A 70534-nucleotide genomic window follows, 5' to 3' on the forward strand; every position below is an offset into this window, starting at 1 on the left:
CAAATACATTAGTGAAATGGCCCTAGATGCAGTAGAGTTAATTGTGTGTGGATTGTGAATGTGTTCAATGTATGATGTTCTTGAGCAGCGTCGCAAATGACATATGTCGGTGTTCCTCCGTCATATTTGATGCATTCTCATTCATTCATAGCAGCTTCAATCAGTTTAGGGAAATGCTTTGCAGATCAAGAGTGAACAAATGACGTCCTGGTTGACACGGTGCATTAGAGTCCCCTTCAAACTGCCATCAGTAAACAGGCACCAGATGTGTGCAACAGCTGCAGCTGTTCGGTCTGCGCTGGATGGAGCTGTGGTGGATGTCGTGGTGTATGAATGCAGAGCTTTGCGGGCATTTTAAACACAGGAGGAGCACAGCCACAGAAACTTAACACTGTAGTTTATTAACACAACTTTCTCTGGGTATACGTTATGGATGAAAAAAAAAAAAAAAAAAATCCATGTTACCAGAGACAGAACTGAAGAAGTCTCTCGGTCGGCTCAGGCGAGACAGATGTCTATGTGGGTCAACAGCTCTCGGTAGCGACTGGTTGGGTACGCAACCTGGCACTTGGGACACTCCAGAAAGCTTTGGTCCAGCAGGTTCCACGGAGGAGTGGACATCTCTTGGCCTGTGTTGAACTCGGACTTTGGGTGAACCTCTTGGTGCGAGCTGTGAGCCTGCTGGCCTCTCTGATGTAAACAAAATCATCAATTGAGTTGTGGGCAATATTTCTCTGCTTCACAAACACTTTCAGATAAATCTATTACTAATCAAAACGGCTTTAATAAATGTGTTGATAGCAACCGTGCATGTTTGATGTGGAGTAACTAAGAATGACTCATGCAGTCAGTTGCTCTGATGACAAGCACCAAACAACAAACTCTAAAAAGTTTTACTTTTTAAAAAAAAAAGAAAGAAAATCCTGGCTCTAACGGTATCATAGACAATCCGGAGAGAGTTTCAGCTCTCAGACTATGACCTGGTACAAGAACAGAATAGAGGGTCGGGTCTTTTGCTCTGTTCGTGGAGACCTTTGACTACTCTGTGGAATTTTCTATTTTTTTTTTTTGCGGCATCTTCTGGACTTTGACCATTTGCCTCTTTAAATAGGAACAATTCTGCCTCTTATCTTCGAGACATTGTGAAGAAATCTTGATCTAAAATTAAAAGAAGTTGTGAGTACAGTCAGAGCTTATAGGTATGGGTTGTTTTTGTTTTTTTAATTGCAAGAATATTTCCTCCTACGAGAACGAGCTTTGATAGAAACAAAATGCAGGATCGACTCAGATAAGCTGGCTACCTGTCGCTGAAGGTCTCCAATATGCGATCTTCTCTTGTCCATATCAAGCCTGGTCTGGAGGTCTTCGGACTCATCTCTCAGCTCTGAGCCATCATCATCACCATCACCATCATCATCATCATCATCATCATCCTGCTCCCCTCTGCTCTTTCTTTCACTCTCCAGCTGCTGTCTGAGCTCTTCAACTTCACTCTCCTTTTCTTGCCACCTGCACATCAATTTGTGAGTCATGACGCTCACAGTCAGTAACCTTCGTCTTTAAAAAGAGGCCATATCAATCCATTTTTTTTCTTTCTTTCAATTCTTAACATACCAGATCTGGGTGATCAGCAGGTCCTGGTGGTTCACATCTACCTGCTCCCTCAGTACTTCCAGCTCCTCTTTGGCTTTCTGCAAGAGTCTTTCATAATAATCCTGCATATAGCTCATTCTCTCCTTCTCTGCAAGAGAAAGTAGTGCTAGATCAGATAAAGTTAAAGTTCAAAGAAGAGATAGCCATGGGAATGATGTCACACAACTAAATAAACGATCAAAGACGAGCCAAACAGCTGCGCACATGTGCAACACATAACATGACTACACATGGTGTTGAAAATGCAAAACCAGGCCGTAGTTGGCGACTGTGGGACAATCTGCAAAACCCCCCCCCCAAAAAAACCAACCTCTTGTGAGAGTCTGATGTGTGTCCGCTGCTCGCTGTCCCTCCAGTTCACCATCTGAATGTGCCTCATTGTGCTGCTGTGAATGGGCCTGATTGGCTTCGTTCAGCCGATTCTCCAGCCGTGACATTCTGTCCAGAATCGCCATCACATAGGCCTCTCTCTGCTGGTCATATTCCAGCCACTGCTGGTTCTTTTTCAGGACCTCGGGGAGGGGAATTCAGTATAAGAATAAGAGGCACACAGCAGAGAGGGGACAGACGGACAGTCATGCCAGTGGTATGGCTCCAAAGCACAAGCGGCAAGATGTGTTTACGACACTCAGCATATTTCTTCATATTGAAATATGGATAATGGTGTTAGATAACAGTCAACAAATGTAGCAGATTTCATTACACAACACAATACAATGCCAATGAGCAGAAAAGAAACCTGGATTGAGAGTATTAAGTGTGAACTACCCTCCACTGTCGGAACTTACATCATCCAGTTGACTTCGGAGCTCTGTCACATCTTCATCAGTGGTGGAAGACTGCTCACACGAAGAGAAGTCCTAACCATGAACAGAATCTCATCAAAAGCTTCATAACTATCATTAACATGTGTTTAAAGTTGGCCCTTTGCGAGGAAGTGCTTTAAAGTACAATATTTGTTTTCCATCAGTGCAGAAGAAAGACATACTATTAACAGGCAACTGCTGCCATCTCATGGCCTAAAAGGATATTGCAACCATAGAAATGTGTGGATTTTGTGCTTCAATGTCTGTCACTACTGTTATTTTGAAAATCAACCCACATCTGTCACATTTCTGAATAGTTCAACTGCAACATTCTTATTGGTACAGTTTTATAGGAATATTGACTGTAAGGGACAACTTTATATTGAAAGAGAATATTTGTTGAGAGTGTTCTTAAATGTCAATCATTTTTCTTTACAATCAGCACTTTCATCTCAAATAAATGTTATCCCTGTTAGGACTCTTTCCTTGCAAACTTGAAAAGATCCTGACACGCCTAGTTAAGATGCTTTTGTGTCCCTCAATCTTGCTGAACCTTTCGGGTGTGTGCTTGATTCTTTCTACTCACGTCGTCTACTGAACTTGCTTTGTTTTGATGCAGTGGCTCATCTCCAGCCTGCTGAGAACTCTTCATCCACAGCATTACAAAGGAAAGGAAACCCTGCAAAGAGACAGAGAAACACCTTTTCAGACTATCTCCAAAAAATACTACTGCTTACATAATTTTGTTTTTCTTTCCGCACAATCTCAAAAACTATGTTCACAAAGTGACTGCGTTTACCTTGACGAGCTCGCACTGCTGTGAATATTGACTATAAAACTCCCCGAGGGTCTTCTTCAAATATGTGTTCTCCTTCCTCAGGCTGCTCAGAGCCACATCGCGCGCAGAGTTAAGCTTCTTCTTGAGGGAACGTTTGTATTTCGAGGCTGCCATCTTTGTCGCCTGCTGATAGATATTCCATAAGATTATCAAGTAAACAAAACACCACCATATACAATGTCAAGCACCAGCACTCGGAATGTTTTTATCTCCATGAAGATACACAGTGACATGAGATATTGGCCTCATTTTACTGTCTGTTTTTACTGGAAAGCCCTTTGGTTACCTTGAGTGTTGTAAAGGCTTTTCGAAATAAATATTGATTGACCACATTTTGTTTTTAAAGGGATAAAAAGAGTTGATAATAATGTAATGAAGTTTAAAAATGTGATCATTTTAGTGTCTGTGAGATATGTCAAGATATGAGTGGGTTTGGTGACTTTGCACTGACAATTGGTGTCAAAACTAATTTTTCCAAGTTGTACGAGATGTAACTTTCAACTCTAAATGTCAACATGAACCTGGAAACTTCTGAATTATAAAGTTAACTTCTCACTGGATGAAACAACCTCATCTTCTGATACATTGACTGAGCAATCAAATAATATTAACTAATATTAACTACAATGTTGTTGTTTTTTAAACAAACCCAACAAAGGGTACAGTGCAATTTTAAACCTATTGTTATTATAATGCATTTATTGTGTTCTATACAAAAGGAACGTTTGGGGAAACAGGTAAATATCTCATATGCAACTCTGAACTCTACTGAACTTCTAATCTAACCCAAACACATTTTGTTCAATTCGTCAAATGTTTGTACATGAATCTTTTAAAACCTCCAGTCGCTGAGCCAACTTTAAAACAATTTCCAACTGCTGGGGGCATTGCTATGAAATATTCTTACTCTGCATTTCTAACATATAGACATTTACATTTTTTTTTTTTTTTAACAGCTAAAAAAGCTCCAGACATGACCATAAATAGGTTTTAGCAGTGTACCATCCTCAACATTCATCTCAGCTATAGGTTTAATGATTATGGTGCATTTACACAGCTGTAGCTTATATTACAATAACACGAAATAGACACTGTATATTGGTGGATACCTGCTTAAATATATTTCTTGAGAGAAAAAAATAGGTTCAACTAAGATTACTGTAGTGTATAGTTTAACTACCAATCACCTAAAGATAATAAAGCCTGAAAGAACACAAAGAATAGAATCAATGTTCATATTTTCTATCCATGGACATGTCACAACCTCCTAATTTTAAATTTGTCATATGAAGAGTTCCTTCTAAGGGAAACAAAAGCATTAACACAGTTGAAAGTATGAAATAAAGACAATTTAAGGGACAAGAACAAACAATTGATCAGTTATAACATTACTTTTAGTTTAACTGATGGCCAGCATCTTTACAGGCCATTGTTTAACTGCTTTGCAAAAACGGAGTTATTTCTGTCCGAAATTACAAAGAAGGGACAAATTAAATACCAGCTTCACCCATTTGCTGATTAAAAAAAGCCAGTTTTAGATCACTTTTTCAAAGTTAGCATTGTTAGAGACGCTAATTGTAGCATCGTTGCTAGCGAGCACAACAATCCCATTACGACTGTCAATTCACGTCCTCTTAACTTACTGCTTCACAAAACGTATCCAAAAAGTATTTACATTTTTCGAAGCGAATAACTTCGCCAAAAAAAAAACAATATTTTTTTTAATCATTGGCTTATTAAAATAGGTGGTCTTACCAGACTGAACACGGATACAGGTGAGTCAAAACGTTAATCTGTTAGAGCCTCTAGGGGGCGACAAAGATTAGTTACATTATTCTCCTCTTAGTCAACACGTTAACCCCCCTACCAAAATTTAATTTAATTTAATTTAATTTAATTTAATTTAATTTAATTTAATTTAATTTAATTTAATTTAATTTAATTTAATTTAATTTAATTTAATTTAATTTAATTTAATTTAATTTAATTTAATTTAATTTATACAACAGCTATTCTTATTCTTATTCTTATTCTTATTCTTATTCTTATTCTTATTCTTATTCTTATTCTTATTCTTATTCTTATTCTTATTCTTGTTCTTATTCTTATTCTTATTCTTATTCTTGTTGTTGTTGTTGGGACATAAGCCCTTTTTATTCTGATGTCACACAATCATTAACTTCAAACCCGGAACAAAGGGTCTAATCTATAAATGTCATAATATAAGGAGATTATGTATCCATACGTTCATAAACACACATTACAGTGCATTTGTACAGGTCACTCTATGAAGTGAAGGTGGAGATTATTCTTTTTATTACCACTTTGTCTTTCCATCACATTTTGTGGAAAATCTACCTGCAATCACTGAATCACTAAATACACTTATTCTGATTTGATATATTGAGTGGTTTACTGTTTTATTAACTCCTTTGTTAATTGTATCTGCTTATTGCTGCTTTTAAAAAATGGGAATTATTTTAATGATGAGGAGGACACAGATAAACGGGTTGGTTCGGAAAAAAAGGCAACATGTACTCTCAAGGATAACCTTAATACAAAAACTGCAGTTGCACAATTTCCACCACAGTGCGGCGCCGTAGCACAGCACAAGAACGTTTATTAAATTTATCGACAAAGCAAATGAATCAACTCCTGTGATTTAGAATAAATGTGTATGTAGAACTTGCAGTATTTAGTAAAAGGTTTTGCAGATCAGCCTCTTTTCCTGTGTGTTGATGTTGTCCTCGTTCTCGGCGGCTGCTGTGACTCATAAATGAAACAAGCAGTCAGGGGCGCGCGCTCCCTCCTCTCAACTGCACCACAGCCGCGTTTCTCACTTCACTCTGTGAGGACACAACCTGTCGCCAGACCATGAGATACTTCTGAATACATTGGGATTGTTATTTTTCTTTGTTTCATTTTTTTCCCCTCCCCCCATTATGCTGCGGGTCATAGTTGAATCCGCATTTGGGATACCAAAAAAGAAACTTGGAAACCCAGACCCTATAGCAGCGGTGGTCTTTAAAGGTGAGGCATTTCTTCAGGGGAAAAAAAAAATCTCACTCTGTTATGTCATTTGAAGTCAGATCAACTATGCGGATGTTTTAATTTCTATACTCTGATTTTCTTTGTTATTATTGCTTTTGGTCGTGGTCAATCTCTTTCTCACTGCGTAAACGAATATTTTGGAAGTCATTCAAAGTACACAAAGGGGGGGATGCCTTATAAGATGACAATTGGCTTCTGTTCTCAGAGGGAAAAACTTATGAGCAGTTTTTTTTCATTTTGTTATTTTAATTTAGTGTTAATTATTGAAGGTTTTCGGATGGATGATTGGTTCCATTGCAGAAAACTGAAAAACTTTGATTTTATGTGTCAAGATGCACCCAATAGATTTATTTGACTCTATGAGCTAAAAATTTAATTTATTGTGCTTTCAGGTGAAAAAAAGAAGACCAAAGCAATTGACAATGACCTGAATCCAGTCTGGAACGAAGTAAGTGGGATTAATGCTAAAAGTCATGAGTATGAGCCATTGTTTGTTATTTATTTGGGGTGCAAAGGTTCCTTTTGGCTTTAAAAGTGACTGATTACAATGTCTGCTTTCTTGTCGTGACAGGTTCTCGAATTTGATCTGAAAGGTTTTCCTTTGGATGCATCTTCGTTCATCAATGTCGTTGTCAAAGACTATGAGACAATCGGGAAAGACAAGTAGGTGCACGGATACATTTTCACTGGTTGTGACTTATGTTGTTCGAAATCAGACGGGTGATGTGCCTGATGTGCCAACTGACCTTATAAACTTGTTCCCTGCCTTTGTGGAAGAGGTCCTCTGAGTCAACACCTTCCCTGTGAATGTGGGTTGGTATTACTGGAATCCCCCCCTGCATAACCCCCCCCCCCCCCCCCCCCCCCCCCATGCCAGGTCATGCTGGTACTCACTGAAAGGAAAAGCTCCTTCTCACTTTAAATTTTACTTCCAGTGATAATAGATGTGCCATTATAACTGGCAAAAGAGTTTCTGCAGCTGTTCTTTGAGGACTGGTTAAAAACAGAGATTATGATGCAGGACTCACATCACCCTTGTTTAGACTTGCTGTGTAAGTAAAGAAGGAGCTCTGCCTCCTTCACAATGACAACTCCTACCAAGAATGTTGCCTTAAAAGGAAAAACAAGATCCCTTCATAGCCGCTTTACTTACCACACACTGTGTGATTTATTACTTAATTTTTCTGTGTTTCATCTCTGGGTATATACATGCACATACCTGCGGCAATGAGATTCTTATTTTTGTCTGAAGTGCAGGGAAGAGGGCAGGCCAAGTAATAACCTCTCCAGTGAGTCACTCCATTGCACGGATTGTGTACAGTTTAAATTGTTCTGAAGCAGGAAAGAGGGGTGGGAGTGAGGGTAGTGGCCTCAGCCACGCAGGCACTCCAATGTTTTTCCATGACCATTGCCCACAACACACAAGAGGGCTGACTAAGAGCTTGTGCTGACTTGTCATTGGTGCATCTCCAATGATTTGTAGCAGCTCAACAAACAGACTGAACATCGAGCTCAGTCTCGAAATTCGTTTGGAAATAAAGGACAGTCTGCTGCCAAATCCCATGTATGCCCTCAAGAAAAATTAAGAAAAGCTGTGGCGGCTGAAAGCAGGTATCTAATCTGGAGTGCAATCAAATTAGGATCATACTCATCTGGTGGACTGTATAGTTCATTTGGCAAAGTTCATGGTTAACAGCTAAAGATTAATTAGAGTAAATGTATTTGTATGCAATAATAAAGCTTAAATTCGACATTGGCCCATGACTACAAATACTTGAGGGTTGAAAATACTTTGCCTTCCATTTATTCTTGTTTATGACCTCTGCAGTGACAGGAACTGTAAATTATACCAAACTTCCTCCACAGGAAGTTTACAAGCCACATGTCACCAAATATAATCCCTCATCAGTTGACAGTAAGTGAAAGGAAAAAAATAAAGAGCGTGTGTTGTTAATGGGTTAGTAGTAATGTTGCCTGAGCAACTGGAACTCTTTGTCGAGACCCAAAGTAGACATTGTCTTTTGGGAAATTCAGCAGTTTGTTTTTGTTTTTGTTTTTTTGACAAAGGTTGTGGAAAAAAATGGAATGTTATTATTAGGGTCAAGTAAGTATTTGTCCTCAGAGCCTCACTTTGTATCAAAAACAATGACGGTCTGTGAAGGAAGGCGTTTCCACTTGGCGTGATTTTAGAAAATGCCCAATGTGTTGCAATCCCTTGTGGCTATTAATCATTGGTACATGACCGCTGTTTGTTTGATTGAAGCAACAATGTTCCCGTTGCTTGGGTTTGTCACAATATGTGAAGAAGTGAAATTGGGAAGTTTAAACTGGCGTGACCATCCAGCCAAGCGCTCATAGCGATTCATAGCTTTTTGAGCCTTCGATGTCGGTTCTCCCTATATTGTAAAGCAGAAGTCACCAATCACTGGGTTGTTCACCCACTAATAGTGAACGTGAGCTGGCATTAATCCGCTTGTGAGACAGGTTAGAACTTAGGAGTTACATTCACAACATTGCTTGCGATTCCCATTCTCTGGTATTTGCTTTGACCAAATGGGATGATATGTGGTTTCCTTTTTAGGTTGATTGGCTCTGCAAAGGTCTCCCTGAAAGACCTGGCCAGCGGGCATGTGAGCTCCTTCCCGTCCAAGAATGTACCACTCATCAATGAGAAACAACAACCGACTGGGGTGAATACGTTCAGTGGCTCTTACATTCAGCTTTCACATTATACTTTTCAATTGCTGTTTATGCAATCGAGTATAACACATAACACTGATTCGACCCAGTGACACTGTCAGTAAGCAACGTCTTGAATATCTGTGATGTGTGGGACCAAGTCGGCTTGTTGTAATGAAGATTTTATTATTGTTTCTAAAGGCAACCATTAATTTGCTTATTGGATATGAGCCACCTGCCAACACAACTCCAAATCTCAATGACCAGACAGATGGAGACACGTCTCATGCGGATGGTGGTAAGAAGACTCAATTTGAGAAATGATTTTATTATTAAATGCACTTCCCTCGAGAATTCAAAGGATGCCCACATTAAAATATTGCGGAGGGATGGACCCCATCACAACTGACATTTCAGCGATACGCATCATACATCCTGAACATCTATCAAAGTGTTAGCACGTGGGCTACCACTGCAAAGGTCGAAGGTTTAATGCCCCATCTTGGAACTGTCCATGTGTTAAAGGCAAGACACTTAACCTCGTACGTCCTGGAGTACAACGCACCAATGGTGTTGCATGTACATGTGAATGTGTACCCCGACTACTAACCCGATTTAGATACTTCATCTACATGCAACTCTAAACTGTAAACATTTCACTGAGTTTTCGAAATGTAACATAGTGCACTTTAATACTGGAAGGAGATTTCTGTAGATAGATAGATAGATAGATAGATAGATAGATAGATAGATAGATAGATAGATAGATAGATAGATAGATAGATAGATAAATACTTTAATGATCTCCAAGAGAAATTCACAACATTAACATTAACTTCCTTGTTACTGGTTTTGCTTCTCAAAAAAAACTTTTATCAGTACAATTGAAAGTACGTCACAATCACCAAACGGATTCAAAAACCAAAAGAATTAATTTTCTTTGCTTATTCCGACTTCGACTTGTTCTTCTTAAAAGAAATGGTGATATCATTCGGAGAGTGACAGCCATGTCATTATCATACGCAATGAAGATAAGTTACCCTACAAAATACTGATGAGTTGCAATATTTTATGGACTACAGGAGACAGTGGTGATGGTGATGAAGGAGATGCTGAAATGGACGGAACGGGTGAAGGTCTTCAAGACGGAGCTCCGTCTTCATCAAGCAAACCCAGGAAGTCCAGCCACAAACCTCTCCGTCTCAACCGTAAGAGGCACAGGGCCCTGGCAAATAAGCCACAGGACTTCCAGGTATTGTCTGCGTATACTCTTACACAGTTCCTGGATATAATTTTGGAAGGAATTCTTGTTATCACATGTTCGTCAGTGTGAACACTCAATCAAGGCAGTTTTAGAGATTTGCAGGTGGATCAAAACACTTTTTCTACTATTGTTAAACAACTGCAAACGTGGGACCATCGCTTTGCCCTTGCATGAAAGAAAACAATTTCACACATATGATTTTCTTTAGGAGTGTGTTTTGGTTTTCGCAGTCCATGGCTGAATATAATAGGCTTGTGTTCTCATTGTTTGTTAACCCAAAATGAATTAATGGCACTTTATCAAGCAAAAGATCAGGGTTTGTTAAGCTGCTTTGTTTGCGCTTTGTGATGGTCAGATTCGTGTTCGAGTTATCGAAGGCCGACAGCTGCCTGGCAACAACATCAAGCCAGTGGTGAAAGTGAATGTGTGTGAACAGACCCACAGGACCAGAATTAGAAGAGGAAACAACCCATATTTTGACGAGGTACTGAGACAACCACCATTAAAAACAATACTACTCTTAAAAGGACCTTTTGTTCCAGTAATCACAGGACTTTTACCTTTCACTCTGCTTGTCTTTTTTAAACATCTTCTAGTCTTCTGTCTTTCGCAAATAATCTCCAGGTGCTTCAGGAACAACCTGAGTTGTTTCTCCCTGTCATTAGCTTTAAAGGTACAGTATGTAGCGTTAATAATATGAAAAGAACAACCTAAAACATAGTCATCAAACTATAGCAGAGAAATCTATAGAAGTTAACATCACAAGATGGTGTTGTGAGTAGATGATAGTGACAGTGCTTACATTTTACATAATGTACCATTAAAGACTGGACTTTTGGCTTCCTCTGTGCCTAATTCCTTTCCTATACCTTATTCCCTCATGTCTGTCCGCAACAGTAAGAGTCGCATCTTAAAAAAACTGTAAGTTCTGTTGTTTCCCACAAAAACTGATATCAAAGTGTGCCTGGCAACAAAATGTATTGTGCATATGGCATGAACATGACTGAAAGAGTTTTCTTCTCTGTCCCTCAGATGTTTTACTACAACGTCAACATGCTGCCCTCAGAACTGTTTGATGAGAACATTAGCCTCAGGGTGGGTTTTTAATCATTCTTATAAGATAGATCATTTAAAAAAAAATTTTATTTTAGCTTCTTTCTCAGAATAAAATCAATTCTGACTTTTTTCTTTCTTTCTTTCTTTCTTTCTTTCTTTCTTTCTCTATTTCACAGGTTTATGACTCCTTTTCTCTCAGAGCTGACAGTCTAATTGGAGAGTTCAAGGTGTGCCATTCATGCATTATTTGTACTGCTCTGTTTATTTCACAATTCAACTAATGGAAATGTGGGTTTATTTGTCCTTTTTTGTAACTTATTTAGATTTTTTCCCCTCACATATATAGCTGGATGTTGGCTACATATATGAAGAAGCTGGTCAGTGTTTCACTCCAAAATAAAAAATTTTAAGAAATGCAAGTACTTTTAATCTAATTGCAGTATGTGTGAAATATTAAAACATGTTCAGGTCACGCCATAATGAGGAAATGGCTCCTTCTGGGTAATACCGATGACTCCAACTCGGGGGCCAGAGGTTACTTGAAAGTCAGCATAATTGTTGTGGGAACTGGAGACGAGCCACTGGTATGAGCAACATATACCTAAAAATCAAACCTGTCTGTCTTAGAGCTGCGTTAAAACAAGCCCCTTCGCTCCTCCACTTGTTGCAGACTGAACAGAGAGAGACGATTGAGGAGCTGGACGACATAGAGAGCAATCTTTTAATGCCAGCTGGTGTCACAATGCGATCAGCCATCATAAACCTCAAAGTCTACCGTGCCGAGGATATGCCACAGAGTAAGTGTCGTAAACGTTTATGCACTCCTGCCAACCCTGGAGTCTAATCCATTCAGATTAATCTCAAAGGTTTGTCTGACTAGATGGTGTTTTGTGTTGCAGTGGACGATGCCTTTATTCAAGCTGTGAAACAAGTATTTGGTGGAGAAGGAGATAGAAAGAACTTGGTGGACCCATATTTGGAAGTCAGTTTTGCTGGGAAGAAGGTATTTCATGATCGATTATAAGAAAAACATGTTTGTTTAAGGTTCTTACCTTTGAATTGAGTTACTTTATTGTGACGCTTACGTTATGCACACATGGGTGTTTTTAGCTGTGCACCACAGTCATAGAGAAAAACGCTAATCCAGAGTGGAACCAGGTCCTTCATCTCCAAGTTAAAGTAAGAAAATCACATTTTCAGCACTATCTTATGAGCTTCATATGAATTTTAAACTTCTTTTAACTTCAACCACGTTGTTTCTTCAGTTCCCATCCATGTGTGAACGCATCAAGTTGACTCTGTATGACTGGTAGGAAACGTTTGAACTGTTAATTCATTTAGAGATGACCAGGGGGGGACAATAAAAGCAACAATTAACGTGACAGTTTCCTCTTGGTAGGGATCGGCTAACCAAGGATGATGCCATTGGAACAACATTTTTGAATCTGAGCCACATGTCTTCTTCTGGTGGGGAGATTGAAGGTATTTAAATGGTTTATATTTTATTCACTCTAAATATCATTCATTTGAATCATTTATCAAAAATCAGTCATTTAAGAATCAAACAAATAAAGTATGTTTTTTTTTTCTCATTTAAAACAGATGAGCGGGCTGAAAGCAGCAATGTGGTCTCTGAAAGTATGTACAAAATAGTCATCCACATTTTAACATTCAGTCTCTTCGTGTACTAGAACATAAAGTGTCTTTAATGTGTTTGCACGTTACAGTGAGTGCTGCTGCATCTGAAGTCGGTTTTTTACCAGCGTTTGGGCCCTGCTATGTTAATCTGTATGGAAGCCCAAGAGAATATACCGGCTTGCCTGACCCATACGAGGACCTGAACTTTGGAAAAGTAGGACTCCGTATTCTGTGATCTAGTTTGAATACAAGATATTTCACTTCCATGTGTATATAGAATTTTTGGGGGGATTTTCATGTGTTCTAGGGGGAAGGGGTTGCATACCGGGGCAGAGTCCTTGTTGAACTGTCTACCCAGTTGGATGGAAAGGTTGAGAAGACTGTGGATGACATCTCCAACGACGACATCCTGGTGACCCAGGTACACACAGCATACTCGCTAAGAACGCCTGCAGGTTGTCATGTTTTCTGTGCAGAGTTTGTAAGATTTACATGTGGGTACATGTGGGTTTTCTGCCGGTTTGCTTCTCTTTCAGGCCAAAAACACCTATTTGAGGTTAAATGATGACTCTAAATTATGTTTCTGTGTGTCTGTCTGTGTTTTTGCCCTACAGTTATCTAGAATTTGCTCCAAAGACTAACGACCCTAACTTAAAGTAACTAAGAAATTAAGAAACCACCTTCCTACCTTAATTCTAACATTACCACATCCTGTTTAATTGGGTGCAGAAATACCAGCGGAGGAGGAAGTACTCTCTGTGCGCCGTTTTCCACAGTGCGTGCATGCTCCAGGAGCCGGGAGAGCCAATTCAGTTTGAGGTCAGCATTGGTAATTACGGCAACAAGCTGGATTCCACCTGCAAGCCTCTGTCTTCCACTACACAGTACAGCTATGCTGTGTTTGATGGTATGAAACTAACAAAGAAAATGTCTAAAATTTCTCTTTCATGCAATGTGAGAATCTATTTCTCTTTAAATTCCTGTCTCTGGAATGTTGTACAAAGTTTTGTTGATGTAGGTTTTCCCTTCTTCCTATACAGTATTTTGAATAAATATAATTGCTAATTTAAGTGGGTAAAATATAATGCACCTATTAGTATGTTTAAACACTTCATGGTTAGGCTTTTGGAGATTCACATACACACACCCATTAAAAATGATGTCATCCAAGGTGCTTGAATGCCTTTGAGACTAATTTAGGGTTTATTGTTTCGCTCAACAACACATTGATAGTTGGAAATGGGCAGCAAACTGCCTATCATGGGACTGGAATTCTCTCTGCCACCTGAGTCACAACCACCCCCAAAAATATAGATGACAAATATTATACTGAAATAAGATACGAGTCATGCACTAACAGTTCTTTGTCTGGACTGCGAACATTTGCTGTAAGCTTGTGTGATGAGTAATCAGGATAAAGTCTCACAATTTTCACAACATGTGCTTGTTGTAATTGAGGATATTTATTGTCTATCCCACAGGTAATCACTACTATTACCTACCTTGGGCTGACACTAAGCCTGTAGTGATCCTCACGTCATACTGGGAAGACATCAGTCATCGCCAAGACTCTGTCAACGTTCTCCTCTTCATTGCTGAGAGACTGGTGAGAATCAGCATTTTACAATGAGCAGCTAAATAGCGGGCATGTCTACATGAGTTGTAGTGATCATAAATAATTTAATTTTAAGCATTTTTACAATACATTTCAGGAGTCCCACCTGACTTCTTTGAAAACAGCCATTTTAGCCAAGGAGCCAGAGGCACATCTGAAAGCGATTTGGCTCAAACTCATCAACCACATGATGGAGGACCTAAACAGGTAAACCATGAACCAGCAGATTGCATACTGGACCTGTGGGTTGCATGTAATAATGGGGCCTTGTCATTATGGTGGCACATTTGCACATTTATGTTTCTGTTGCCTCACTATTTTGGCAGTTTCAAGCTTCCTAATCTGGAGAGTAAGCCGAATGTCACAGCACTGGATCTCCAAATGAAAAACCTGCGTGATGCTGCTGTGGAAAGTATCAAACAGATGGCAATTCGCATGAAAGAAGAGCCCACAGATGTAAAAGCTACTGTTGGTGATATTGAAGACTGGTTGAACAGAATCAAGCAGCTGGCAGAGGAGGTATGGAGAAAGCATTGCTGAGTTTCCATTGAAAACACCTAGAAAACATTGATATGTAAACTAAAAAGAAGCAATTGAAACTTTCTTTTGCAAGTGATATGTTTTGTGTCCTTCAGCCTCAGAATAGCATGCCCGATGTGATCATTTGGATGCTGCGAGGGGAGAAGCGTGTGGCTTATGCCCGAGTTCCAGCCAACCAGATCTTGTACTCGAACTTCAGCGAGCAAGCCTGTGGCAAACACTGTGGAAAGACTCACACTGTCCTTATGCAGGTAGATGTGCAAGGGCACCCTCACTCTAATGAAACTGACAGCACTTTAAAAACATACATCCTTCATAGCCAATTCAATATTGGATGCTTTTAAATCCTTCGTGTTTGTTTTGTTAGTACCCCATGGACAAAAATAAAGGACTGAAGATTCCCGTTCAGCTGCGAGTCAACATGTGGCTCGGTCTCTCTGTCCACGAGACGAAGTTTAACAGCTTCTCAGAGGGAAACTTCAGTGTATACGCAGAGATGGTACTGTGTCATCTTCTACACAAACAATGCATTTTCAATGCAAACCAACAAAACTAATATTCCCGGTTTACTTCATGTTTCCCTGAATCAAACGGTTGGCTGTTACTGCAGTATGAGAACCAGGCACGGGTGTTTGGGACGTGGGGAACCAAAGGACTGGTTGGTCGCCACAAGTGCTCGGATGTGACCGGAAAGGTGAAACTCAAACAAGAGCGTTTTCTTCCACCGCGCAGCTGGGAATGGGATGACGACTGGTTCATTGACCCTGAGAGATGGTAAGTTTAAGAGACTCGCCTCAACATCATGCTTTCAACATCATAATTCTTAGTAAGTGCAGATAATGTAACATAGGGCCATTTCTCACACATAAGTAGCCTCTCCCACTCCGGTCATACTCCCTTCATTTAGTTGTAACGACTCATCATCCTAATGTCTGTCAATGTTTGTGTCAATTCATCTCTACTTTGTCCAGAACTGTTCCTCATAATTAGATATATAGTTCAGCTAATGTCCTCAGTCCTCCTGAATTAGGTGTAACGTTATAAGTAAGAGACTATTTATCACCTTTTTTATACATTAATGATTATGAATGAACAAAAAAGGAAAGCCCTGCTATATTTCATGGATTGCACTTGATTAAAATAAAAGTATTTCAAAAGCAGACATTTAGTTTGCATTCTTTGAGCCTCAAAGCAGCATTTCAGATGTGGTCGTATAGATTCTGTGAGAGGAAAAACAAGTGGTTATGGCCTAAGCAGTTCCTGCATGCCATGACATATACAACATATATGTGTTTGCAAAATTATCAGTCCTATTTTAAAAAATACACAATTTCAATTGAAAACAAATGTCAATAAGAAGCAGGAACTTTCTTTGTTTTAAAATGAACTTAAGGCCACAAAAATATAAATGAAGTGGTTCGATTATAAATTCATATTGTGGTGTACTCATTCGGGATTTTGAAAGTAGAAAAGTAGATCACTTGGTGTTAATTGTGTTCAAGAACAAATAAGATAACATACTTGAAAAATATATACACACTAATAAAATTACCCAGCACCGCTTAACTACATACAGTAATCAAGGGTACTTGCAATTTGTTATTTCCAGCCCTGCTTAAAAAAAATCATCGTTACCGTAACTGATGTCTGTCAGTAGTGTCAGTCTCAGCAGGAACCATATCATGAAAACAATCAAAGGAAGCAGGAATTTCAGTCTCAGCCAGTGTTTTGATTTAAGTGTGGTCTTGCACAGACTCTGTCTGAGTCACAAAGTCTTTCTTCCATGTCTGTGCTATGTTGGTGTTTCCTGCAGCCTGTTGACAGAAGCAGATGCAGGCCACACGGAGTTCACGGACGAAGTTTTTCAGAATGAAACACGTTTTCCTGGCGGGGAGTGGAAGCCTGCTGCAGAGCCTTACACTGATGTGGTACGATAAAGTGGTCGCACACAATGATACGCCTGTATAGGCTGCTGCATTTCTCTTTGAGACACTGCTTCAAATATTTGGGTTAAGATAACATGAACTGGCCTGTTTGTTCATGATAATGTTCAATATATTGTCAAGATTTTCCAAGCAACCACATACTTCAGACAAGTGGGTTGCTTTGCAGTTACATTCTTGTCAAAGAGCATATGGCATTATAATCACGTGGCCAATGTGTGGGTTTCATTATGGCTGCTAATAATAGACTTATTAGTTCCTTAGCCTGAACATTAGCCAGAAAATGTTTAACTTGCTGTCCACATTTGTTTTAGTAAATAATAAGGGAGTGAGTGTAGTGTTCAAATTCACCCTTCCCATGATATATTTAACACAATGCTACAACATCTTGTCGTACGGAAAGATTTCATGTTCGTCCCATTTGTGCAAGGGTTTTCTGGGAACTGCAGTTTCTTCCCGCACTCCAAAACATGCAATGCAGTTAACTCTAAATTGCCTCGGTGTCTGTGGTTGTCTGTGGTTACCTGTCTCTGTGTTTGGGCTCTGATACCCTGGTGACCTGTCCAGGGTGTATGGAAAGTAAATGAAATATGCCATAAATGAAGGACAGAGTGTGTGTTGTTGCAGAATGGAGAAAAAGCTCAAAGCCCAGGGGAGTTTGAATGTCCCCCTGGATGGGCCTGGGAAGACAACTGGACCTTTGACAGCAACAGAGCTGTAGATGAGAATGGTGACGTAAACATTTCATCAATGATATTTAATCTAAACCTTCCCTTCATTGCATTTTGTGTCATAAATCCTATACATTGAATCTTACTGTTCGTCTCTGTGGGTCTTTTCACACCAGGTTGGGAATATGGAGTCACTATTCCTCCAGATGATAAACCCAAATCTTGGGTTGCAGCAGAGAAGATGTACCACGTCCACCGCAGAAAGAGACTCGTAAAACCAAGAAGGAAGATGTCAGACAAAGTGGCTGTTGCTGAGGTAAGAAAGATGCTGATTTGAGAAAAAAGTTTATTTTACTTGCGCCATGAGTAGTTTCTTAGTCTTTTCTTGTCATTTTGTCCTCCACAGAGACGAGAACCAGGAGAAGGTTGGGAATACTCTTCCCTGATTGGCTGGAAGTTCCACAGAAAGGAGCGCTCCTCTGACACCTTCCGGCGTCGTCGTTATAGGAGAAAGATGGTCCCATCAGACAGTATCGGGGCCTCTGCTATTTTCAAACTTGAAGGGGCATTAGTGAGTCTTGCTCAGTTTCTCTGAACACTATTGGCAAATATCCACTGTGAATCTCCCAAATCAAAACAGTTGTCAAAGCAACGGGCATTATAATATGGCATATGAGTCATATCCTCTCATCTCAGGAAGTTTTGTTTTAGTTCTGCATTTTCTGCCTCAGATTTTGCCCACATACTTTAGAAAGAGTACATTTAAGCACTTTGCTCTGTTTTGTTAACAGGGGGTTGATGTTGATGAGAAAGCCAGCAAAAAGGATGCAGCCAAGCTATTTGGTGCCAACACACCCACTGTTTCCTGCCATTTTTCCCGTAAGTAGCAGGGTCAGATAAAACCAATTACTGGGCACTGATGTTGATTAAAGACTTAGTTTTCCTCGTGCATAACTTCCTGACTTCCCTCTTCGCAAGATAACATTGATATAAGTCTCCAAACAGTTGAATCACATCGTCATAACGTTGTTTTGGTAATGATCCAGGGTGGTATTTTGATCAATGATTTCCCTTCAGGTTCTTACCTTTACCATCTGAGGGTGTACGTTTATCAGGCGAGAAATCTCTGTGCCATGGACAAAGACAGTTTCTCAGGTAAAAGGAAAGCAAAAGTCCTGGAGGAATATATAGTTTTAAAATGGAAATAAAACAATAATAATACTATGGCCCTCTCTAGATCCCTACGTCCATGTGTCATTTCTACACATGAGTAAGACCACAGAAGTCGTGAGGACCACACTGAACCCCACCTGGGATCAGACTCTCATCTTCGAGGACATTGAAATTTATGGAGACCCACAAACGATTGCTCACAATCCTCCAGATGTGGTGTTGGAGCTGTACGATAGTGATCAAGTGGTGAGTTTAATCTGCCGAGTCTTTCATCAATAAAGTGAAACATGCTCAGGCTTTATTGCAGATATGTTTTATTAATGTTTTGGCTATTGCTTGTATTTTATCGACTAGGGTAAAGATGAGCCCATGGGTCGCTGCACATGCCGCCCTTTGGTAAAACTCAACCCTGGTGTCGATGTTACTCCTAAGCTGCTGTGGTTTCCAGTCACCAAAAAGGGTCGTAGTGCTGGCGACGCACTGCTCGCTGCTGAGCTCCTATTGAAGGACAAGGTACAAGAACAGTCAAAGATCACAAATATAAAGCAGAAAAACTTCAGATTATCAACATCCATCGATTATCAGCAGTTGAAACCAGAAAGTCAGTACAATTGCCCAAGTATGCATATGCACCGCAGTGAACCTCTGTACTGGCCACTGGTTATGACCATTGTTGACTGTATAAAGTTGTTAATTCTTTGTTTACTCTACAGTCTAAAGATGGCGATCTGCCTCTGGTGCCACCCCGGCGTGGGGAGAAACTCTACATGGTCCCTCAGGGAATCAGGCCAGTGGTGCAGCTGACAGCGATTGAGGTATAATATACAATTTTTCTTCGCTTTGCCAGGTGCTCAAAACACTTTGGCTTGATCACATGGCACGGTCAGGCATGCCAAGCTCAGCTCAAGAGTTCAGGGCTCCTTAGTTTCTGTCAATCCCAACAACCTTTCTCTCTTTCCCTAATTCCCCATTGGTTATAATGTTTTTTTTTCCTCAAAATTAATATACATGTTTGATGATATTTGTTGTCTTAACTCAGGTCTTGACTTGGGGCTTGAGGAACATGAAGAACTACCAGCTTGCCATGGTGTCCTCACCCAGCTTGGTTGTGGAGTGTGGCGGTGAGGTTGTTCAAACTGCTGTCATCAAAAACTTCAAAAAGAACCCCAACTTCCCAGGATCCGTGCTGCTGCTCAAAGTGGTACACACCCTCAGACTTTCTGCAGATGTTCAAACAATTATAAATATCTCATATCGTCGCTTGACTTTCTCGCTTGTTGCTCATCCAGCTTCTCCCTAAAGAGGAGGTGTACACTCCGCCCATCGTGCTGAAGGTGATTGACCACAGGCCATTTGGTAGAAAACCTGTGGTGGGTCAGTGCACCATCGACTGCCTGGAGGAGTTCCGCTGTGACCCTTATCGTCTCAACAATGAAGTCTGCATGTCTGCTCGAGGTAGTCCCATGCACGTACTCTCACTCATACAGTATGTACATGCTAGTTCACTCCCAAATCTTTCTCCATTAAATTTACAGTGGCAATGATAACCGCTGCTCAAGGAGATGTTGTCATAGACATTGACGATAGACCCATCATGAAAACTGAGGTAAATAAAAATAGTGACATGATGATTCAAAAGGATTTTTTACTTGTTTGGTATTCAGGAGAATTCTTTGTTTGTTACTTTACAGCTGCTGGAAGAAGTCGTGAGATATTTCCTTTTTTAATGCACATTCTGCTGCCATATGCTACCCCATAAAAACTAGAAAAATAAGATAAATAGAAATTCATGATAATTTTTCACTGTGCAGGAAGAAGAGGCAGTAGACTGGTGGAGTAAGTTCTATGCCTCTATTGGAGATCAAGAGAAGTGTGGGCCTTACCTTAAGAAGGGATACGACACATTACAGGTGACAACATGTTTTACAAAATATGGACCGATTTAATCTGTGACTTAGTTTGTTTTGGTTTTACTGGTCACATCTAGATAACTGTAGTGCCGGGGCGTGAACTTTAGTGCTTGCAAAAGTATTGTAGTTCAGCACAATGCAGATTTTTCTATGAGTAATTAAATATCACTGAAATGAATAACTTATAAAAGTTAACAATGGAGGGAGGGGGTAAAACTTCAGTTTCACTGGTGGATTTTTTTTGTCACTGATGTTTAGGTTTACACCTCTGAACTCGAGGAGGTTCAGGAGTTTCATGGACTGACTGACTTCTGCAGCACCTTTAAGCTTCAGCGAGGAAAGACTGAAGATGATGAGGATGATCCCTCTGTGGTGGGGGAGTTCAAGGTAAAGAATTCTGGCTCTTAGTTGGACAGTACTGTTTAGTAATTACTTTAACAGTAGGCGCAATGGATGCCTTTGTGGTTGCACAGCTACTTTCTGCCCTCTGGTGGATCAGTTGAGGATTTTAAATCAGCCAGTTTGGTTATTTTAGAATGAGACAAGTCCTAATATCTCTATGCCTATATATATGGATTTTTTTTTTTTGTCCAGGCTATTTAAAAAAAAATAAGTATTGTATTTCCCTACTTGGTGTACAGGGCTCCTTCAAGATTTACCCATTGCCTGATGATCCAGGGATACCAGTTCCACCTCGCCAGTTCAGAGAGCTTCCTGAGAGTGGACCACAGGAGTGCCTGATCAGAATCTATGTGGTGCGCTGCATTGACCTGCAGCCCAAGGACACAAATGGCATGGTACGTTTCATAATCATTGTCAAGTTACCAACAATCCTGCTTTAAAAATACAAAATAAAAATCCAGTCTTTTCATGTTGGATTAATCTATTTATGAAGAACTAAATGCTGATGGTTCTGTACCTGAAATATTTTCAACAAAATTCATTATGTTGCTTTTTCAGTGTGACCCCTACATTAAGATTACACTGGGGAGGAAAACACTTGATGACAGAGACCATTACAAACCCAACACCCTAAATCCAGAGTTTGGAAGGTCAGATTAATTGTTCGTTTTATTACAACATCAAACAATCAGCTGCAGAAAATGACTGACGTCCCCTCCCATTTTATTGTTAAGGATGTTTGAAATGCCCTGCTTCCTGCCTCAAGACAAAGATCTGAAGATTTCTGTTTATGACTACGACTTGCTGAGCCGAGATGAAAAAGTGGGTGAGACAATCATTGACTTGGAGAACAGACTCCTCTCCCGGTTCAGGTCCTGCTGTGGCCTGCCACAAACATACTGTGTGTAAGTATATAGTTAACCTGGTATGTAAAGTGTGAACAGAGAAATAAATATGCAGTATAGTTAACACGTAGTAACGTTGTCTATACACTATGTTCACGTTACGATCAAAAGAAATGAAGAGACATCAGTGGTTCGATGTTCTCACAGGTCGGGGATCAACCAGTGGAGAGATCAGCTGAAGCCTTCTCAGATCCTCCAGAATATGGCCAAAGTGAGAGGCGTCCCTCCTCCACGCTTTGAGGCAGATGCCAGCTCGCTGACTTTCTCAGGGAAACAATACAACCTGCAGGATTTTGGTACAGCCGTTTTTCTCAAATGGCTCAATTTTTAAGTGTGTCTTGATTTAACGTTCACTCCGGATGTGTTTGTATTGTTCTCTGGCTTTATATGCGTCTGAAATGTTAACGTCAATCTTCTACACCTGACAGTGGGATGTGCTTTATCATTTGCAGATAAGAACACTGTGACCCACACACATCTTGGTCCAGCCAGAGAGAGACTTGCCCTGCATGTCCTCAGAGATCAGGGGTTGGTACCAGAGCATGTGGAGACGAGAACCCTGTGCAGCTCCCACCAACCAAATCTGTCCCAGGTCATACAAACAGGAGGAGCACTCATACTGTGTGAATGTAAAGTCATCAGGATTTGCAGGTTGACTGCGTATATGGTCTAAAATCTCTTTTCATAAATACAGGGACGAATTCAAATGTGGGTGGACATTTTCCCAAAGAGCCTTGGGCTGCCTGGGCCTCCATGTCACATCACGCCGCGCAAAGCCAAGAAGTAAATAACTCTTTACAAATGGACTACTTCACAACGTGATGAAATAAAGCATATTGTTTGCTTAAAATGTCAATATGTTTGGAAAAGGTACGTCTTGCGGGCTATAATTTGGAACACAACTGATGTCATTCTGGATGAAAAAAGCATCACTGGAGAAAACATGAGTGACATCTATGTTAAAGGGTGTGTTACATCATATTCGTACTCTACTGAGATCAATTGACCTTATTACGCTTGTTCATACCTCTCTGTACCTAATTTGAGTCAAACATTGTAATATTTTAAGATGGATGCCTGGAATGGAGGACAACAAGCAGAAGACTGACGTCCACTATAGATCCCTGGATGGAGATGGAAACTTCAACTGGAGGTTCATCTTTGACTTTGACTATCTGCCTGCAGAACAGCTGTGTGTCATGTCTCGGAAAGTGAGTAGGGTCATGCATTTTAATACTTAGCATTAAGTGAATGATCTGTATATACTTATCAGCTTTGCTGTGGTTATATGATGGGAGGTAATTGTCTGAATAAACTGTATTTCATACAGGAGCACTTTTGGAATCTGGACAAAACCGAGTTTAGGATCCCTCCGAAGTTGTTTATCCAAATATGGGACAATGACAAGTTCTCCCTGGATGACTATCTCGGTAACACAATATTGCTATTTTCACAAGATCAAACAAAGTAAAAGCTTTTAAAGGTCATGTGAACCAATTACAGAGAAGTATTTTCACATTTCTATTTATTACTTGAGATGTTTCAAATGATAGATTTGAGCCACAGATGCTATATGTATGTTACACACCGCTCTGAGGTCTGCTGTTAGTGCAGAATAAACACTGAATAAGAGTTTTTTTGTTAAGTTTTTCACACAGATCAAGAGCTGAACAACATACCTATAAATACAAAATATAAATCTCCACTATGTGTGCACAATTCTTATGTGTCAGAAAGAGAAACTTTAATTTTCTATCATTTTTTCCACAACAGGTTCAGTTGAGTTGGACCTTCTGAATCTCATCCCTCCTGCCAAGACCCCTGAAAAATGCAGCCTAAAGATGCTGCCTGGGATGCCTGGATACTCCTCCTCCTCCAAAAAACCACAGCCCAACTCACTTTTCTCCCAGAAGTCTGTGCAAGGCTGGTGGCCATGCACCATAGAAAAAGATGGAAAACATGTCCTCGGTGTACGTTGGCAGCACAATATGTGTTTATTTTTTTGTTTTTGTCTTTCCCGAGAAATTGCTCAAAGCTTCGTGTTATACCTTCACAGGGGAAAGTAGAGATGACACTGGAAATAGTGGAGGAGAAAGAAGTGGAGGAAAAGCCTGCTGGAAAGGGCAGGGATGAGCCCAACATGAATCCCAAACTGGACCCACCAAAGTAAAAACATAAGCAAAATAAAACTATTACTTATTTTGTATAAATTTACATAATGTAACTATTCTTGTCTTTCTGTCTTTAAAAGCCGCCCTGACACTTCATTCTTCTGGTTTACAAACCCTTGCAAGACCATGAAATTCATTGTGTGGCGCAGATTCAAGTGGATCTTCATATTTGGGATTATCTTTCTGCTGATTGCCCTCTTCCTTGGGATCCTGTTCTACTCCCTTCCAGTATGACCCTTTTATTTGGCTGATCATTTGTATTTCAGTATTGAGGAAAACAAACACACAGATGGAAATCCACCAACACATGTATTTCATGTACAATTGTTTACTTTGTTATCGATTTGTAGGTATGGGTGTGGTTTTAAACAAGTGATCTGATTTTCTCTCCACAGAACTACATCTCGATGAAGATTGTGAAGCCATTCTCTTGAGAGGCATTGTGGAGAAGCTGCCCGATTTCCTGCAGCCGAAACTGTGGCTCCGCTGTCGATCACTACCGTTCAAAACTGATTCATACTTTTCCTTACTGCTGCCAGAGCAGACTTGTACTCAGAATTTTCTTGACACAATCAAAGCTGTTTATCTTAAAATTTGCACTTTCAGTATTACTTGTATCTCTTGTATACCAAATGCAAGCAACCATTTTTATGTTCAGGTCAAATAAATAATGTGAACAATCAGATTTTAATAAACTTTGATCTATAAGCATTTTTTTTCCTGATTCATCTTATTTCCATTATATCAGTCAGCAATGCACACAATGCAGAATATACTTTTGTTGTTATTTACATGTGGATGTGGCATGCTGCAAAAACTACTCATACTGTACATACAAATACAAAAACATACTCATTCTATAGATATGCTAATTATCATTCACATCATTCACTTGATATAATTCTATGAAATAAAGACAATCATCAATCAATTATCAAATGTGCATGTTGGGTTTAGAAGGGTCACTTTGCATCTTTAACCAGGCTTTGTGAGACGTGTACGTGTGCGCGCGTGCGTGTGTGTGCGTGTATGTGCGTGGTCTGACGGGAGTCATCTCTGGTAATCAGCGCGACAGTAAACTGCTTTTTGACCCCGTTGCCAGGTTACCATCCCCACGGTCCCGCCCATTTCCGCCGGAACCAGCACGCTGATTGGCTCAGACTGTCCTGCCGTCAATGTGCAGAAGCTGTCTATCGCTGCTACGGACAAACGGAAAAGAAAATCAACAACAAGCGATCACTTCCATAGCACTGTGTTCTCTGAGGGAGGTGTTCCATGCATAAACCTGATGAGCATATTGTTGTAGGATGTGTTAAACAAAGACAGCGTACGTTAAGAGCGACATGTCGGTAAGTGTTGTATCTCTTCGCCTTCATGCAGACAGTCGCCGTTAGCTTGACGAGGTTTAGGTTTCAGTTTGCCAGCAGAAGCTAAGTTAGCCCAACATGACTTGTATTTTCCTTCTGAGAGGTTGGATCGCGTCAAGCTAGGAGGTTAAACAAAAATCCAAGCTTATTTCGGGTCGTTTTTATCCGACACTATTGGCGTTTAAAAAGACAAGATGTTGTATAAAGTAAATGGTTGGTTAAGGGTACTCAGCTAGCGTATTGTAGCTTTCTGAACACTGCCTGTAGTCGCGTTTCATAGTTTGTCACTGGAATAGAAGGAATTCTGTTGCCATATGAGATGCCCTCAGGGTTAGACATTCCCCAAGGTCTGCATTTGAAATCCGTTGAAACATGAAAAAGAGCACATTGCGCCTTCTCCAGATGACGAGCTGTCTATACACCGTTAAATTGTTGCTGCTTTACTGCAGTTCTTCATAAGTATTCTTTCCCCCCCTCTTAACAGTTTTTGATTCGTCTTGTGTGAGCTGTCAGAGATGGACGAAGTGATGGATTCCCCAAAAAGGTAAATCATGGGGAAACCCCAGAGAGAGAGAGACTGTCTCACAAGGACACATTCACTTTTGAGTCACCATGTCTCATGTGCATGTTTTTGGAGTGTGGGAATAAAGTTCATTACTCACACTCACAGAGACGATTTGCAAAGCCCATACAGGAAAGCCCCCAAGATCAACTAGGTCTCAAGTCGGGGAACTTCTTGCATTGAGGGGAGAATGCTAAACACTACTGCACTGTGTGACTTCACTTTAAATACCTTAATCACCATCTATGCATACAGGGAACGTTTTCCATGAACAAAAGATGTCTTTAATGAAATTACATTTAAGCATACTTCATTCATACATGTCAAATTGCATTTGTTCCATATTGCTATTTGATATTTTTAGACAAATATACCTTAGAAAAAGTATCAGTAAAGGTTCTCTCCATACATGTGTGGAAATATGTACATGTTTTAGAAAAAAGTTTGAAGTGATTACTGAACTTCAAGCATACCCACAAGTCTGATTCTGGAAACTAACTAAAAGGGGCAAGTAACTACTTCTGATAACTATATCTTTCAGTATTGTTACGGTACCAAGTAAACTTATAGGCTCGTTATACACTGGCGCTCAGCTTTATTCATTTAAAACATGAAGCATTCTTCAATTAATTAAAAATATAGCAGTTAATTTATGATTGGCATCAAAGTTAGAACTTAGCCTACTTAATAATGTTGATTTTATTGCTACATTTTTATGACAGTGTAGGGATGGTCAAAGCAGTAATTTGACTTGACTTAGCCAGCGAAGAGGTCCATATCTCACTTTACCTTTCTCTTTTGTGTTCTTCCACAGTGTGACTGCTGAAGTCAAGCCAGAGGAGGTGACACATGATGCTACAAAAACAGGCCAAACAGATGAAAAAGAACTATTGTTTGAATCGCAGATATCTGACACTACAAGAGACAGTGCACCGACTGAGAGCACAGTTGATGATGTCGCTTCCCAGACTTCAGTAGACTGTGGATCAGCAAGTGAATTGGATGACTCTGTCCTTGCATGCGACACGACCAAGCCAGCTCCGACACACTGTTCCAATGGGCAGAAATCTCAGAGGCCCAGCTCACCCAGCTCCCACCCTGGCAAAACCACTTCTGTTGCTTCAACGGCAAAGCTCACTTTCTCTCTTAGCCCCAAGAAGGTGGCAAACACACCCAGTGACGTGGAGATGCTGAGCCCTGACAGTCCAGTTTGTAAAAGCATGATGATCAGTAATTGTGAGGACAAGGATTGTGATGGCAGTAATCCAACAGACGACTCTGGCTTTGCCAAGGCTCAGGTAAAGGAATCCCAGCCAATGTCGAAAGATTCTGATCCTGGAAGTTTGGCTGAAGACAAAGTCCATCTGGATGCCGTCGGAAGTAAGAATGCTGAGATAGCAGAGTGCAGTGGCTCATCCAATGTGGGACAGGATTTATTGAAGAGCCAGTCACGTGCTCTTCTAGAAAGGTACCTGTGTTCACTTTCAATCCCCTTTACCACTTTATCTACTTCCTGACTCAGCGTCCCCTCAATGTCTTTGCTCTGACATGCTTTTGTTTTTGGTCTCATACAGTGTTTCCTGTGTATTGCTCAACATGGGCAAAACATGGCTGGGAACACCGGTAGAGGATCTAAACAGAGTACCAATGTGTTCGCCTCATCTGTCTCACCTTAAAGTAGCACCTAATCACACCGTCACAGTCAGGGTGAGTTAAATCCCACTTGTCAAATTGTCTGTCTTTCTATGTGGTGAAAAATACTGCAGTCAGAATGGGAATGTGCACGTACACCTAATCATTGCAACATGGAGCTCTTTTTTGATAAGCATAAATGTCAGAAAGTACAAGACAGACGGCAAAATAAAATGCTTTTTGCAAAAACGGTATAATTACTAACAGGGGATATGACAGTGCCCGGTTGAGTGAAGTCATCTTTTGTGATCCCCTTTGGGCCTCTTGTCACAAAAGGTTCTATCAGACTGTCCACTGCTCGTCCCACAGGAATGCTTTGACTGCTGCTGAATATCAATGATGGAATTTAGATTCATAATTACTGTGTGAATATAATGATATAATTTGACTATCAATGTTCAGTCAGCCAGCAAAATGCATGGCATACAGACAAGTATTAAGCATGGACCCTCTGTTGCTAAGCATTTCGCCTTGACAGTTGAAACAATAAAGTCACACAGTGTTCACATTGTAATATGTTCTAATTTGACAGTAAAGATCAAACTTGTGTGGGGAAGTTCCTGGCGACACATTTCTTTTGGAATAAAATATATATATTTTTTTGTCAAGACTGATCAACAATTGTATAGAAAGGCTTAAGGCCCAATGGATTTGATTCACTTCCTCAAGCCTTTACCTTCAAAAGTGTGAAAATATAATACCCGAAATGCTTGAGTTGAAACTGCAGTCTCCTCGGAGCATTGCTTCAAGGAGAAGGACTGTGGTCTGACAGCTCCTTAGCCCCGACTCCTGCTGGTTGGTTGCCGGATGTGAGACAGCCAGGAATAAAACACGGATTGTTATGACCGGTTAAATTTTCCTTTTTGGCATCAAACAAAAAATGGCGACACCGTGAGCTGACTGATCATGCACACCTCTTCCTTGTACTAATTTTTTAAGTTTTAAGTCTGTTGCAAGAGATATTACTTTAAAATGCACAATTATATGAAAAAAAGTTAAACAAAACAGGCACCCTTTTCAAAACACGTGTAACTTGTTTCTCCTTAACTTTGCTTCCTTGTTACAGATAGGCCACCTCAGGGAGGGAGAGCTGCCTTTCCCGTACCCCACCAAGTTCAGAGATGCCTGGGATGACGTGTCGGTGAAAATGCCCTGTTCTGAGAAGAATCTGTTTCCGATGGAGACTGAGGCATGTTATTTGTGATGCTATACCAGTATTCTCTTTTTGTTTCTTTTTTCAAACTAATGTAAGGTTGAAGTAAATAAAACAATCTCATTATGTCATGCAGGATGGAGGTGGTGTCCAGAGTCGCTGGGAGCTGATTCAAACATCCTTGCAGGGGGGTTTCAAAAGTTCCCTGGATGTGAGGGTAAGACAATTTCACGTTGTTGCTCTGAACTTTGTGTAAACAATTGAACTACCACAAAGCTTATATGGAAACCTCTTCCAGCCTTTCTGGTCCTCCTCCTTAATATCCATATATTTGCTACAACTTGTAGTTTGTAACAGTCACGATTAACACACAGTATGGAAATGATACCTGTGAAGAGAGAATTACAGATCATAATGTATACTTTTGTATTTCACTGCACTGGTGCATGTGTATGGAATCATTTGCAGAACAAAACTGTAGTTTTAGATTCACAGATGATCTTCCACAAACAACCACATGGTGGCAGAGTTTGCAACAGATACATTTTACATTGTGTGAAAATGGGACACTTGAGATTTTTTATGCTACTGATCACTGTGTTGTTTGTTAATCTTCCACTCTGCTAAACAGTTTTCAATAATTTACCAGTTTCCCAATAAATAAATAACTTCTCTATCTGCCCTTCAGGATGCTATATTGAGGTATAACACAGCCCATGCAAAGAAATGGGACTTTACTGCTCTGAATCTTCTTTGCACTGAGGTAAGTTTGTTTGTACAATTTTCAATCGGTTTTTAAATAAACTAAAGTTGATGGATGGAAAGAGCTCTTATTGTCGAGGGAATCTGTTTTTCTTTGTTTGCCCATCCATGTGAGAGCTCCCTTCTCGGTACCTGCGAGCCTCTCGGGAGCAGCGTACAGTCAGGACAGATGAGCACAGAGCATAGCAACAGCAGCTGTTGCAGGTGAACCAGGGGAATGTCCTTCTTTTTCAACACTTCTTATACTCAGGCTGTTAAGAATTACAATTATATAGCCGTTGTTAAGGAGACATTAGCCTGCGTAGATGAATGTGGTCTTCAGTGACACAACAGAGAACTTTTCAAAGCAGAGTTGTTGTTTTCTTTTAACAGGAATTCCTTCCTGCATGGTTACACATAAAGTATTAGTAGCTCTTGCTTGACAACTGCCAGTCTTCCTTTAAAAATGAGTCTGCATGTTGGCTATGACCTTCCAGACCACTCATAGTAAGAAGCAAGTCTTTTATCAGACAGCAAACCTGATATAGTGTCTAATTTGGTTTGTGGCAAATGATTGAAAAAACTCTGAATTAAAACCCATCAGATGAGGACTCTCACACTGAGGAGTTTTAGACCACCCGCTACAATCCGGTGAAACTGGCATCTGAACCCGATGTTTGTTCTTTCCTGTCACAGATTACTCAGCAAAAAATTTGAGCGCTTAAAAAATGGGCTTCCCTCCCTCCTCTCAGAAATTTCTCAGAGTAAGGCAGAGCACTTGGCAGATCAATAGCCGCCTAAGCCTTTTTATAGCCTAAACCAATTTAATTAAAAGGACCCATTAAATTTGGAAGGATGCATCGCAAGGCCAGCAAGGAAGTTGCTCTTCCAGGAACCTTTTTTACGTCAGCATTTTCTATAGTCTACTCACAACCCAGACCGTGTCACTCTTCCCCTTTTATTTATATTGCACTTCTGCTGGGGCATTCACAAAGGAGTGTGCTGCTCCCCAGAAGGTTGAGTCAAGGTTTGAATATCATGCATTGTTTTTTTGTTTTTTTTTCCAACTCAGTTTTTCATTAAGTGCAACAATTCAAACGGCAACAACTGAAATAGTTCAGCACAACTACTAGTGGTTTTCACCAAATTCAACAGTCAACAACAGGGGTGTCAAACTGATTTTTAATTAACTTCACAACCAGAGCAGCAAGGTGATTCATTGAATATTCACATTTGTCTAAAACCCTAATGTCAACAACATGAAATCTGTTTTCTACATGAAATCTCAGTCTTGTTAAGCACTTGTAACACTGTCAAATGTGTATAAATAAATAAATAGATAAATACTGTTGTTGAAATTCTGTCAATGTTTTCACTGCTGCATTAGTGCACCACCTAATGAAAACGTCTTGTTGGCAACATGTCTGACACCTCCATCAATGATGTGCAACGTTTCATCCGACGACTGTTATTTGGTGCCACTACCACGGTCTCTAAGTTACAGCATAACAGCATTTATTTTCAAACCTAGAATGGTTTCAAGCTCACTTTGCATCCTGAAACGAAGGTTTCATTAGTTGCATTGTGTTTTAAATTGAACACAAATATTCCAAAAGGTTTTTGGTAGGGGGTCACCATCTTACACGCATAAGAAACGAGAACAAATACACTTTATGTACCTGGAGATACGGGGCTGAATAATGATTATAATAATAATAATTTTGGGTGCAACTGTAAAATGTTTTGGTTTAGTGTAAACTGTAGATTTACATGTAGAATTGGTATGACGTTAAAAACGATTGAATTGAAATGACACAACATTGAAAATTACAAAAACAAACTGTAGTTAAAGGGTAGAAAATGCCTGAGAGTTTGTGATCAGTCGTTTTTTTTTTTTTTTTTTCAAGTTGTAGTTTCTCTCATCTGGCTGTTGTTGGATGAATGAGGAATAATATCATGATTACACTTGAGCAGAGATGATTAACAAGCTGTTATTCCAGAGCAGACATGTGTCATTAGGAGTGATTTATCCACCATGTACAGTCTAATGTAGCAAAGAGTCATGGCTTGTACTTTTCCCACTTTTTATATCAGTGGGTATTCAAGCTGATTAATAATGCATTGTGTACAGTACATAAGAACAGTTGCAGTCCTCGGCCGAGACCACCTCATTAAATCGAGAGCAACATTTTTATCGCAGTGGGGCAATTGTGGAGAGGTACATCCCCCCCCCTGGTCCATTGACTGACACTTCTCTCACCATGTAATAGGCATGTGGAGGGGGGGGGTTTGTCCAAATTAGGGCTTGTCTGTAAATTGTCTTAGTGTTTCCCCTCTGCCAAATGAAACTGTCACCGTGTCACTTTCTGATGAATGTCTGAAGGCTGGACTGGAAAAACCATTCAGAAACGAGTGCAGCGGATGTTTCGGTAGTACTAAGGCAGTCAGCAGCAACACAACAATGCCACGCTTTTCATTTTAAGACTTTTAAGACTGTATCGTATAAGAATTTAAGATGTATTGAAATATCAACTTTTGACACTAAACTGTTCGAGGGAAATGTTCTCAAAACACCTCCGGCTGACATTGTGAAACGAAGAGTTACGGAGGTTTCGTTGCTCAGAAATGAAAAACAACTCTTAATATGGGATGGGTGGACGATCAATATGCAGTCGGTCATCATCAGCTGGAGGAGTATTCAATCTCGCCTGTACTGATGGGCGTCTGTCATATTTAGTAAAGGTAAACCGATATATTTTGCGTGTGCAGCCTAACCTCGTGGCCAGCTGCTTCTAACTGTGGGAAGGCTTGGGGGATCGTCTTCCTGCTGCATCACCAGCTACCATCTATTAGTCCCACAGGAGCGCTTTATGATGTCTGCCAGCTCATTACTCCTGACAGCATTTAGTCAGTCCTGCTCTGCAGCCATATAAATGCCCCGGGCCAAAATCAACTGCCAAAAGGCTTCCTCTTGGAAAATCAAGCCACTTTGCCACTCTCTCCACAATTGGCCATTTGCATTTGCTCCATAAGATCCATTTAATCAGCACAAGCTCCCCTCTTGCTTACCTTGATAGTGTAAGGCAAGTGATTGATGACGGTGACATTCGAAGCCAATACGCTCGTAAATGATTGCGTTGTAAATCTGGGTGTATGATGGAATAACTGGGTGTTTATTTTAGAGGGGAATTGCAGATGGATGCTGAGGTAAGCTATGGGGCTGAAGTATGGATGCCTGGGCCACGGCGGGCTCGCTCTCAGATTGATGGCGGTTTCTTCTGAAACGGGTTTCAGTGGAAGAGAGTCGCTCTGCAACATTTTTTTATTTTTTATTTTTTCCACCAGTGAAGTGTTGGGATTATTGATATCTGAGGAGTGCGAATTCAACCAATAACAACAATAAACCTCCGTCGCTTTCCCTGAAACCTTCCCTGATATGAAAAAGTACTTGTATAGTGGGTAGTGTTTATGGTTATGATCTCAGTTTTCACTTGGTGTCTTTGTCATAAAAAACAAAAATGGAACTACTTAAATGGGAAACATAGGATTCAATTTTACATGTCAAGAATTTAACGTGGGTAATGTTTTTATGGAATTTTGACTTTCAACATGGACAAGTTCACTAGGTTTTTTTAGATAGATTACTGCATTTTAAATGTACAAAAAATGCAAAATTGCACATTTTGTGATATTTAATAGATTGTGTAACAAAACTAGGAATAAAATGTCATCCTATTCATATTAATGTTTTCGATGACGGTCCCCAAAATATTTAATTGAGCACTAGTTAACCTCTCCTCTCCTCTCCTCTCCTCTCCTCTCCTCTCCTCTCTGCAGTATCTTGAGCTTTGTGAGGCACAACACCTGTTTCAGGCCATACTGCCTGGCATGGTTGACCTGGCACTCAGCGCCCCTCGCCTCTGCACAATGGTGAGTATTTACCGTTTAGAAATTGCACAATCTTATATGCAGGGGTGCGTGCGTTTTTGTTTTGGACGGACAAAGGTAGATTTGGAGTTTACTATTGTCAAATCTGAAAGGGCCTCTTATTCATTCACATTAAATGGCGCTCATCCACGTCAGTTTTTTTCTGAATGTCATCTCCATTTGTCTTCGTTTTCATCCTCAGTCGTCAATTATTGTATTTCAAGAATCACAAGATTGATATTTTCATAATCATGTTAGCTATTTCAGTCCTCGGTTTAATTTAATAAAGTGAATTCACCTCCCACTCCGAGCAAGACAGGAAAATCCCTCTTTTTGCTACAGCAGACAAAAACTATTTGCTGAGCATCAATGATGCTGCAGTTTAAAGACGGGGAATTTCCTGTATAGATGTTACTTAAAAATAGCCTTTAGATAATGAAGCTCTGTGCCGCTCTGCGTTGTTTTGCAGTATTAAGCGTGAGGGCTTGTGTTTATGTGTATGTTATTAGAGCAGATATTGATCTGCTAACTGGGCAGCCTTAGGAGGCTCTTTAGCCCTAATCAGTGAAGATAGATGGGCCCCGCGTGTCTGACTGAGCGAACTTCGGGGAGAGCAAGAAAAACAGGACCTTAATTACTGCCACCCATTTACCTAATGGAACGCTCTGTGTCTCCTCTGCTTGCTAAACTAATTATCTACCCTCGTTAACCCCCAACGTACAGCATTACGCACACATAACGTTGTATGCCTTTTCAGTGTCATCCCGTATTTTTCTAATCTTTGAACCCACGATGTTTGTCTTTGTCGGTGTTTAGATTTTGATTAGTCAATTTTTTCCCCCCCTCCGTTTCTCTCTCCAGCCAATCCCCCTCTTGAAGTCAAGGATGAACCATTCCCTGACTCTGTCTCAGGAGCAAATTGCCTGTCTTCTGGCCAACGCCTTCTTCTGCACATTCCCCCGACGCAACTCCCGCAAGTCAGAGTATAGCAATTACCCCGAGATTAACTTCTACAGGTAAAGAGACATTTTGTCTGGTATGAATGAGGAATTAGGATTAGAATTACACGGCTAGTTCAATAGGCTGTGGTCACGAGTAAAAAAATACTAAAAACACCTGATTCTGTAAATATACTAATATTTTGGATAATATATTTTTTAGTTAGTTTTTTTTTTTTTTTTTACAACTTATGAGCTGAAATGATAAATGAAGGCCTGGATATAAAGGTTTGAAATATATTGGCTCATTTGCTAATGAATCTAAAATATGTTACAAATTTGAAAGTTTAAATTGTGGGGGGGGGGGAACTGTTGCAGTGTTTTGTAACAATAGGACTAATAATCAAGTTTATTTATTCAGCATTGATCAAACCCAGAGATACAACGTAGTGTCTGACAACATATAAAATTATAAAAAGGATTTTTTTTATTTTTTAATATGGACCATATGAATGCAACGGCTCCAATAAAGTCTCAGCCATGCCAAGTTTTAAACCCAAAAGTATAGTCTGAAAATCAATCCCTTGAACAGTTGGGGAGCCAGTGGAGGCGTTCTCTAACTGGACTAATTTGTCTCGTTTCTTTGTTATAGCTAGAAAGCTTGCTACTGTTTCCTGGAGAGCTTGCAGTCGATTTAAAGAATTGTGGTGAATACAAGTTGAAGTATTGTAACAACGATATTATACTTTAAATAAGATGAAATAATTTTGGAAATAATAGCTGGAGACTGAAGAAGACTATCAGTCAAGTCTTCTTAAATTGATTTTATAGATATTTGATACAGTGAGTGACTCTGCTCCTACAGAGTGAAGTAAACTAATTACCATCAGGGGGCACTACTGCCTTTAAAACTGAATGGATATTTTGCCAGTGTTTCTACAATTGCTCTCATATTTAAAAATGTTCGGGTTGATTTGAAGTTCAAATAATGAACTGTGGCCTGGACTAAATGGAGTCATAGCGTTCAATGTTTATCTATTTTGATCAGTCTTGTTCTTCCGTGGCGTCCGAACAGTGAACTAAGTTGTGAGTGGGACTGTGGGCTGAGATTATTTTTCCATGTTTCTGTAATGTTCCTCACGTAGGAGGGAGCTCCACAGTAGGAGTAGTTGAATTGATGTACTCTGCTTCTACCTACGCAGACCAGTGGTCTGTTGAGAAAGTTTGGAGTGGCTAATTGAAACAAATTGGCTCCGTGAAAGTGCCCGGCCCTCTCTGTCTGTCTGTCTCGTTAATCTGGAGCCGTCACTTTATTTGGAAGGAAGGAAAACTTTACCAAAACTCTGGTGGATGGTCACTTAATCTGGATAACTAAAAGTGCTGTAGCAGCTATATGTAGGGAGAGTGGTGAGAACTCTTGTTAACTCTTTATTAACAGTAAAGAGCCTACCGTTCTCTATGACGTATGCATGTTATTACTGTGTGTATTAACTTTTTCTCAAGTTTTGTTTTTTTTAATCAATTGTGTTAAAAGGGCAAATGTGACAACACATTATATCAGTGCAGTCCTTTCAAGACTGGATGTTTTTTCAGCCTAGTTTCAACAAGAGAATTCAATTCAGCAAACTAGAAAGTACCCAAAATTTTCACAATAAGGCACTAACAATCTTGTGCTCAATCACTTCCGGACAAACAAACAGTTGCTCCTTCAATCAATTTAAAGACACACATGCATCCATTATGCATGTTTTTGGATTGTGGTTGAAAACTAAAGTACCTGTAGAAAAACTCAAGGAGAGTGTGCCTACTCCTCGTATAAAGGCTCCTGAGCTAACAAAGAGATTTTCTCACTCTGAAACGAGAGTGCCATAAAATTGGCATAATCGTTCCTGTTTTCTCAAATAATTCCAGGTCTGTGTTCTGATAGCTGAGCAATATTGTTTCAAAGATGCTAAGGGCTTGTTGATTATCGGTGATTTGGTTCAGATATTTGCCCTTCAACTCTCTCCACTTTATCCAATTCCCGATCCACTTTTCAGTGTCGTCTGTGTCGTTTGTAAGAGCAGCTTAATCACATCAGCATTGATTTTGATTGAAAGTCAGCTGTTTAAAAGCCACACGGGCCTACGTTCATCATCGGCATTTCTGCCGGCAGCCAAATACAGGAAGGAGCAACAAGGGCGGGAAGTCTCAGTGTTCCTCGGGAGATGAGACGAGACAAGACAACCGCTGCAGTCTGAAATGGCCCCCGGATCGTTACCAGCCCTTCCCTTCTCTCCCTAATTGCAGGACTGTCCGTCACTTTGCTTATCGGCTACAGTAGCGCTCCATCTTGGACAAGCAGAGCAGCAAGCAATCTGCTGATTGCTGTTTTGGCAGAACTGTCAAGGTTTGTCTGCCATTAGGTAATGGATAGATTCAAGGGGCAGGACAGAAGGCAGGAGACGTGTCTCTTTAGCTTGTGTTTCCCTCTGTTTGCGTAGAAAATGACACACGAAACTCATTTTACAGTTTGGTCAACAATGAAAGCTCATTAGCGAGGAAGATACCCTCGTCTTTTTGTTTGTGAGTCTCAGTAAAATGGCCTCATTTAGGAGAAAATTGCTGAACAGGTGAAGAAGGAACTGACGGGAACACTGCCTCTCTGCTCCCTTTAAAAACGAGACAAGGTCATGGTGGATAAGAGCCAATTAATTAATGTAAATAGCTTTCAGTGGAAATCGCTAGTCATTTTTGAAAGAATATCCTGAAGATTTAGATGCTATTTTCTCATAAATTGTGAGTGCACTGAAAATGTCACCCTGAGCACCAATTGTATTTTCCTTGGGCTGTCTCACTGGCTTGATGTAATTGAGGATGCATTTTGCCAAAATGACACTGACTGAGGATGCGTGGGATGGGGTTGGCAAGTTCACTCAGTAGTAAAGAGTAAAGCACTGAATAAGGAATTTGGATAATACGAAAAAAATAGACTTGTTTTGCGAGAAATATGTCCAGTATATTAGATATTCTTCACTCGTTGAACCTTTTTCATAATTTCTTGCTCCCGTTTTAATTTTTTCACTGGTTTAGCTGAAAACAACGGGAGGGAAAGATGAATGCTGGACTGTGATTAGTCTGCGGCTTCAGGAAGCGGACGCCTGTGTGGGGTGATTTAAACTGTCCATCCAGTGTGCTCTCTCCACATCCTACCACCCTCATTTTAACACTGACTGAGGAAGTGAAACTGAGCCTCAGGCGGCACCACTGTCTGAGGGTGGATGGAGGTAGACGGGACAGACATCGTGCCACTTTGAAAGCTTGACCTCACTCGTGTGACTGTGGCACGGTTGTTCAGTGAGCTGTTGCTAAATGACTGAAGCATTAATGCCTTTCATCTGCCATCATACGTCAGAGATATATCTGTTTTTATACACTGTTTCCATCAGATTTTTAAAGATGATATATGAACTATTCACTGCACAAATTGTACTTTGTTAAAATCTCCAACTCTCATTTTCTTTCCATTCCAGGTTGTTCGAAGGTTCCTCGCTAAGAAAGATTGAAAAATTGAAAACTCTGCTGTGTTATTTCAGAAGAGTAACACAAAACCGTAAGCAATGCACATATTAACTGGCTTAGTTTGTTTTTGCTCTTGTACATGTTGTTCACTCGGTTACCTAATTCTTTTAATGTTTCTCCACTGTCTTTCCAGGACCCAAGGGTCTTGTTACATTCACCAGACAAGCGCTGAACAATCCTCCAAACTGGGAAAGGTAACGGCTACTGTGTTGCTACTAGATTTAATAATTTACTGACTCAGTTTCTTAAAAAGAGCATTTTTGTCAGAATCCAATCAGAACAATGAATTCTTACTCCCTTTTTCATCATAGTAAAATCTTAAAATGTGCTCTGTTGTGGGTTAGTACATTTATTTTTTCCACTTGCAGTCACACTTAGCCTCTGTCAAAATTGTTCTTTTTAAATGATAGGGGAAAACAAATCTGACATGTGTTGTTGTATAACTGAGAAGAGCACAGACCACACATTAGTGGCGTCAGAGCAGTAAAAGGAGTCGTCAGAGCTCATCGTCATCAAGTTGTCACGTTTCCTGCAATGAGACATAACAGAGGCACAGAATAAAGTTAGAAGGCATGTTTGTATTATATCAAGGCTCCAAGTGCACGTCAGTCTTAAAGAGTAAAATCAGTTTGTAATTATATTAAATGGCGTTACATTGACAGTTATTAAATATTACTGTGTATTTGACTGTACTGACAAGCTCACGTTACAAATCTGTCACACACGGGTAAATGTGGTTGGGCAGTCATACTGAGGAAGTCCAAGCGGTCGTTGTAAAGACTTGTATATAAAGACAAAGCTCGATTTTCTCAAAATTGTTGTGATTTACACACCGACAGACAATTGTGTAGTTTAACATTTCTAGTGTTTGGAATTCTACATAGAGTACATATTTGCCTTGATACTCTGTAAATAAAAAAATGGTTGAGATTTAACTTTATAAATGCACCTTTTTTTAAAAATTTATTTATCAAGTTCTCAGACTCTGCTGACGCGGCTACATATCACTTGTGAAGGTAGAATTGAGGACAACGGATATGGGATGTTGCAGGTGAGGTCTGTGTGTCTGTGTGTCTGTGTGTCTGTAACCAGCTCTCCCTGTCTATTGACTAACCCCCTTTGTGTTTGTGGGGTGGCTGATGCATTTTTTTTTCACCCTGGCTGACAGTTGATGTATACACATGAGTAGCTTGGAGTGGCAAGGGTGGAGGAGAGGACCCTGGGGTGGGAGGATGAGAGAGAATGAGGGACATAAAGGGAGGGGGGATGGGGGGGTGGGGGGGTGGGGGAGCCATCTCACTGGGATGACCCAGTGGGCCGGGAGTCCTGCAGGCAGATTGATACCAACCTCAGCGGGTTGGACACCGACTGCGGATTTTTTAGCAGGGCAGAGGGTGCTGTCATCCTGTCAGGAGGTGAGATTGAAGGGTTTTGGGGGGGGGAGGGGGGGGGGGGGGGGGTCAGGGCTGAGCCTGTGAAGAAGGTGAGGAGTTGAGACTGTTTTGAAAACATACACACACATGAACTTACAAACACATTCGCTGTCACACAGATTGACGTAGCCGTGGGCCACTGAGCAGAACCTTCACCCCTGACAGGCTGTTTAAATATCAACTTTGCGACTGAATGAGCTGTTCTGTTATCCAAGCCACGAAAACAAGCAGTGGGCTTACACAGCATGAAGCGCCAGTATCTCATCATAACCTCTCTCAGGAAACATGGGTCCCAGAAATAAGCACAACAATAATTCCCAACTACTTTAGATGTTTTTCCCCGATTGTTCATTTTAAGCACTGAATAAACGGTGTCTTGAGCTCTCAAGATATGAGAGCTTTGGTATGAAACGCTTTCTCACCTATAGCTCCTGCAGACGGATTTTTACAATCTTATAAGATTACTTATTGCTACTCTGAATCGCATGATTTTTATTAAACCTGGGTATAAAGTTTGAGTCCATTATGTTGCCTCCACTGACATAGTAGTGTTATAATAGCAAATAAATATAGATAAATGATGCTACACGTTCGTACAGGTTTTACATGGGTGCTCTGCTGTGCATAATAATGAACCTTTATGGTTATGTGAAGTATATGTATACATAGAGAGATTTAATGTGACTTAATTTGCTATTATTTCCTTATTTGATTATTTCCAGGCAGGAAACAGTGGATCCTCATTTATCTGAAGCACAGTGACAGAAAATGAGACACTAATTGAGTCGTTTGTTCAAGTAATGGGAGTGACATTAACAAAAACCTAGTTTTTCTTACTTTCATGGAATAGTGAAGTCAAAGGGTCATAAAGTAGCAGCAGTGACTCAGTTTGTCTATTTTGCATATATTTTTGACGATACTGTTTCGCAGGTTGATTATTCCAAATGGGAAGGCTGAACATTGAGAGAATAATTATAAGTTGAAAATAGTCAAATCAAGGATGGAGTTTCTGTGGGATTGGTCGAGTTTGATTCGCTCATTTCTCCCCCTTTATTTCCCTTCTCTATTAGGTGGACTTTGCAAACAGGATGGTTGGTGGTGGAGTCACGGGACATGGGCTGGTCCAGGAGGAAATCAGGTTCATCATCAACCCTGAGCTCATCGTCTCTCGCCTCTTCACCGAAGCTCTCGAATACAATGAATGCCTTATTATCACAGGTGATTACCTCACACACATACAGTGCATCACAGATTGTAATAGTTAGCCTTACAAGGCCTTTTGAGCACCCATACATCAGTTTGAAAAATATCTTTTGGTTGACTTGAGCTTTCTCTCCTTTCCTCCCTCTGTTGTTTATCTGTTGATCATAAAAACATATATAATTGAGACTAAAATGTCTCTGGATTCAGACTACTCATTTGCTGACCAGAAAGCCATAGATAATAGGACAGGATATTTATAAATAGCCAACGAGTTAAAACTTTCTGTGACATGTTTTGCTTATTTTCCCACAAGGTCCAGAGGAAAGTGTCATTTAATGTCGCCAGCCAGTGGCCAATTGTTGCGATAGTTTGTAATCTTTGCTGCATATATCCACCACCGAGTAGAACATTAGGCACAAGAAGATGTGGGTAAACACTCTTAATACTGTAATGTACATTTCTTCCATGTGGTGGAGCCGTATTTTGTTAGCGTCACTATTTCTGCATTGAAACCCCGAATTGTATCTGAAACACTTTTATAGTTTTATGCCTCACTGTGTCTAAACTGTTTTCTCTTCTTTATTGAGCTCATTGTGTCGATTGAAGTCTATTCATTTTTTTTTTTACCTTTGTTCTTCCTTGCAGTCCGAAGGTAAATCCATCACATTGATTCCTTCGAGACTCTTTCATTTCGGCCAAACAGAATTGCTCTATATTTCAATCTCCAGCTTAGTATTGTGGTCAGATGCTGTGCCCTCTCTTTTGCGCCCATTGTCTTCATTCAGCCATTGTTTTTTTTTGCTTTTTTTGCTCTTTTTTTTCCCTTCACTCATGCCTCAAAAAGAAACGAACAAACTCAAGAAACAACACCACTGTCACAATGTGGACTCGATGCACTGAATTCCATTTAACCAAATTCATCAGCGGTCATTTAAAGCCACCTTTTCCTTGTCTTATTTTTTTTAATTGTGAAATTATTTTCATGTTTTTCCAAGGGCTTTTCATTGATGGATAATCCAGTTGATTTATGCTGGCCTCCCGCTCCGGCACCTACTGTGCGGTGGAACAGCGGCTTTACGGATACAGAAACGTATTCTATTGTCTTCATTAGCCTTTTGATAAAATCCTCTCCGTCACATGGGGACAAGACACACAAGTGTTGAGTTAACCCACCAACAGCAGCAGTGCTGCCAACAAATACACTCTGCGTACAAATCAACTTCTGCCCGTGTGGCGCCACGGTGTCTTACTTGAATCTCCCATCTTTCTCAAGTGACCTTCAGTGGTTAGTCTCCATCCTCCTCTCTGGCTGCCATAATTCCGCCCTCCCTCTTCTGCCTCCACCTCCTTCTCCCGACCACTTAACTTTATTACATTTGGACAGAAAGGAATTTATTGCCCAACTGAGGTCATTGCTCCACTAATGGAATGGGCCAGTTACGCCATAGATTCATTAAAACCTTCAGAATATTCTTTGCACATATTCAGGACTGCCTCTTAACGTCTCGTCTTGAGTCTTTAGATCTCTCTCTCTCTCTCTCGCTCTCTCCCTCTGGTTATTCCTCTTTTTAGAGTAATCATATTTCTTCGAATTTAGAGGTGTTCCAAAAAGAATCAAGTGCATTTCTAACTCAGATGCACTTTTTGGGGGGTGGGGGGTGGGGAGGGACAAAGCCATGGGCGTTTCCATATCGGAAGGTAGAGATTCGTGATGTAATCCAGTGATGGAGGTCTGAATGACGGGATGCTGTTATGGGCGGCTGCCAGACTAAATTGGCTTAAGGTGAAGGAGGAAGAGGACGGCTCGGGTTGATGGGAGGAGTGATATAGGCGGTCTGCTCTCTGATGTTAGGTGTTGCGAGTGTTGTAGAAAGTACTTTACTCGAATGAGAATGGCACCGAATGTTCCAGCGTGACCAAACTCTACATAAAAAAAAAAAAAAAGTAGTTTATTTTTGTTTTTGTTTGTGATGTCTCTCAAAGGAGAACTGCCTTGTTTCATTACTTCTTTTGAAAAGATTCTATTAAAAGAAAAAGAAAGGATTTTACTCATAATATTCTTCAGCTGCTGGTATTTATTCAAAACGTACAGACGTCAATGTTAATAGCATGTTTAACTCCTGCTCTTTGCTGAAGTGCTACGTAACCAAGTCATTATGTATCTAATGTATAATTCAAGAAGCCTCTAATAGACATCATTTCCTGAATTGAGTGTTGCTGTATCTATAATGGCCACTAATGAAATCAAATATAATCTAAACCTGGGACCATGCTAGAGGAAGACATGAAAATAAATAAATACATTTAATGGCAACCTGAGGTTGAATGCTTTTCTGTGATTTTTTTTTTTTTTTTTTTTGCACGTGATTAAGATTTGCTGTTTCTGTTTAGTTTCCCCTGTTGTGGCTGAAAGCTTTTAATTCCAAACCCCATAGCAGATTACTTATTAAATCACAGGGCTTTATTTATGAAAATCCAATACAAGCTGACATTGTGTACGCACAGAGGGAGAAGAGAAAGCACTAAATTTGATTTGAGTAAGTAAGGTGCTGAAACAGATTTAGGCCCGCTGTGTACTTTGACTACAAGAGCACTGAATAATAATGCATTTTTCTTTGTCTTTTCTCACTCTACAGGGACTGAACAGTACAGTGACTATTCAGGCTACGCAGAGTCTTTCAAATGGAAGTCCAGCGTCAATGACGAAACACCCAGGTCTTTGTTTAGTTCTTTCACTAGTAATACATTTTTCAATTCTGCTTCGATAATGTAAAACAGGAAAATTACAATTCAGTTGGAAATAAATCCAATAAAAAAAACTTTGAAATGTAACTCCCATTTCTTTTTATGTGGTCTTGTCTCTCCTCACCAGGGATGACTGGCAGAGAAGATGTACCGAGATTGTGGCCATCGATGCCCTCAAGTACCGGCATTTTCTCGAGCAATTTCTCCCCGAGAATATGACCCGAGAACTTAACAAGGTGAGAGGAGGTGTAGTTGTCTTACTATAAGTAGACCAATTCTCCAGTCAGGTGTATTTTAGTGAAGTGAGGCAAGGAGCCTCTTCCATCTTTCGGGAGGTGTCATTGTTGTCAGTCTTACAGTTTTGGTCCAACTTGTGTGTTACAAATGACATTATTTTGCATCATTGCGCACTTCTAAAAACCTTTATGATATTTTTGTTCATTTTGTTCCCCCCTGAATGTTTCATTAATATGTCCTCTAGAAAACTAATTGCTTCCCCATCTTATTTACTATCCATTTATTCCCAGGCGTACTGCGGCTTCTATCGACACAACGCCAACCCCAAGGAGCTCTCTGCGGTAGCCACAGGCAACTGGGGCTGTGGAGCTTTTGGTGGAGACACGAGGCTCAAAGGTATCGTTGTAGTATTACATTAGAAGGACTCGCATGCATTCCTCAAAAGCATGTCTTTATCTCGAGTTTGTATAAACCCAGATTGTGATGCATGTTGCAAAAGGAATAAAAACAGAACAGCCAAGTCGACACGTAATTAGAATATAAAACAAAAGTAAATTTTCTCTGTACAACCTTCCATATATTTTAGATATATTGCACATAACACATTTCAATATCATATTTGTGATAGCTTTTGCTTATATGATACAATTTTAAAACAATGCAAAAATTATTTGAAAAGATTTAGCTTTAAAAAATTCCTTGGAAGTTTTAACTTTCATAGAAATAACAAATAATTGTCCAATAGTATTCTCTATCTTAACTGCTGGCTCCAGCCCCAGAGACGCCTACTGAAGCACAGCCCAGAGGTTATGTTGTGTGTCCACAGTGCACATCACACTCACAGAGGCGGCACCCTCAAACCCCCTCCGGTCAATTAGCGGCTCGCCCAGGGTGTCACTCTCCCGGTACCGCCCTTCCTGTATTGATCAGCTGACACACATTAATGTTTCCCATTAAAAGGCCAATTGATTACTGAAAAGAGACGCCATCAATCCGAGCCGGTGCAGGTTTCTGTGGGCTAACGCAACATCACTCGTCATAAGCAGGAGGTCTCACACCGTCTCCTTTATCGCGCCACATTGCACATTTTTACCCACGCGTTTGTGGTCGGTGTTTCACATGTAGGACATGAAACTTCGGCTAATCAAACAATGTTGCTTTATTCTAAAAACCTCGACACAGTTGTCCTCTACTTTTCATGCAAATTACTTTTCTGTGATTGGATAAACGTGGGCATGTATGTGTTAACTTTCAAGTTGAAGCTGTTAATTTCCTCTGCTGTACACTATGAATAGACTCACAGTCTCAGGGGATGATATTAGCTTTTGGGGACACCGCCTACTCACGCAGGAGTTGGAGTAGCTGGTATTTTTAGAAGGTAATAACTGTATATTATGTTAAAGAGTTGAGCTGACTTGCGCTGCAGTAAGATCATGTAGTGACATTGTTGTAAAGATCACAGGCCTTTTGAAAATGGTTTGTCTCGTGTGTTCATTAATCTGAAATCTATAACCATTCTGTTAAATATTTAAAAGTCTTAAAACCTCATTTGCAAGGGCTCAAAGATTGAGTGCTGTTAGTCAGGCTGTTCCACCAGCCGTGGATTACTTACTCTTCTGATTGAAATTGCCCCTGTCACTCATGTTCTTTTCTGCCGGAAGCCAAAACGTATTCAGCGTATTCGCCAAACCTTACTTTCTTATTCTGTTTAGTATTCAATTATGCCTTTATGATTGCTTTTTTTTTTTTTAAGCGCGTCGTAAATATGATTTTGTTGCCTGAATTTCTCTGTAATATTCTCCTTTTTCAGCGCTGATTCAGTTCATGGCGGCAGCAGAGGCCGGCAGAGACGTGGCGTACTTCACATTCGGCGATGCTCAGCTCATGAAGGACGTGAACAAAATGCACGCGTTCCTCACGGAGAAAAAAGTCAGCGTCGGTGAGACTCGCACACAGAATCGCGTGTTTGCTGCAGTCACCGTTAATACATCAACTGTCCTGTCAGTCATGTGGGTGTTACAGTAGATTACATAATAACCACAAGCAGCGATGATATTGGCCACGGTTGAGACTGCGGGGCTCTCGAGGTTCGGCGGTTGTCCTTGTTGGCGTCATTTCTGGGACGCCGTGCATAAATAACGCAACGCAGTCCATCTGTATGTTAAGTTATTCCACCTCGTGGGCCATCTCTTGCTCCTCAGCACATCCATCCAGCTCCAGCTGCAGAGTGGATTACTGCCTGAACTGACCCCAGCCTCTCCCCTCCCCCACTCTTCATTTTTTTTCTCCCCCGCTGACATTTATTGAAGCCTTTCAGAGAAATTCCCCTCCAGCCATCCATTTCCTAAAGTGGAGCTGGGGGGAGAAAAAAGAAAAAAAAGCTCACGACGTGTATGTGCGCCTGATTTATAAATGAGCCAAAACATGCTGTCGTTTGAGCTTCTTTCTATCTTGTTCCTTCACTTTTAACCCTTTGATGCTTTTGGGGTTTTTTTGTGTGGACTTCTCTGAAATCCTCCATTTTTAATCCTTTTCTTGGATTTAATCCATACAACTTCGCCTGAGTTTATCTTTATGTCTTTAAAAACATATATCCAGGTGCACTAACACACGAGTCATTTTTTATTGTCCGCTTCTGCAATATTGTAGTTTTTCCTTAAACTGTACTGTCTTGGATCTGTGAAAATAGTTCTAAACATATTTTCTTTTTCTTTTCCTGCTGCTTCCCAGGGCAAATATTCAGCCTTTTGAACCAGTACTTTGACGTGGTCTGCAAAAATTGCCGCACGACTCGACCCAACACCAATCTCTACAGATTCATCTACGAGAGAGTCCCTTCCCCTGCGACCGCTGACGCCCTGAACTCCGCCAGGGACTCCGAGGTGTCGTCCGGAAAGCCGGGCTCTCATTAACAGGGAGAAAAGTGTAATCAACCCTTCGATTCCCTGCCTTTCTCTCTCTGCCTGCTTGGGAGACTCCAGGTTCAGAAACTTCAGTGTGCGCTCAGTCTTGTGCTTACAATCACTTTCTCTCTCTCTCTCTCTCTCTCTCACACACACACACAAACACTTCCCTTTAAGTTTGTGATCCCAGCAAACAAACTACCGAAACACAGTTATGCCTTTATCGCTGGTGGTGTTATAGGAACCTCGTAGTGCGACGCCAAATGTGGTGAAACAATTCAGAGACTTATAGCAATAGTAAATCCTGGTTGCTGTTTGGCCTTTCTTTAGTCTCAATGTAACATTTTCTAACTTACTATTTACAATCATCGCCAAACACTCATTATATGCATGTAAGCCATTTTCACTATTGGTAATCCAGAAAATGATAATCCTGCCTGGATATCTTGTCTTCTGTCGTTTTTACTACATTTCGAACGAGTTGTTGGCTTTATGCGGCACTACACCCAGGCTGAGGCGAGGCCCCGACGTGCAGAGAGATGCTGAAACGCCATACTGTAGTCTATGCATGGGTAACATTTATTTATCAGACGCTCAAATATATGCTGCTCTTTTATATCTTCTACAGTGTTGGAGGCCACCATGCATATTATCACGAAGGTTTATTTTATGAGAAGGAACACGTAAAAAATTTTGAAAAACGCTAATCATCTAAGGTGAAACAGAAACGGTAAGTTTTGGTGGTCGTATGATTAACATTTTCATTTACACATAGTTTCAGTATTAAGCACAGTATTGATACTGTACTAACACGTAACGGGGAGAGGGTTAAAAAATTGCACGAAATGTATTTTTGTTAATGTTTTTAATCAACATTTATTTTTGAGAATGTGTTTATGGCCTTTAATTTACAGGGTTTTTTTTCTGATTGAGAATGTGGGCTCTATTTATTGGTTGGTTCCGAATTAGATTAACAGTTGTAAATGTATTGCATAGTACTGTACTTTAGGTTTTGAGTTGTACTATTTCTATTATAATTTCTTAATTAAAGTATATATATCCTGACGAAACTGTATTTTTCTTTGCAACACGACTGATTGACTAAACGCCAACAATCATTGGGGTACCTTTTTATGTTGTGGTCTATACTATTTTACCCTTTTTTCTGCTGGGTCCTCATTTAATTCTTCAAAGATCATTAAGAAAATGACAGACTTGACTGCAGGCTCTTTCTTTCATCAGAGAGAATAAGTTTCAGTTTAATTTGTGGGCCTGTAACTGCCTTGGCACCACAAATTTGTCACATAATTCCATGATATCATTATTTAATCATTTGAAATGTGATTGCTTTTTTTGGTGTGGTGCAGTGTGTACCAAGGGCTCTCAGAAAAATTTAATTCGGCCTTCAAACATGCTTTATTAGATGAATTAGGGTTTCTGAATAACCTCATGACGTGGTCTTTCCATAAATGGTGTGTAGGCTTGGCCGGGCTAAGTGGATTACACATTATCTGCTTCTCCTGCTCTTTGTGCTGAGCCCTGCATCGACCAAATGAGCAGTAGACCCAAAGTCAATTTGGCTTCGCAGACCTAACCGTGGACGTCTGCTGTGAGCCTGGGTTACCTGCTTCTCAATCTCGTTGTGGCTACGGGCATGCCTGCGAGATTAAATCTTAAATTTATTTGCACGGCAAACCAACATCGAGTGAATGTGTCACGCAAATCCCACAAATGAATAACTACAGTTAACTTCGGATGATGTTTGGACTGTTTCTGGCTTTTTGTGTTCATTCAAAGCAATCTATATGTCACCAAAAATAGCATATTAGAAATATTCACTTCTTCAATAAACCAACACACAAGTAAATACCAAACAGCTGGTCCAGATTTGTCCTATGTAGTGATGTAATTATTATAAACAGGATGTTATTTAACTTCAAGCCTGTAATGTTACCCAGCGGCACAAGGTCTTTTCATCGATGAACATTATTAATAAAATGCCAGAAAGCGGCTGGTCTTCACTCCATCTCTGTCAGACGGCAAAGTCACTACAACAAAATGGCATTTCAGTTCATAATTGCCTGACCCTGCATTCTCCAGGTCAGCTGGGGAGCAGGAGTGAATGCAAATACAAAGTGGGGGAAACGCTGCACTTTAATGGTGACTGGAGTAGAGTGAAGCTTCACGGTTATATAAAGTCTGAAACACTGAAATAAGTTAATATGTCAACATTAACAGAAGATAAAATCCTCTTGATGGTTTGTGTTGATATTCAGACTCGTCGTGCTCTTTCTGGTAGGTCCTCCTGCGATGTGTGCCCTCTCCCTTTTCCCTTCTTTTGTGTTGTTTGTCATGATTTATAATCCTGTTTCATCTGTTCCTGCAAGTATGAATGATGGGAATCTCGATGAGAAGAGGTTGGAGAGGGGGAAGGAAGAGGCTGGAGGGGAGGGCCAATTATCTTATTGTTTCACCCACTCAAGGTAGAAGCCCATCAATCTGCACTGCTTGTTTAAATGACTCATGTTCAGCCTTCATAAAAGTTTAATTGGCTTGTGTAATTAACACTGAAGGCAAAGACATGTGATGTATCTTAGGAGAAGAAAAAAAAGACCTGCCTGCTATGTGTGCTCAGGCTTGTTGAATTTAAAAATCAAAAGTGGAAGGAGTACTAAAAATGAATAATAAAGTACTACTAATTGTACATTGCTGAAATTGTACAAGTAGTCCTCTCCTCATTGCCAGTAGGAGGCATACTGTTCAATTTAGCAGTAGAAATCAACTCATCCACTCTCATAGCATTTCTTCTTGTAAATTCTAGATAAACTTGCATCCTTTCCCCCGTTTTCTACACAGCTTCATCGAATATATAAATCGTAATTGGACTTCACTCTTTCAATTGCGTGGGCAGCCCCAAAGCGCTTTTTTTTTTACATTGTTGACCACATTCACCCATCCACACATCAATGGAGGCTGCGGCCATTTTTATGTTAAGACGGATTCAAGTGTGGGAGGATGAACTTCAATAATACAATTTTTAAAAGCAATAGTTTTTTTTTAACCTGCAACCGATTTGTTTTCATCGTAATTTCCTCTCGAGAAATTAAGTTGAAAACACAAAGTGTGGGGCTTGTAACCAATTAGTGACGTTAATCCCCCCCCCCCCCCAAAAAAAAAAAAAAAGAAGTAAAGTCAATTTAATTTCAATACTAACCAAAGTACACCAACTATAGAATGACATCCATTTGATTCACCTCTTAATGACAACTTAAAACAATGTTTTTTTTCTCAGTCATTGAGCATTTCTTTTCTTTTCTTTTAAATTGGGCGATAGAATTATAAATCAGTATAAGTGCCTGCTGTGTTTTTGGATCGTTACCTGTCCGGCCCGTGCGTCCCGGCCACGCGGCGGACGCGCCACCTGACACACGGGAAGGAGGCGGGTCAAAGCCGCGCGGCTGAAGCTCGGGATCTGTGTCGCCGTCACCTGCCTGCCCTACCTGCACCCCGCTGCGATGACAGTATAGCCAAACGGCGCTGTAGTCTGAGGTAAATGTGGTTTGCTGAAACAAAAGCTCGAGTTGACAATTCAAACTCCCGCTATTTGCGCGTGGAAAACGCGCTGCTGCAATGTCAAGAGACGAGGGCAGATTATGAGGATTTATGTTGACGTTGGGGGATTAGAGATCCCCGGAAGAAGGAGCAGATGTAGAGTAAAATAAACTGTGTTGCTGGCTGCATCGATATCGACGCTGTATCTCTTAAAAAAAAAAAAGAGGGAGCGAACAACCCGCGTCCTGCCGGAGAAGGTGAGAAAGTTGTGGCCAGCGGTCAGACGCTGCGCCACCAGAGGACTACGCGCTGTGGGCAGCTGCAGAGATGTTGCGCAAAAAGCAACCGTGGCCGTGCATGAACAATCGCAGATTGTTGCCACTAAATGGTGTCCCTCTTTACTTTTGTCATTGCAGTTATGTATCGTTTCCGGGCTCTCGCGGGTGTTCTGCAGGGCGGGTGTGTTGGGGGCAGCCGGCTGCTTGCAGGGCGCGGAGCGGGTCAGGCCCGGCGCTGCTGGGCTGAGCCCCGGAGAGGCTGCTCCTCCCGGACCGACACTCTCCTCCCGACAGTCACTGGCTCCAGCTATGTGGAGGAGATGTACTTTGCCTGGCTGAAGGACCATAAAAACGTCCACGAGGTAACATCAAGATGCATAAATGAATCCCCACAGTGATGATGATGATGAGTTTTATTATTTGGAGCCACAGAATTGATGAACTTAAAGGGCCATCCCATGGTGATCAAATTAAGCCACAGTCAACAAATAAATGTTTCGTATTTGTTCTTTACTTATTTCTAACCCTGTCTGCCTTAATCACTTCTTTCTTGTTGTGTAATAAATGTAGCATATGCATTTCTTTAATGTTCACCTTTGACGTCAGTATTTGATCTGGCAAGTCAAAACAAGTTGTTTTATCACATAGCATTTATTCCAGTTTGTCAACAGTGAAAAATATCTTCAATGTAAGACTCAAATACGTATGTTGAGTCATAAACCTACTCCCAGGTTTATGCTATTATTTGCTTTCGAGGTGGCGACTTTCCACAATAATGGGTATCGATTACAATCAATGGCAGTAGGAGGACCAAGATGGTCAGAATTTGATAAGAAGTGAAATTAAAATGAGCTATTTCCAGTGTTGATGTTACTTCTTCAGAACAGAGGGAGCCTAATGAATTATATACTGCTTTTTAAATTGTGTTATTAATAGTATATTTGCCTGGAGCATTTATAAATATGTTGTCGCTGCAATGTCTTGTCCTTCCATCCAGTTGTCCCCCCCAATCCCAGCACTACATAAGCAGAAGATTCATGTTTGTGATCGATCTGTTTGCTCCATTTGTCTCTCTCTGTGTCGCAGTCCTGGGACAGGTTTTTCCGTAACATGCAAGGCTCCAGTCCGTCTGGTGAGGTGGGAGAGAGACGGCCCTCCGCTCTGCTGCAGGGCCGAGTCCCGTCCTACTCACAAGACATGGCTCAGAAAGTGGTGGAAGACCACCTGGCTGTGCACACACTCATCAGAGCATACCAGGTACTCCAGACTCACTCAACGCAGCTGTCAGAGACACACACGGGTTTCTGTAATTTGGATGTTTATCAATTAAAACAGGTTTTCACAAAAACAAAAATCTGAATGCCGTTCATTCAAATCCTAGAACACTGTCACTGTGCAGATGTCATCTTCCTTGAGGAACAGCTATTTGTATCTGTGACGTGTGCGTGAAAAATGCATCAAACAACATCCTCTTGGACCCCCCAGAACAGATGCAACTGGCAGAGAACCATGTTTACACTGTGTGTCCGCGTATTAAAAGGAATATACGATTTGTTTGTCGCTGCAACGTGTTATGCAAATGGTAAGATTGACTCTAACCTACTTATCCTGGCTGCTTTTTGAAAATACAAAAATCAAAGAGACTACTTAAACAAAACAGGTGGTAACATTTTCCTTTTGCCCTCGAATTAATATGATGAAGTATCCAAGGGATTTATTAAATTCTGTCTTTTGGCAAAGGCGTCACTTTTATTCCCAGCTTGTTGAAGCCCAGGTGTGAGTGTGTGTGCGTGTGTGTGCGTGCGTGTGTGTGCGTGCGTGCGCGCACGTGGACATAAAAAGCTTTCCCAGGGGCCTCCTTTGTTTGAAAGGTTCACCTATAACTGAGTCTTGCTTTATTCTCCAGCTGTTAGTCGTCAGCATCATGAATGCCACATAAGCGCTCCCTAATCCTTTCTGCATGTCAACCTCTGTATTTATTTTAGTAACCCAACTATTTTATTTTTAACCCTCCTACTGTTCTTTTCACCATTTCTCTCTCACTTCAGATTCGTGGTCACCATGTTGCCCAGTTAGACCCTTTGGGAATCCTGGATGCGGATCTGGACTCCTTTGTGCCCTCTGATCTGATCACCACCATTGATAAACTCGGTGAGACTATTTGTTTTAGACACTCACTGCATTCAGTGAGTAAAAATGTTAAATGTATGAACAAACAGTAGCTCTGTTGCTTTCTTGATTTGAGGAAGGTTCAAAACTAACCGTAATATTGAAAATTGTTGTTTCCCATGCATGCCTGCAGGTAAACTATCATTTAGTCTGGTTTTGACTTCATACAAAAGAGGTGCTGAAATTCTTTTTGAAATCGGTAGTGTATGGAGTGAGCCCACAGGCAGTATATATGCTGATGAGGGTCCTACTATAGAAAGCCTTCCTTCTAATTAACACTAATGATACATTTCTTACTTAGCGATCACAGTCTCACTGGCATTCTCACTTCAAAAGCTTGTTCTGTCTCATAATAAAATTTTTATTTTCCTTGCATATCCAATAACAATTTTTTTGCCTTGTGGGTTTTTTGTGTGTTTTTTTTTACAATAGATACTTGTGCTGCTATGCACGCATTGAAGGAACATCTCCAATACATGGTTGCATAACTCATCAGACAAGAGTGGAAGTGGTTTTTCAGTATGAACTGCCCCATCACACTCTCCACCGAGTGTGTACATGGGTTAGTCAGCCTAATGCTGCCATTAATCTCAGGCCGAGCTCTTGTCATTCTCCATTTCATTTAGAGACCTGAGCGGTGGAGGATGCGGGATGGCCACAGAAAGCGATCGAAGTATACAGTAATAGCTAGTAAAGAGGAGAGGGAGAGACGGAGAGAGAGAGAGCTGATGTTATCAGTGATCAGTGTGTCATGACATAGCTTCGCATTATGTATCAGCACAAGGGCCACAGCTCCCTAATGAAAGCTAATGAGAGCCTCCGTTGCCCCTTATTTGGTCAGCTTATAGTGCACAAGTCTATTCTTGGCTCCCTTTGTCTTTGCAGTGCTGGTAATATGATTTGCACCTGTCTCCTCCGATGTTGCCTGTAATCTTGAGCTTGACCAGCTTTCAGGTGGGCTTTGTCACCGCAGAAACCACCTGGTGCCGCGTTCACAGACGTCTTACTAAAATATTTTCTGGATTAAAGTTTTATTTTCCCTGAATTTCACAATTTATTTTTTAACAATGTTGTAGGTCCAACTAAGAAACTTAGTTCAAGGTTTTGATTTTGATAGGTTGACGTATTTTAGTCTCCTTCATATAGAGCAGCTAATGATTGTTTTCAGTATCTATTAATCCGATGGTTATTATCTTTTAATCGATGAGCTAATCATTCTGTCTACAGATAAAAAAAGATCACCCTATACAGCCCAGAGTGAGACTTATTAAAGTTTGATTCTTGACTTAAACGACAGGCCAACATCTCAGATATATTTGAAAATAACGTGAGAAAAATCAATCCCTTTATTTAGGAAGGTTTCACTAATAAATATTTGCTATTTATGCTCGATACAGTAAGAAACAGTTGCTGATAAATCAACGAGTGTTAACATCGAATAATGTTTTTTTTCTTTTACATCACGTGATCCACCAATGACTAAACTCATCAAGAGTCATACAGTAAATTCTTATTCCTGTTTATTCAAAGTCTCCTGGTGTGTTTTTATAAATTCTAAAGACGTAGAAGAAAAAGAAATTGTTTACAATATATGCAGATCTCAACATGGATGTCAGCAGATATTTGTGTTCATCTGGAAAAAAAAATCTTGCTCTCTGGTTTTAGTTGGTTTTCTTAAGCCGTGTTGACTTGATTTCAATATTCTTCTTCTTTGCAGAGAAGTGCAATTCAAATGGAGATTAATATGAACAAATAAAAAAAATAACGTCACAAGAAATGTTGCTGTCCAGACATGGAATATATCTCACATGCGTCACATGTTTGTTTTGCCTTGAGAGTAAAACATTTGTTTCTCTTGGTTATTTCATAGGCTTTTATGGTCTTAATGAGTCAGACTTGGACCGAAGCTTTCAGCTGCCTGCGACAACCTTCATTGGCGGAGGAGACACGACTCTGCCTCTTCGAGAAATCATATGCAGATTGGAGGTATTTTGTTTGTCTGTGTTCATATATTATAATATAATAACTAATCATATGGAAACGACTTTACACGTTAACTTTTTTTTTTCCCTCCTCCCTCTCAGACATCCTACTGCGGTCACATAGGTGTTGAATTCATGTTCATTAACAACGTGAACCAGTGTCAGTGGATCCGTCAGAAATTTGAGACTCCAGGCATCCTGCAGTTCACTAATGCTGAGAAGAGGACTCTGCTCGCCCGCCTCATCAGATCCACACGGTCAGCAGTGAATTAGCACTTGAGGAATTACACTTTGGTGACAACGCAGTACATCAGCGTAGGCAATTGCTCACGCCAAGGGACTCTTGTACCCATATATTAAAATATATAGCCCCTGTTTTTAATATGAGTTCATTTGCATCTGTAAGGAATGATTTCAGCGTTTTCTCAAGGTTGGACTGTTTATGTTGGGAGTATCTACCTACCCTAATATGTTATTTTTTGCTGTTGTGTGTTTATTTCCTATTAAAGCACACATGGTAATGAAATGGTTTTGATGACATGTTGTTTCCTGTAATTTACCGTTTGCCATTGTCATGAGTTTATAGATGTGTTCTCTACTATCAGATGAGTAAAACTGCCTGTCATTGTATTTAGGTTTGAGGACTTTCTGGCCAGAAAGTGGTCATCGGAGAAGCGTTTTGGTCTGGAGGGCTGTGAAGTCCTCATCCCAGCTCTTAAAACCATTATTGACAAGTCGAGTGCTGCCGGCATCGACAGTGTGATCATGGGGATGCCTCATCGGTAATGCTCTTCACTCTTCCCGCCTCTCAATGTTCTCTCTTCCTACAACCAAGTCCTCTCCTTCTCAATCTCTAAACGTTCATTTTTTTCTTTTTTTTTTCCAGGGGTCGTCTTAATGTTTTGGCCAATGTGATCCGTAAGGACCTCGATCAGATCTTCTGTCAGTTTGACCCCAAACTTGAAGCCACTGACGAGGTGAAAGGAAATGTTGACGAGTGACCAGACGGAGAATTACCTGACAAATGCATCCTGGAGATACAGTCCATTATTTTAACGCTAAGTTAGGTTTTTAACTCATGCAGGGTTCGGGTGATGTCAAATACCACCTTGGGATGTATCATGAGAGGATTAATCGCTGGACGGATAAGAACATCACACTGTCGCTGATGGCAAACCCCTCCCACCTGGAGGCAGTCGATCCAGTGGTTCAAGGAAAGACCAAAGCTGAGCAGTTTTACCGAGGAGATATTCAAGGGAAGGAGGTAAAAAAAAAAAGTTTTTTTGCATCAGTTGCCTGTTTTAAAACACAACAATTTCATTCTGATAAGTTTGTATTGGGATTTTCAAGGTGATGTCCATCTTGATGCATGGTGATGCAGCTTTTGCTGGACAAGGAGTTGTGTATGAGACCTTTCACCTGAGTGAGCTGCCCTCCTACACGACACATGGTACAATCCATGTTGTGGTCAACAACCAGGTATCAGAAAGTTCTGGGTCCCATATGAACAACCACTGGTACAGGATTTGCATAATGCTTGAATTGTGTCATACGCCATACTGAGCAAGAATGTTATGAACAGGAAAGAAACGTGTTTGGTTACAGAGTTAATCTGCTCCAGAATACAATAATCCCAATCATTTAGCCAGTGACACTACAGGTACTTGGTTCAGTTTGGTTTCTTTTAAACATATTTAATAATTGTTGAGTGCTGCCTCTCAGATCGGCTTCACCACCGACCCCCGCGTGGCCCGCTCCTCTCCTTACCCCACCGACGTGGCTCGGGTGGTCAACGCGCCCATCTTTCACGTGAACGCCGACGATCCCGAGGCGGTGATGTACGTGTGCCAGGTGGCTGCAGAGTGGAGGACCACCTTCAACAAGGATGTCGTCATCGACCTGGTCTGTAATCCCCTGGCCCCGACTGTTTAGCAGCGACACACCTTAAATGTTGAATCTCAAGGTTTTTTTTTTGTTTTTCACAGGTTTGTTACAGACGCTTTGGCCATAATGAGATGGATGAGCCCAAGTTCACTCAGCCTCTGATGTATAAACAGATCAGTCGGCAGGAGCATGTGCTAAAAAAGTACTCCCAAAAGCTCATTGCAGAGGGAGTGGTGACACTGCAGGAATTTGAGGTTTGTGACGTCAAACCGTTTTTCTCTAGTTGAATATGGTGAATATTGCTCGCCACTTCTGTATGCAGTTTTATTTGCTATGTCACCATCTGCTGAACCATGTGCATTAAATCACCCTTGTATATTGCCCCAGCCCTGGAGTAAATATGTTGTGCCAGCAGTGCTGCTTTTGAGCTTCAATTTACTGCCTCAATTCAGTCACCGAGCTCCACAATCCCTCACAAATAGTATATATTGCTCAATGAAGTTGAAGTATGCCTCAGATTCTAGTGTCATTCAGTAGAATTGCAGAGTTTCTCCGTCCAAAACAGAAAGTTTGACCGTAACATCCATTCTGAATGTTTGTTTGTGGGTTTTTTTCATCCAGAAAGCCAGTGAAATAGTGCAGCTCCTCTCTAGTGTGGTGTTTCCTGCTTTTGATTGACATTGTTTTCTGTTTTGTGGCCAGCTGTTTGGGCTCTCGAAAAAGTCCCATTTGTAATACAGCAAAGGCATCACTGCTCGAGGAGCCTTTATTCCTCCTCCAGTATGGCTCCCCCTCCCTGTAATTCTCAGTGTATTTCTCTTCTGCTCAGCTACTCAAACATGTCAAACATGAAGCCTGCGGAAGAAAACAGCCCATCAGAGAGTCCAACAGTAAAAAAAACAAAACTAAAAACATCATTTTATTGGACTTTTGCCTCTTGAGATGCAGAATGGGCTGCTTCAGAGGGCTGAAAGGTTAACTTCTGTAAATATCTGTCTGAGAGGCTTTTTAATGTCTGATGTTGATGTTTGTTAATACCTGACAAAAAGGAAGTTTGCCAGTGGCCAGACCTTAAAGATTTTCACAGCGACAGTGAAATATATACTTTACAAGTTTTTCAAGGTAGAAAACTGCAGTTAGGTTATTTTTGGGCTTCATCTTGTCCCTGATTATGAAGTTGACAGTTCTGGGTTAGTAGGTTGCAGTCCCATCATTAAAAAAAAAACCAAAAAAAAACTAAATGTGCACTTGTTAGAACTGTAAGCTTTTTTGAATGTGTTTGCAGGAAGAAGTGGCAAAATATGACAAGATATGTGAGGAGGCGTACACAAGCTCTAAAGATGAGAAGATCTTACAAATTCGACACTGGCTGGACTCACCTTGGCCAGGTCAAATAAAATGCAATACAATTTCATATGAACACGGCAACATACTTTTGTTTCCTGTGTGTAATTTGTATTCATACTGTGTCCCTTTTGCAGATTTCTTCACAGCAGAAGGCGAGCCCAGGAGCATGAGCTGTCTCCCCACAGGACTGGACGAGGACGTTCTGCAACACATCGGTCAGACCGCCAGCTCAGTGCCAATAGAAGACTTTAAGATCCACCCTGGTGAGTCGAATTGTCCACATCGTTTTCTTTAAAGAGATTAAGTCACGCTGTACAAATGAGGACCACAGCCTGGTTTATAAAATGCTATTCCAAAGGTATCAATCAAGTGTAAAATTATTGTTTTTAGCTTATGCTGCCTGTGTGTTTGTCCAGGTTTGTCCCGTATCCTGCGCAGTCGAGCGGACCTGGTGAAGAATCGTCAGATGGACTGGGCTCTCGGAGAGTACATGGCGTTTGGCTCACTTCTCAAAGACGGCACACACGTGCGACTCAGTGGGCAAGATGTTGAGCGGGGAACCTTCAGGTGACTTTCAGGAATTATGCCTGTTTCTTTAAGCAGGGGCGTCGCAAACTGCTGCCACCGGGTTCACACATGCTCTTACTGAGGGGATAGAGTGGTTTAACGTTCTCATGGCTCGGACTGAAGCTGAGCGGTTTTTCTCAAGAACAATTTAAGACGTGGGATCTTATCTTACAAAGACATAAGCAGCATTTACGGCAGTAAAATGTAGAATTTTTAAATGAAACAAGTGATGTTTTCACTGACAGTTTCTGGGACCAGAGGTGAAGTGTGAATGACTCTCTCTTAAAGACAGTATATTGAGCAAGTGGCTTTTAGGGGGAGAGTGGCGTGGAGAGTCTGACAGACAGAAGACGTCAGCCGAGTCTCCTGGGAACTGGGGCCCACATGGTGTTGTCATGGTATGGAGGGAACGAGTGACACATGAACGAAACCAGCCCTCTTTTTGCAGTGCCTGTCTTATCTGTCCCCTATCATTTCTCCGCCAGCCCATCCTCACTGACAACCCACCCCACCCCCACCCGACCAGCTCACACAAGCATACATCACGATAACTAACCAGAGGCTACGGGGCTTTTTCTTTTGCCTCACATTTACCAGTGACATTTCCTTCCCCCCCTTCTGCCGTCCTCTTCAGCATGAAAAAAAAAAAAAAATGACAGGAGCCAAACACACCACACACACTCTTCATCTCTTTTTCACCTGTTCACATAAATTCCTCTCTGGTCTCAATTTAAGTCCGCAGTTTACTGTTTTAAATTGTTTCCTTTTCTTTGAGGTTTTTACCTCTACTTCACCTCCACTACCTTCTGATTCTGCCTTTTCCTCTCTTCCACCCACATGTTTTGGAAACCCCTCCCCACCACCTCTGTGCTTCTCTGTATAGTGCTTAGGAGCCGAGCATATTGGTATGTTACAGTTGAATGGGCCTGTTTGCGTTTCTGCGATGTACGTAGCGGTGTGGAGTAATGGATTCAGTCGTCGTGTTTGGATGCTTCGCATGTGCAACGCTGTGCACCCCTTTCCCTGACTAATGGGGCCCCTAGGCAGTGTGTGTGTGTGTGTGTGTGTGTGTGTGTGTGTGTGTGTGTGTGTGTGTGTGTGTGTGTGTGTGTGTGTGTGTGTGTGTGTGTGTGTGTGTGTGTGTGTGTGTGTGTGTGTGTGTGTGTGTTCGATGAAGAAAATAAAGAATAAAAAGGTGGTCGTGGAGTTTCCTGAGGCAATCCGAGAGAAAAACCTCAGTTCATTACGAGGTTTTTATTTTTTAGTCCACTTTGGATTACATGCGCGTGAAGTATGAAAATAAAGCAAAATACTCGTTGTTCTCAACTATTATTTATTTATTTACTAAAAAGATTTTAAAAAATTTCGGGGAGAAAATAGGTATCCTGTAAATGAAGATCAACAACCAAACCAAACCAAACAATTATATTGTCAGTGTGAGTAGATTTAATATGAATGGATGATCATCAAATGAGACATATCGCAATGATCTACTCTAATGGATAATGATTTCAATTGTTTCCTGCAATTCTTATCCCTGACCGTTACATAACCTCCAACACTGTGTGTGTGTGTGTGTGTGTGTGTGTGTGTGTGTGTGTGTGTGTGTGTGTGTGTGTGTGTGTGTGTGTGTGTGTGTGTGTGTGTGTGTGTGTGTGTGTGTGTGTGTGTGTGTCTCTGTCTGGGTCATTGAAGTGACGCTAAAGGGTCTTAGTGAGTGTCTGATGGTGCAGTTTCTGAAGGCTGAGTCTTTCTTCGGGTCCAGCGACGAGCGTTCTGGCAGAGCTTGTTAACACTTGGCTCTTTGCTCCCATCTCCTCTCGTTGAGCTTCACACTGACTGACGATCACGAGAGAGCAAAGTCCTCAAAGAGCGTTTTTCTGAGTCTCTGCTGCACTGTGTTGATGGTGCATCTATAGGTTGAGACCCTTAAAAAAAATAGTTTTCTTTCAGATCATGTTTTTTTTTTTTATCACCAGACTGGAGACCAGATTAGACACCTTTTTTTTTTTTCTACCAATGAATACCTTAGTTATTAAACCCTGATTAGTTTGAGTAGTTCTTTTAATTTGAAAAGCTTCATTGATTCTATTTTTTACAACAAAAATACTACTATGTATAAAAGGAAATCATTAGTGTTGCCAAATCCTTATCTCTCTTGCTTTTTGAGTATTTTATCATAAGTCGCTCATTTATAAACAGACAAGAACTTGATCAGTTCTTAAAGTAAAACATTTGATCACTAAACATGTGAAGTAGTTCATGTTTTTTTTGTATTTTTCTATTATCTTGAATTTATACTCAATATTTATTAATTTACCTTTTATTTCTAATAAAATGATGATTCCCCTCCCGGAACATCAACAATTGTAATATTGTGGAAATATTTATTTCAAAGACGGCAATTTTCTGCCTTTTAAAGCGCTCTGTGAGGTTGTTTCATCTGTTTCCTCCCTAATGTCTCAGCTAAATGTCTGTTACGAATGCTGTTATTTAAATCTTTTAGCTCGACAATATTTATATATAATGTTGATGTTAAGGTGATATTTGCATGCAAAAGCATATCATTTGACAAAGATTGTAAATGTTACAGCTAAAATAGCCTCTTTAACGTCTCTGCTGACAGATTGTCAGTTGTGTGTGCGCACTGCCTGTATGTCTCTTTCTGTCCTTGACATGTCTGCATCTCTTGTCATTCACAGTCACCGTCATCATGTGCTGCACGACCAAGAAGTGGACAAACGTACCTGCGTTCCCATGAACCACCTGTGGACAAATCAGGCCCCTTACACCGTTTGCAACAGTTCCCTGTCGGAGTATGGGGTTCTAGGTAAGACTCTAATGTCTCTGTCCTTTTCTAGCTCGCTAGTATGAATGTGTATGTGTGTGTTTGATTTTGACGACAGGTTTTGAGCTTGGCTTTGCCATGGCCAGTCCGAATGCCCTGATCCTCTGGGAGGCCCAGTTTGGAGACTTTCACAACACAGCACAGTGCATCATTGATCAGTTCATAAGCCCTGGTCAGGCAAAGTGGGTCCGCAACAATGGTATTGTCCTGCTGCTGCCACACGGCATGGAGGGGATGGTGAGTAGTGAAGTTAGATCATTAGAGAATACAGCTTCAAAATAAAGTTGTGACTGTGTAACAGTTGCACATACAAGTTTTGTCGTGACTCTTTTTTGTTTTGTGATCACATGTCTTGTTTTGCCATCAGGGCCCGGAACATTCATCAGCTCGACCGGAGCGCTTCCTACAAATGAGCAAAGACGACCCCGATCACATCCCCGTATGTTCACATGTACACGCTACACCAGGGCTTGAATGGTTTTCAGTCATTTGATGTGAAGATTTATTTCCAAGAAAATTTCAGTGTGGAGTACTAAGCGCTGCACTTAACATCCAGCGGTTTCAATGTCATGACCACTTGAGTGAAAGTTATAGGTTGGATGATTATTGCTTATTACTGAAGAGCTAAAAAGTCTCTTCATTATGGCTCCAGAGTGTTCAGCAGTGACTTATGTCCTCAAGGGTCCGCTGGTGTGAGGAAGCATTTAAGGAGGAGGCCGCAGTGGGCTGCATCAGCAGAAGCTTACCAGATTCATCTTCAAATGGGATATTGATCAAACTATTAGGAGGAGCACACTAAGAGATTACCATCATCTGTCCCGTGTGTGCACGAGTGAGATACAGTAAACTGATGCATTCATTTGCCCGAGCTTCTGCACAGTGATAAGAAACAACATTGCTACAGCTTACATTGAGTATATCACACTTTTGTTTTTGCAGTCCTCAATGTTTAAACGTTATAACAATTGCATTTGTCATTCAGGAGATGACTGGAGATTTTGAAGTTCAGCAGATGTATGATTCTAACTGGATCGTGGTGAACTGCTCCACACCTGCCAACTACTGCCACGTGCTCAGGCGACAGATTCTGCTGCCCTTCAGGAAACCGGTAAAGAGAAAAACTCAATTGTGGTTATTAATCTCTTGTTTGTTTTGTATTGCGTGTAGCACTGCCCAATAGTTTAGTATTTTAGCACACGCCTCATAGTGAGACAAGTCAAGTCAAGTCTGCATGGGACTCTTTCAGGCTTTTCTGATTTGAGTTTGTTCTCCAGGTTCCCCGGTTTCATCCCACTGGACAAAAACATGCCTTTTAAGTTCACTGCTGGATGTGAATATGTGTGTGTGGTGGACTGGTGACCCGTCCAGGGTGTAATATCTTCACCCACAGTTAGCTGGGATCAGCTCCAGCAAACCACAACCTTTAGTGGGATAGAATATATCGAGATGGATCAATTGAAATCATAATATACTTAATGAATCAATGCTTTTCTCCTCGATATATCGCTCAACAGATTGTTGTGCGATACATTTCCAGGGTCTTTTGTTGTCTTTTTTATTTATTTTTCTTATTTGACTAAATTCAAATCTCAAAAGTGGAAACAAGAAAAAGGATAAGAAAACCTTTGATTATTTTCTTAGCTTCTTCCATGTTTTATGTCCTGCTCCTTTATTGGTTCATTTTACCATGTACTGCCATAATTATGAAGTTGTATCACAACCATGATTTCTAATTGTAAATGTATATGTGACATATGATTGTCGAAGGGCAGTGTGTATGCTTCTATTGAGCTTCAACTCTCAAAGTAAAATGAGTATAAAGTTTTGCGATGTAAACCATCTCATGATATCTTTTTTTTTTTTTTTTTAAACGTGCACACTCTTTTTCAGTCTCTCACAGCTCTCCGCCACAGCGGATGTCTAAACTGATCCCCAGTTGCACATAAATGCAATGCTTTGTGAAGCATGAGAAATTTAGTTCCTAAGTAAATTAGCGAGCGGGCCAAGAGGGGATAATATTGTTTTTTTTGTTTTTTTTCTTCAAGAAAAACTCTTGAAATTGTGGACATGGTCGAATAAGCACAAAGGCTTTTATTTATTTGATTGTTAAAGGAATGTTTTGTTTTCCCAACGCTGATGTTGCGTACTATAGGTTGGCAACAAATTAGCGTGAAAAGAGCCTTTAAAAAAACCAAAACTTTCATCTCTGGAGTTTTTTCAAAGCTCACGACGCCGATACGGATGACAGGATCAATCTGTTGTTTGTCACTGACTGAAACTTTCCTCTTTATTCCCTCAATTAGCTGATCATCTTCACTCCAAAATCCCTGCTCCGGCACCCAGATGCTCGGTCAAGTTTTGATGACCTCGCAACAGGTGGAGTTTAACTATAACAGTGAAATGTGACTGCATGTGTTGTAATACATATGGATGATATATGTTGTAACTTCTCTATTCAATGTTTACAGGCACTAAATTTAAGAGAGTCATTTCTGACGAGGGTCCTGCAAGCCAAAGCCCGAGCCAAGTGAAACGGGTTATTTTGTGCACTGGTAAAGTCTACTATGAGCTGGTCAAAGAGAGGAAACAGCAAAATATGGAGAGAGATGTTGCCATCATCAGGCTTGAACAGGTTTTTATTTTTTGCATATAGTACACTGAGGATTCTGAAATGGAAATGATGTGGGTTTGTTATTTGTCACTATGTTGGGTGGCTTCCTCACCAGATCTCGCCTTTCCCGTTCGACCTGATCCAAGAGGAGACCGAGAGATACGCCAGCGCTGAGCTGATCTGGTGTCAGGAGGAGCACAAGAACATGGGCTACTACGACTATGTGCGCCCACGCTTGCAGACAGTGGTCAAGAACAAGAAACCCATTTGGTAATGATGTCATGTGTGACATTAGTTTTGTTTAAATGTCTCATCTGCTTAGTACGAAGCATCTAAATGTAAGTGTATGTGTGTACGCACATTAAGAATAGTTTGTGTTGCCCCTATGAGATCTAAACAACTATAAACTTTTGTTCTAATATAACCCTGGGTAGCTTATTGAAGACTGGGCTCAGGTGACAATAATTAAATTTATATAAATGGAAAATTCTTTTTGTTTTGTTCTTTGGCATCTGGAAGGGAAGCATTCAAAGCCCTTTCACCGACTGTCTACTTCTAAGTTAGTGAAAGCTATGCGATATGGAGGAGCCAAACAGCTCCAGAGCAGTGGGTTGCACACCGGTGGATTAAAGTGTTCGAGGTGCTCTTTCTCTTGATTAAAAAACTGCCATGTTTGTTTCAGGTATGTGGGACGGGACCCTGCAGCGGCACCGGCGACCGGGAACAAATCCACCCACCTCAATGAGCTGAGGAGGTTCATGGACGCTGCTTTCAACCTGAACATCTTCAACAACAGGGGCATGTAAAAAAAACAAAACAAGAACTCGTCTGTTGCTGTCACTTTTGTCACAATCCATGTGGCACATGAACTCTGTCTTTTGGATTCCTGACATTTGTGTATTTTGCTTTCTTTTTTTTTAGTAAACATGATTTTAACCTTTAATTACCTAAAGTGTAAAGTTACGTCATCCTGTAGACTTTATGCCTTGAATGGGTTCCATACTTGTAACGCCACTAATATTTAATGTTTTTCCTAAAATATTATGCAATGATCAAATATCACTGAACCCCTAATTGTCAGTAACATGCACACACTAGATCAGACTTGAGACAATCATTGTTTTTGGAATTGTTTTAATAGCGTCCACTCATCTGGTACTGTTCAGCAGAATGCTGCTAATATTTGTACCATTGTCTCGATTTTATTGATGACCAGTGAATCGACACAAAACTTCCCAGCGGTGTACTTCAACAATGAATGTGAGTCACATATCACAGGTATGAAAACGGCTGAAATTTAACACCTCAGTAGGTTTTACTGTGTGCATTTGGTTTGGCTAGCAGAGCTTCTGGTGAAGGAGTTTGTATTTATTGTCACACCTCACTTCATCAGGAGACATGAGCCAGCTGGCACAGAGACTTCAAGCCATGTTTTCTACTTAGGACATAAGGCTCGGCTTCCTCTCGGATGCTGAGGGACGCACACACGTAAACACAACGCGGCTTTGAGAGCAACATTGATGCGTGGTTGTCACAATAAAATCCCAAGGTAATGATAAGAATTGGTATTGGTAAACACTCTACTTCGAAACACTAAATGATGCTTAACTTATTTCTTCCTTCTATATCTGGGATAAGTACCATAAGATCGCAAATGTAATTTTACATATTTAGTAACCAAGAGATTCATCTAGCATACTTTATAATTAAAACATTTTTTTATATATATATATATATTAGCAATAAACTGTAAGGGCACAGAAACGTATAGACAATTTGACAGAATTGTATGTACGAATAAACTATGCATAAAATACCAAGAATATCCAGTGCACAATAAAGATGGGATGTTTAGCTGTTGACAATGTTTCTCAATTTGATCCACAAGCATCATGTTTAGCAGAGACGTAACACTCGACACTCATGGATGTTTGTTTATGTTTGTTGACCCACTGAATCTCTTACAGCTTAATGCTTCTTCCAAGTTTTCTCAAAGTGACTGATGTCACTCACTGACAAGCACATAAACTACTAAACTTTTAATTGTCCAATACACCAATATACTGGTGATGCTGTCTGTGGTTCCATTACAATTGAGTTTTGTTGTGTCCTGTTTGTTTAATTGTCTTTTCCAACTTAATATTGTTGAATTACATATTTCTATATTGTCTTGTATGCGTAGTTATTAATTTATGTATTTATTAAATCACAAGGGTCTCTTTCCCAAAAGTGAATATAGAAATAAAAATAATGTTTCTCCTTTAGAACATGGAGAATATATAAAAAAAAATAATCTCCCTTTTTAAAACTGGTCCGGCAAGATAATGCCATTTACGTACGAGGGCAAACATTAATTTTCACCAAGAGCTGTAAAATAACTGATCACATTTAACATTGGAATGCCTCATCACTGCCATACATATTTAATCCTAATTTATTCCTTACATATATGCTTCATTTTGTAAAATAATTTTTAAAATGTACAGTTACAGTTAACATCAATCAAAATGTCATTTTATTAGTCAGACTGATGGAAAATCTAGTTTTACTTCGTCCATTCAAAACCTCTTTTTACATTACTGATTTTGTCCTTTATAGGTTCAAAGTTCACTATAAATCTGCAGTTCGGGGAATTACCAATGGCACAACATCCTGACATCAGGATCTGACATGGGCAAGTCTCATGCAACCCGGTCTACCTTCTCCCTGGAGCATGTTGACTGTAGAATCCTGCAACTCTGAACTGGTTAATGCAGTGTGGGATGGATGGCTGAATAACCGATCCAATTCTCATCAATTGTGAAATATAAAATAGACAACAACTATTACACAACTAACAGTTTGTTTTGAGTAGACAGATGATGTAACAAAAGATTCGTCTGTTTTTTTACTTTAATTCACGAGTGTATTGCGATCCTCAGTAGGCATTTTCCACAGCAGTGACAGCTTCTTTGCAGACAGGATCCAATTTTCCATCCCCACCTTAAAACAAAAAGTAGAGCTTGACCGGATTGCGTCACATTGATGTAACGTGTAGAGTTTAACCTTCACCGAAGTTACAATAAATGAATGAAACTCACCAAACTGGAGCTCCTGGATCACGCAGTTGTAAACGACCTCCCCGCTGACCACCAGCTCCACCATGTTCCAGTGGTTTGTCTCGTGCAGGTTGCAGCTGTGACCACGGGCGTTCAGGGCGGCTGTGGACATGATGGAAAGACCATGTTTGATCTCCCTTCAAACGTAAAAAGAAAGGCGACAGAGCCGCTGGGTATGGAGGACACAATACATACCCCGGAGCCCCTCCAGGCGGGAGGTCCTGTGTTTAACCACTCCGCAGGATTCATAAGGTCCATAACAAATAGTCACGAGCGCTTTCGCAGGCATTGTTTGTTGTTGTCTCCAAGGTGACCAACACACACGTTCGTTGGCATTAAGTTTCAGACGAGCTGTTCATTCATGCTTGCCCATGAGAACTATTACAGTCCAAACAGAGGGTTTAATAATAAGTTTAATGATCTCCTTTGATTTCATTTGATCTCCTCCACGAGGTACCACCCCAATCAACTTTGTATGGGACATTTTTCACAGTTTTTTGTGATTTATTCGGAAACGGCTTGTCGAATAGTTAACAAAAGTCACTGCAACATATTCCTATAAAAATGTAAAAATGGCAGATAAACAAAAGACAATAATGATAATAATAAGAACAATAAGAAAAATAAATGGCCGCCAAAGATAGTCATCTTGTGGCTTGCCTCTTAAAGAGACAAGCACAAGAATTAAAAAAAAATAAAAAGGTTTCCATTCATTCACCTGAAGCCTCCTGCTTTACCCTGGACTGGTCACCATGACAGAAACAGTCATTCATGCTCACATTCACACACCCAAATACCAATTGACCAGGCAAAAATATATATGAACATCAAAAGTTAGTATGCTATTTAAATCCCATTTCCTGTTGGTGAGGGAATAACTTCCAGTAAAGCCAGAGTCTCAGATGTGTCAAGACGGCAGCTGACCTCAAACACAGTCATGTTTGAAGCTGACATAAATATTAACATTGTACTTTTTCATCTGTAATTTGAAAGGAAACACTGCAATTAGGCGTTAGGCCTTTTAAAATAGTATCAGTCTTGTATTGGTGTTGATGATACCAGATGCATTTGATATTGAAACAGAATGGAATTTCAAAATATTTCACAGCACTAATGTTTATCTGAGTATTAGTCAAGCGTGAAAGAGAAGCCTACTCAAAATCTCTACTCGGGTTAAACTGTTACAATGCCTGAATTATACCTAATTACATTACTCGATCCACTCAAATTATTTTATACTTCCTAATAGCATCAGCCAATGGCAGGCAGTCAATTCAGTTTAACTTCACCAAACATTTAGATTCAAACAGATTTCTCAGGCAAAGTCTATAAGAATTACTTAATGGTAATACATCTTAAGAATAAAATATATATGTAGATGTATATCAATGTATGTGTTTTCCTAGTTAAAAGAGTAAACCTATTGGCTGCAAGAAAATAAATCAAAATGTTTGAATATCCATATACATTTTGGGAGGTATTCAGGACAGTTTGTGGTTTTCAAAGTAGTGAAGTGAAACAAAATAGACTTGGCTCTACTTAAGTATGAGTAAAAGGACTCCCTTGATTAAAATACAAAATGTTATTCCTGAAAACAAAGAATAAAGATGATGTTGATTGAGCAGAAGAAATGTTTACTTAGCAGCTGATTTACTGAAACATTTCCACAGTGATGAACTTTCACAGCACAAATACAAAGTAAACATCCACTTTGCAAACAGTAGAACTCACTTAATGTTTATCTTTGTAATCATCAATATGGTCACGTAATTACAACACTTTGACAGTCATGAACACAGTGATCACCTCCGGTTGGTAAGTTTTTTATACTTACTTTATAAGCTTACAATTAAACTCTATAACATTAGATTTATCCCATACAAAAATAAATAACTCAATATATTATGGCCATGAATTTACATTTACACACTTTATTCAATGTAACATTCATCGACTAAAATATTTTTTTAAATACCAGTCACCATATATATATATATTTTTTTTATTATTTACAAAAGCACAATGTGTCCTAATACAGGCCAATATGAATAGACTGTTTTATATTCTCAAACAATAATGATTTTTAGGGAGATCTTTTTTTTTTTTTTACAACACATAAAATTGCATTGAAGTTTCACTAATCTCAGGAAACCATTTTATAGCAGCATGCAATTTACCAGTCAACATAGAGGATCAGCTATTTGTCATAAATTCAGCTTTGTCAGAATGAGTGACGGCTAGATTGAAAAAGATAATGCAGACATGAATCTTGAACATCCCCCTTTTTTCCCCCCTCCTCCATTTATAGCTTTACCACCAACCTTAAATCCTAGGCTGTTCATCCAACGGGAAATGTACTGCTTCGCTCAATTGATTCACATTAGCTTTTCTGCAAAAACAACAACGAGGAACATAAATCTAGCTGTTATTCTTTTATATTTTCTGTAGCCATTTCGACAGGCATCTAACTTCCTGCTGGATGTGGGACATTTTTGGGATGCTGTCCAAATAATATATATATATATACGGTAAATAAAAAAAACAACAATATTCCTCAAGAACCAGTTGAGTAGATAATCAGCACTTCATATGCCTCACGGTGAACGACAACATGTAACACAGAGAAACACCGTATAGCAGCACAAAAAGAAAAACCTCTACTATTTTCACTAGTGCTGTGATTTGCTCCTGGAGTTCAGGTCCTGGGCTTCTGGCTGCGGCGCAGTCTGGGTTTGGACGTCCACATTGGTCTGCTCCGGTGTCTTCACCAGGACCTGCGGGAGCATCTGCCGACTTTTGCTGGAGTCAGGTCGTGCGTGTGGGGTCTTGTTCTGCCACTTTGTTTCAGTTTGTGTGTGTGTCTCTAGTGTCTGACCCTTTCTGTGTCCGGTGGCATCTGAGCATCGATTGCACAGATCCCTCATGTCCAGGAGGCCCTGCATCAAGCACTTTACAAACTCGGCCGAACACGTCTGCGAACTCTCCCGGAAACTGGACACACAGAAGACGATGTGGTCCGACTGAGGGTTGTAACACGCGCCGTAACCGTTTGGCACCACGGGTCCATAGCAGCAGAACATCTCAACAGTCGTCGGGACCTGAGAAAAGAGTAAATGTTTCGGTACTGATCCTATAACTGATGAAATACTGGTGTGATTAATGGGGTGTGTGTGACTACTGAGACAATTCACATTATAAACTTAGCTGTCTGTTATTTGTATAAAAAAAAAGTAAATGCAGAATTACGGTTTGGACATTTAATTGATCATATCACCTCTATTCATGTTGGACTGTGGTTTTCAAAGTGTGGGACGAGGCTCCATTCGAGGTAACCAGAGAAATTCAGGGTCGATTCAGCACCAGGTAAAATCTGAATGTCAGGTTTTTCATGCCTTGTCCACAAATGAGTTATTTTTTTCTT

General features: G+C 40.4%; 6 protein-coding genes across 8 annotated transcripts in view; 3 read left to right on the forward strand and 3 right to left on the reverse strand.

Moving 5' to 3' along the window:
- Positions 1 to 498: 498 nt before the first annotated feature.
- On the reverse strand, positions 499 to 3411 carry LOC308138351 (centrosomal protein of 55 kDa-like; the record flags this gene model as incomplete). The annotated part of the gene is made up of 8 exons (XM_080507433.1): positions 499 to 690; positions 1087 to 1158; positions 1302 to 1509; positions 1615 to 1741; positions 2015 to 2165; positions 2442 to 2492; positions 3046 to 3138; positions 3259 to 3411. The coding sequence occupies 8 exons, from the start codon at positions 3409 to 3411 to the stop codon at positions 499 to 501; spliced, it is 1047 nt and encodes a 348-aa protein (XP_080363559.1).
- Positions 3412 to 6158: 2747 nt separating this feature from the next.
- myofl (myoferlin like) lies at positions 6159 to 25017 on the forward strand. 3 transcript variants are annotated; one of them, XM_080507641.1, is made up of 54 exons: positions 6159 to 6327; positions 6741 to 6796; positions 6920 to 7011; positions 8930 to 9038; positions 9229 to 9325; positions 10110 to 10279; positions 10647 to 10775; positions 11324 to 11386; positions 11524 to 11574; positions 11694 to 11724; positions 11816 to 11931; positions 12018 to 12144; positions 12247 to 12350; positions 12458 to 12526; positions 12613 to 12656; positions 12747 to 12829; positions 12950 to 12985; positions 13075 to 13199; positions 13293 to 13406; positions 13715 to 13892; positions 14467 to 14591; positions 14698 to 14807; positions 14927 to 15119; positions 15236 to 15391; positions 15508 to 15639; positions 15751 to 15914; positions 16954 to 17068; positions 17711 to 17813; positions 17931 to 18070; positions 18161 to 18325; positions 18546 to 18633; positions 18832 to 18909; positions 18992 to 19173; positions 19282 to 19440; positions 19641 to 19742; positions 19967 to 20128; positions 20217 to 20382; positions 20463 to 20533; positions 20619 to 20633; positions 20739 to 20837; positions 21096 to 21224; positions 21479 to 21634; positions 21798 to 21889; positions 21974 to 22144; positions 22292 to 22440; positions 22597 to 22736; positions 22839 to 22927; positions 23015 to 23110; positions 23214 to 23355; positions 23475 to 23574; positions 23918 to 24114; positions 24201 to 24310; positions 24396 to 24543; positions 24711 to 25017. In XM_080507641.1, the coding sequence occupies exons 1-54, from the start codon at positions 6240 to 6242 to the stop codon at positions 24747 to 24749; spliced, it is 6165 nt and encodes a 2054-aa protein (XP_080363767.1). In that variant the 5' UTR covers positions 6159 to 6239; the 3' UTR covers positions 24750 to 25017. The 3 variants fall into 3 exon arrangements, with proteins under 3 accessions (XP_080363767.1, XP_080363768.1, XP_080363769.1); XM_080507642.1 differs by lacking the exon at positions 20619 to 20633; XM_080507643.1 differs by lacking the exons at positions 6159 to 6327; positions 6741 to 6796; positions 6920 to 7011; ... (2 more) ...; positions 10110 to 10279; positions 10647 to 10775 and having other exon boundaries at positions 11360 to 11386; positions 11671 to 11724.
- A 514-nt stretch (positions 25018 to 25531) lies between these two features.
- On the forward strand, positions 25532 to 47835 carry parga (poly (ADP-ribose) glycohydrolase a). The gene is made up of 18 exons (XM_080508185.1): positions 25532 to 25664; positions 26167 to 26226; positions 27059 to 27712; positions 27819 to 27951; positions 29003 to 29125; positions 29226 to 29306; positions 29778 to 29852; positions 33668 to 33760; positions 34619 to 34773; positions 38208 to 38287; positions 38390 to 38450; positions 39232 to 39307; positions 40760 to 40907; positions 43529 to 43607; positions 43765 to 43873; positions 44165 to 44270; positions 45685 to 45813; positions 46605 to 47835. The coding sequence occupies exons 2-18, from the start codon at positions 26198 to 26200 to the stop codon at positions 46784 to 46786; spliced, it is 2313 nt and encodes a 770-aa protein (XP_080364311.1). The 5' UTR covers positions 25532 to 25664; positions 26167 to 26197; the 3' UTR covers positions 46787 to 47835.
- A 2912-nt stretch (positions 47836 to 50747) lies between these two features.
- ogdhl (oxoglutarate dehydrogenase L) lies at positions 50748 to 64821 on the forward strand (the record flags this gene model as incomplete). The annotated part of the gene is made up of 22 exons (XM_080507434.1): positions 50748 to 50969; positions 51694 to 51864; positions 52656 to 52758; positions 54647 to 54762; positions 54861 to 55015; positions 55394 to 55540; positions 55645 to 55735; positions 55843 to 56022; positions 56109 to 56237; positions 56481 to 56660; positions 56744 to 56896; positions 57928 to 58030; positions 58124 to 58252; positions 58406 to 58556; positions 61259 to 61386; positions 61463 to 61641; positions 61772 to 61843; positions 62387 to 62512; positions 63708 to 63780; positions 63873 to 64036; positions 64131 to 64285; positions 64698 to 64821. 22 exons carry the CDS (start codon positions 50748 to 50750, stop codon positions 64819 to 64821), a joined length of 3051 nt encoding a protein of 1016 aa, XP_080363560.1.
- A 2111-nt stretch (positions 64822 to 66932) lies between these two features.
- On the reverse strand, positions 66933 to 67402 carry cUnh10orf53 (chromosome Un C10orf53 homolog; the record flags this gene model as incomplete). The annotated part of the gene is made up of 3 exons (XM_080507435.1): positions 66933 to 66997; positions 67096 to 67215; positions 67309 to 67402. 3 exons carry the CDS (start codon positions 67400 to 67402, stop codon positions 66933 to 66935), a joined length of 279 nt encoding a protein of 92 aa, XP_080363561.1.
- A 2380-nt stretch (positions 67403 to 69782) lies between these two features.
- The window catches only part of chata (choline O-acetyltransferase a), a gene marked incomplete at both ends in the record, with an annotated part of 6267 nt that continues 5515 nt past the window's right edge, over positions 69783 to 70534 (reverse strand). The window contains one exon of the mRNA XM_080507436.1: positions 69783 to 70211. Within this exon, the coding sequence (XP_080363562.1) occupies positions 69783 to 70211 (429 nt within the window). The remainder of the gene's footprint in view (positions 70212 to 70534) is intronic.

This window comes from Blennius ocellaris (assembly GCF_963422515.1).
Source record: "Blennius ocellaris genome assembly, chromosome: 13".
NCBI lineage: Eukaryota > Metazoa > Chordata > Actinopteri > Blenniiformes > Blenniidae > Blennius > Blennius ocellaris.

Excerpts from the sequence above, each read along its gene's own strand:
- myofl (XM_080507641.1), top strand. The coding sequence starts at position 6,240 with ATGCTGCGGGTCATAGTTGAATCCGCATTTGGGATACCAAAAAAGAAA. Across the intron at positions 9,326-10,109 it reads CACGTCTCATGCGGATGGTG|GAGACAGTGGTGATGGTGAT; the intron begins GTAAGAAGACTC and ends TATGGACTACAG. Across the intron at positions 11,575-11,693 it reads GTCTAATTGGAGAGTTCAAG|CTGGATGTTGGCTACATATA; the intron begins GTGTGCCATTCA and ends TCACATATATAG.
- parga (XM_080508185.1), top strand. The coding sequence starts at position 26,198 with ATGGACGAAGTGATGGATTCCCCAAAAAG. Across the intron at positions 29,307-29,777 it reads AAAGTTCCCTGGATGTGAGG|GATGCTATATTGAGGTATAA; the intron begins GTAAGACAATTT and ends TCTGCCCTTCAG. Across the intron at positions 45,814-46,604 it reads GGAGAAAAAAGTCAGCGTCG|GGCAAATATTCAGCCTTTTG; the intron begins GTGAGACTCGCA and ends GCTGCTTCCCAG.